Source organism: Pristiophorus japonicus, chromosome 4 (assembly GCF_044704955.1).
Source record: "Pristiophorus japonicus isolate sPriJap1 chromosome 4, sPriJap1.hap1, whole genome shotgun sequence".
NCBI lineage: Eukaryota > Metazoa > Chordata > Chondrichthyes > Pristiophoridae > Pristiophorus > Pristiophorus japonicus.
The window spans coordinates 39,062,569-39,123,516 of record NC_091980.1 but is presented as its reverse complement, the minus strand read 5'-3'; the positions used below and the strand labels follow the sequence as shown (position 1 = coordinate 39,123,516).

General features: G+C 43.5%; 1 protein-coding gene across 2 annotated transcripts; it reads right to left on the bottom strand.

Moving 5' to 3' along the window:
* Positions 1–1,032: 1,032 nt before the first annotated feature.
* rars1 (arginyl-tRNA synthetase 1) lies at positions 1,033–48,955 on the bottom strand. 2 transcript variants are annotated; one of them, XM_070878104.1, is made up of 15 exons: positions 48,842–48,955; positions 35,392–35,526; positions 29,892–30,080; positions 26,281–26,389; positions 23,893–23,993; positions 20,502–20,623; positions 17,355–17,475; positions 14,111–14,240; positions 13,409–13,513; positions 12,379–12,557; positions 11,698–11,807; positions 10,062–10,167; positions 8,843–9,015; positions 6,572–6,819; positions 1,033–1,240 (listed from the first exon to the last, which is right to left on the bottom strand). In XM_070878104.1, exons 1-15 carry the CDS (start codon positions 48,884–48,886, stop codon positions 1,131–1,133), a joined length of 1,983 nt encoding a protein of 660 aa, XP_070734205.1. In that variant the 5' UTR covers positions 48,887–48,955; the 3' UTR covers positions 1,033–1,130. The 2 variants fall into 2 exon arrangements, with proteins under 2 accessions (XP_070734205.1, XP_070734206.1); XM_070878105.1 differs by lacking the exon at positions 35,392–35,526.
* Positions 48,956–60,948: the final 11,993 nt, after the last annotated feature.

Genomic DNA, 60,948 nt, shown 5'->3' with positions numbered 1-60,948 from the left:
ACATGCTAAAGATGTACAAGATAGTCCCCCTGACAGCAAGTTCATGGATATTGAACTGTCAATCATTTGATTTCTATGCTGCTGCTGAACCTTGGTGCTGGATTGGCAAAATAACTGCAGATATGTATGTTAAGTGTATTATTTCTGATTTTATTACTTCATACCAAGATTCAGAATCAAATTACAATTTTATCTATTTATGTACATCTATACATTTTTGTACTTTCATGTAAATATATTTACTGCATCTTAAAACTCATTCAGAATGGCCATCAGTTTATTATCGCACTTATTAAATGTGTAATGACAGAAGCAGCTAATTTTATTTCCATTGTACACAGTGAAATTTAGTGCAGTTTGCTACATTGGTTATGTGCAGTCGCAAGAGACATTGTGAAGTATCCATGTTGCCCCACCCTGCTGCAGTTTCTCTTCTAGCTTACTCAAATCATACTGTACAACAGGACGTTTGAAAGCAAACTGATTGCAGGCACTTTATTTCTATGTGGGATTGGACCGAAGGCTTGTGTTTCATTGTAACATGAACCAGGGCTCTAGAAATGCTTGTCAAAATTCCAGAACAATGTAGTAAAGAACTCGATCTTTGGGCACAAACGGTCGACGATGGGGGTTTCTAGATTTCAGTGATCGAGTTACTCAATGCTGTTAGCAAGTGATCACTTCTGTTTCCTGTGGAAAAATGGCTGATAAACATGATGCTACTGACTCACTTGAAACTAAGGTAGTTATCTAACTGCTACACTCCACCCTCTGCACGATATGTAAGGGCTGCCAAATGTATCTCAAACAATGCTTGCCACAGCTCTAAGAATCACAAGAATGGTGTAGCTGCAGTTCTAGAGTCTGTACAGAACACCAGCAGATAAGTCGTCATGTCCCTTGAGTCTATCACCACTTTGTGGTGTGTATACAGTGTAGTTTCTCCCAGTCTTTTCTGTGATTCCAGCAATTAACAGAGTCGAATTGCTGAGATGTCTGCTCCCAGTATACATAAATAATGAACACGGGGTCTTCACTTTAGATTTTTATTTGATATATTACACAGCAACACCAATTTGCTGTTGTTAGCAGTCGCTTATGAAATGGCGAGGTAGAATTCAAACACAAAATTACATCCTCTGAACAGGTTTGAGTCCCAGGATCGCAAAACCCTTTGCCATTACAGCAGCAGTGGCGTCACATAGCAGCATCCGCCACATGTTCACTTTGACAACTTCACCTGAAGTAAAAAGGAGATGGGAATGAATTGTAATGTTTAAGAGCAAGTTGGAAATTAACAAAAAGAATACATGCAAGAAAAAATACGGGAGCAGGATGATGGATGTAGACTTTTTGCAGTTAGGTCCTTTAAAATGTACATTAAAAGTGAGTGAGTTAACATCTCATCTGCAATTAACCATTGCAAATTATGTTGCCATAAACTAATAATTCTGCTGGTGCTTACAATCTAAAAACAGAAGCCTTCTGTTGAGACCTTTTCAATGTGTCCCATTTTTTTTTAGGTTAATGCTGGTGAAAATAACTTGCTACTTTTGGACATTCGCCTTACTGATTACCTGCTGCACCTGCAAACTAACTTTTTGGGATTCATGCACAAGGAAGCAGGGGGTCGTTCAACCTGACTGCCTGCCTCTCTTCCGCTCTTGCATCCGGTCCAGGGTGTCCTTGGAGATGGAGCACGCGGTGTCCACCGGTACGCTCGCGGCCTTCCACGAGAGGTGGGCACCGGAGGGACTGGAGTGCATCATCACGCCCGGCAACCAAAGTTTAATTTGTTTTAATTGCCGGTGCTTTTAGTGTCCCCCTTCCCTTTTATATGGGGCACTGGGGAAAATTGTGATTTTAGTGCCCAAAAAAAAACCAAAAAAAGAAAAACACAAAAAAAAAGGGGGAAAAAAAAAAAGGGCCTTGTAAATGTCTGGTGTGTCACCCAGGTCGGGTGGCACAGTTTAATGTTTTTTGTTTTGCAGATGAACTCCAAAAAGAGTTTCATGCACAAGGACCCCCAGGTCCCTCTGCACCGCAGCATGTTGTAATTTCTCCACATTCAAATAATATTCCCTTTTACTGTTTTTTTTCCAAGGTGGATGACCTCACACTTTGACATTGTATTCCATCTGCCAAACCTTAGCCCATTCGCTTAACCTATCTAACTCTCTTTGCAGCCTCTCTGTGTCCTCTACACAACCTGCTTTCCCACTAATCTTTGTGTCATCTGCAAATTTTGTTCCACTTCACTCTGTCTCCTCTTCCAGGTCATCTATGTATATTGTAAACAGTTGTGGTCCTAGCACCGATCCCTGTGGCACACCACTAACTACCGATTTCCAACCCGAAAAGGACCCATTTATCCCAACTCTCTGCTTTCTGTTAGCCAGCCAATTCTTGATCCATGCTAATACATTTCCACTGACTCTGCATACCTTTATCTTCTGCAGTAATCTTTTGAAAATCTAAATACACCACATCCATCGGTACACCTCTATCCACCATGCTCGTTATATCCTCAAAGAATTCCAGTAAATTAGTTAAACATGATTTCCCCTTCATGAATCCATGTTGCGTCTGCTTGATTGCACTATTCCTATCTAGGTGTCCCGCTATTTCTTCCTTAATAGTTTCAAGCATTTTCCCCACTACAGATGTTAAAACTAACCGGCCTATAGTTACCTGCCTTTTGTCTGCCCCCTTTTTTAAACAGAGGCGTTACATTAGCTGCTTTCCAATCTGCTGGTACCTCCCCAGAGTACAGAGAATTTTGGTAGATTATAACAGATGCATTTCATCAGGACCAGGGGATTTGTCAACCTGAGTCCCATTAGCCTGTTCAGCACTACCCCCCCCCCCCCCCTAGTGATAGTCTCAAGGTCCTCCCTTCCCATATTCCTGTGACCAGCAATTTTTGGCATGGTTTTTGTGTCTTCCACTGTGAAGACCGAAGCAAAATAATTGTTTAAGGTCTCAGCCATTTCCACATTTCCCATTATTAAATCCCCCTTCTCATCTTCTAAGGGACCAACATTTACTTTAGTCACTCTTTTACTATCTGTTTTTATGTTTTGCGCAAGTTTACCTTTGAAATCTATCTTTCCTTTCTTTATTGCTTTCTTCGTCATTCTTTGCTGTCGTTTAAAATTTTCCGAATCTTCTAGTTTCCCACTAACCTTGGCCACCTTATACGCATTGGTTTTTAATTGATACTCTCCTTTATTTCCTTGGTTATCCACGGCTGGTTATCCCTTCTCTTACCGCCCTTCTTTTTCACTGGAATATATTTTTGTTGAGCACTATGAAAGAGCTCCTTAAAAGTCCTCCACTGTTCCTCAATTGTGCCACCGTTTAGTCTGTGTTTCCAGTCTACTTTAGCCAACTCTGCCCTCATCCCACTATAGTCCCCTTTGTTTAAGCATAGTACGCTCATTTGAGACACTACTTCCTCACCCTTAATCTGTATTACAAATTCAATCATACTGTGATCACTCATTCCGAGAGGATCTTTTACTAGGAGATCGTTTATTATTCCTGTCTCATTACACAGGACCAGATCTAAAATAGCTTGCTCCCTTGTAGGTTCTGTAACATACTGTTCGAAGAAACAATCCCGTATGCATTCTATGAATTCCTCCTCCAGGCTACCCCGTGCAATTTGATTTGACCAATCGATATGTAGGTTAAAATCCCCCATGATTACTGCCATTCCTTTTTCACATGTCTCCATTATTCCTTTGATTATTGCCCGCCCCACTGTGAAGTTATTATTTGGGGGTCTATTTTTCCCCTTACTATCTCTAATCTCCACCCACAATGATTCAACATTTTGTTCATTAGAGCCAGTATCGTCTCTCACAACTGCCCTGATATCATCCTTTATTAACAGAGCTACCCCACCTCCTTTCCCTTCTTGTCTATCTTTCCAAATTGTCAGATACCCTGTATATTTAATTTCCAGTCTTGGCCCCCCTGCAACCACATTTCTGTAATGGCCACCAAATCATACCCATTTATAATGATTTGTGCCGTCAACTCATTTACTTTATTTCGAATGCTGCGTGCGTTTAGGTAGAGTGTTTTAATACTAGTTTTTAAACCATGATTTTTAGTTTTGACCCCCTCCTGCGGTCCCTTTATATTCATACATATTGTCCCTTCCTATCACCTTGTGGTTTATACTTACCCCAGTGCTACTCTGCTCTGTTGCCTCCTGCCTTTTGCATTCTTTCTTGGGGTCCTGTTCATCTAAGTTCTCACCTACTCTAACTAGCTCAGAGCCCTCTCCTGGGTTCCGAATACTCCTCGCATTGAGGCACCGAGCTTTCATGCTTGCTTTTTTATTACACTTTGACCCTTTAGAATTTTGCTGTACAGTGGCCCTTTTTGTTTTTTGCCTTGGGTTTCTCTGCCCTCCACTTGTACTTAACTCCTTTCTGTATTTTGCTTTTGTCTCCTTTTTGTTTCCCTCTGTCTCCCTGCATTGGTTCCCATCCCCCTATCATATTAGTTTAACTCCTCCCCAACAGCACTAGCAAACACTCCCCCTAGGACATTGGTTCTGGTCCTGTCCAGGTGCAGACCATCTGGTCCCACCTCCCCCAGAACCGGTTCCAATACCCCAGGAATTTGAATCCCTCCCTGCTGCACCACTGCTCAAGCCACGTATTCATCTGAGCTATCCTGCGATTCCTACTCTGACTAGCACGTGGCAAAAGTAGTAATCTCGGGATTGCTACCAGTGAGGTCCTACGTTTTAATTTAGCTCCTAGCTCCTTAAATTTGTCTCGTAGGACCTCATCCCTTTTTTTTTTACCTATATCGTTGATACCAATGTGCACCACGACAACTGGCTGTTCACCCTCCCTTTTCAGAATATCCTGCACCCGCTCCGAGACATCCTTGATCCTTGCACCAGGGAGGCAACATACCATCCTGGAGTCTCAGTTGTGGCCGCAGAAATGCCTATCCCCCTTATAATTGAATCCCCATCGCTCTCCCACTCTTGTTCCTGCCCTCCTGTGCAGTAGAGCCAGCCGCGGTACCATGAACTTGGCTGCTGCCCTCCCCTGATGAGTCATCTCCTCATCTCCTCCCTCCCCCCTCAACAGTACTCAAAGCGGTGTATCGGTTTTGCAGGGGGAATGACTGCAGGGGACCCCTGCGCTACCTTCCTTGCACTGCTCTTGCTGCTTCCATTCCCTAACTGGCTGTGGACCCTTCACCTGCAGTAAGACCAACTCGCTACACGTGCTACTCACGTCATTCTCAGCATTGTGGATGCTCCAGAGTAAATCCACCCTCAGCTCCAATTCCGCAACGCGGACCGTCAGGAGCTGGAGGCGTCCCTGATTTCCCACATAGTACAGGAGGAGCATAACACTTGTCCGAGCTCACCTGCCATGACTTAACCCTTAGATTAACTTAAATTGGCAACAGTGCTAAAAGTTGCTCACTGATATAGAAGAGAAAAAAGAAAAACTACTTACCAATCACTTACCCATTTGGCTGTGACGTCACCTTTCTATTTCTTTCTACTTTTTTGCCTTCTCCCTGTAGCTGCACAAGCTGGGCCTTTTGTAGGCCTCTCTGACTCCCGACTCAGCAAAGCACCTCGCGGCCTCTCTGACTCACGCACTCCCGACCTTTTGTAGGCCTCTCTGACTCAGCGACGCACCTCCCGACCTCTTGTAGGTCTTCCTGACCTCGCGGTCTTTTATAGACCTCTCTGACTCACGCACTGCCGACCTTGCGGCCTTTTGTAGGCATGTTATATCTGTCTGAAACACTGCCACTAGACTCATATAAATAGAGGCTCAACTTAACTTAATTTATGATTTCAGGTGTTACAAGAATGTTACTGAATAGGGCACCTTAAAATAAGGATGATACTTAAACTAAAGTAACTTTCATATCAGATTCCAAACTGAAGAACCCTGCTATCCAAGAAAGTCCACCATACGGTCTGCAAAATACAAAGACCCCCATTTGCATTTTTCAGTTCTCCACATGTTAAGTTCCCAATCTCATGCATGCATACCAGAGGGAAAGCATCACGTTTAGCTCAGTTAGACGCTCTCGCTTCTGAGCCAGTTCAACTCCCACTCAGGCTAAGCACAGAATCTAAGCTAATACTTCAATATAGCAACGAGGGAGTGCTACACTGTTGTACATTAATGTCTCATTTGAAAGACAACAAAGAAATGCCCCCATCTGCCTGTTCAGATGGATGTAAACGATTCCACACCACTATGTGAAGCGCAGCAGAGGAGTTCTCTCACTGTACGAGCTAACATTCCTCACTCAACCTTCACCATCAAAACCAATTATCTGATCATTTATCTCATTACTGTTTATGGGACCTTGCTGTGTACATTTTTTTAATCTACAGTGATGTAGCGCTTGGGACATCCTGAGCATTTGAAAGATGTTACAAGTGTTTTTCCCATTGCATTTTGCTGACATTCATCAGTTGTCCTCTAGCAGTACATTTTTTTTTAAATCAAACAGGAACTCTGACAACAAAGTACCATGTAATGTGCAGAAATGCAGTTTGACTCACCTGTCTGCCTGTCCTTCTCTACACAGTAACAGGTGTCGTAGAACTCTGTGAAGGTTGTGGCCAGTTCAAAGAGGTAGTCGCACAGAGTATGCAGGTATAAGTCATCCAGGATTTTGTGAAGGATTTCTGGGAATCGTAGAATGCATTTACCCAACTTCCATTCCTTCTCATGATTCAGCAGGATGGCTGTTTCTGCAGCTGCTTTCCGCAGAGTTGCATCATCGATGTTTGCGAGTCGAGTTATGGACCTGCAAAGGAATGTCACATTTTAAATTGAGATCGCAACTGCAGCTTGCCAACTTCTTCATCAATGCACTGCATACCGACAAACCTGTTTTTGGGTGTATTACCACCAAAGTGACATTTCCAAATTCATTCCATGTAGGACCTGAAAAAGGAGAATCTGGGCTGGATTCAGAAGTAGGTGTCAACAACATGAGAAAGACAACATTCCAACCAGTCCTCCCAAAAGGGTTTTGGCTTTTGATACTATTTGCTCCAAGAAAACTGCTGGTAGATGACCTATTCTCAAATCAGTCATTCTGTAACTAGCTGTTTACTGGCTCCCCCCTCTCCTGACAGTCAACAAACTAGTAGTGCATGGAATCAAACACAAGCCTGTTCCTTTCCACCTGATACTGTATCAAGTTTAATTTCCATAAACACAATGTATCCCCTGTGCACCAAAGATCAGTACTGTTATCTATATTTTAATTTCACCTATGTGATCGACCAAGCAAAGGCAGTAGAGGCATGGAGGGGAGAAATACCACTCTCTGCTGCATATATCTTGATTTACGTCCTATGACTCTGAACTTGCAAGGTGAATTTGAGTCATCAACACTATGATTCTCCTGAGGCCAATTTCTACAGCTTGCTGAGATACGGAGTTATGATACTGGGACTATTTCTATTGGAGCGGAGAAGGCAAAGATGAGATTTAATAGCAGCTTTTAAAATGATGAAGGGATTTGATGGGGCAAATAGGGAAAAAAAAACAATTTCCTCTGGTTAGAAAGTTAGTGACTAGGAGTCATCAATTGAAAATTGTCACTAAAATAGTGAGATGAGGGGGTTAGGAAGGTCGTTGGGTGCTTTGACACAGGAAGGAGCTACTATTACATCTTTTAAAGCAACGTTGGATAAATATTTGAAACAGGCAAGATGCAGGACTTGGGGATCAGCTTTTGGCTTCACTAGCAAAGAGCCAACACCGACCGACACAATGAACTAAATAGTCTGTCTGTATTGGAAATGGACTTCCATGGTTCAATGGGGGTCTCCAGTGGCAGAACTCTAGTACTGCAGAACCTCAATATTTCAGACCCAGAGTAAATAGATGTGTTGAGAACGTGTTGAAATAAATGCCGCATCAAATGGCTCTCATATTTTAAAATCTATCTGTTTCAATTTGTAAAGAGTTCAAATAGCTAAGAAAGCAGAAATAAAAGGGAGATAATATTACTGTAAATTAAAGTGGGTGAAAAGTTGGATCTGGTATCATTACTGCAGGGCTGTTATCATTAGTTAGTTTAGGTTTCTGTTTATAAGTTTAGCCTTCAGAAAAATGTTTGTGGTTTATTGCCTGGGTTTCTGTAGCATGTGGATGAAAAGAAGGGAATGAAAATATTTCTTTAAAAATTGTATCTGAACAATACCAGCTCATGTACAGACCCGTGATGACCAGCTTTTCTACAGCTTGCTGGGAACCTCTAGTGGCACAAAGTAGCTATTGAAACTTCAAATGCTGTCGCATTTTTCCATTTTAAAAATTCATAAAATTATTTCATCCATAAGATTACAGCCATCAATTGATCATTAACATTTTTTCAGATTTAGCTTGAAAACAGTAAACTGAAGGCAGAGATCGTTCCACTTCCCAAACTGCCAGGCAAGACAAGGTTTGCATCCCCCTTCCCACGGCAATTGTTTCTTTATTTTTAGTCCCCTTATACCACACACCAGCCTTTGCTAATACAGGCTGCAAAGAGGCAACTTAACATTTTTCTTTCCTCTGGGGAACGTTTTGGCTTCCCCCTCTCAAAAAGCATTTTGATTTTGGGGTTAGCAAGAACGCAATGCTTTTCTCTAACATGGACACAGATGCACATTCTACCACAGTTGTGGCACAACACAGAAATAAGACAAACTGCTGTTCCGTTGAGTTGCTCACCGACACTGGACATTTGAACAATGTGAGGAACGAGACCAGTACACTCACAAACATTACAGCGTCTTATAAAGAGTAACTTTTCCCCAGAGTTGTCTCACCTGATTCGAGTGAAAGCGTACAGCAAATAGGCTGCTGTGTTCCCCCTGTCATCCAACATCTTGTCGAAGGAGAAGACGTAGTCATTGGTCCTATTGTGAGAAAGGTCAGCATACTTAATACAGCCAAATGCAACAGCCTCTTTTGCTGCCTTAAGCTCATCAGGTGTCAAAACCTAGAACAGGAAGGTAAAAAAACAAACATTTTAAACAATGTTTCTATTTAAAGCCAACAGATAACAACTTTGCACATCGTAATCAAATGAAGTACTTGAGACACTGCAATTCTGTGATCTTCAACACTCGTCTATAACTATTACCAAGAATGGAGGGGCTGGCAACGTGGAACATAATCCAGGAACTCGGGAAGAAAAAAAGCAAACCAACACCCTTGCTGCATTCTCTTCCACTGTGCCAGGCCATCCTGTTTCCATTTCAGACCTGCCTTAACACAACCCCCACTCCCATTCACACCACCTCTGTCTATTAAATGTCTTTCATTTATTTTATTATGCTCCTTCCTATTGTCTCATGTTAGTATCGCTTGAGTTATTTAATCATCTACAGTTCTCCTTTTTAAGTACTTCACTGGTCATTGTTTACTGACCTGATTATTTCTAACATTTTCCATTTTTGTTGTAAAAAAAAAATCCCTCCATAGTCTTGCCCTTCTCTATTCTATGAGTTCTGTAACCTCCTCCAGCTGTACAATCCTCCAAGAATTCTGCATTATTCCAATTCTGGCCTCTTGTGTATCCCCCACTCTCTTCTCCCCACCATTGGCGGCCATGACTTCAGCCATCAGGGTCCTCACTCTGGAATTCCTTCCTTAAACCTCTTATCTCTCCACCTCTTTCTCCTCCTTGAAGACCCTCCTCAAACCTACTTCTTTAAGCAAGCTTTTAGTCATCCATCCTAATATCTACCTCTTTGGCTCCGTGTCAATTATGTGAAGTCCATTTGGAAGTTTTCCTACCTTGAAGGTGTTACATACAAGTCAGTTGTTGTAATCTGGTGTATTTTTCTTACAGCACTAGACTCAAATATGATTTGTACTAACCTTCCCTGTTGTTTAAGAACATTGAACAAAGAATCTCACCACCTCCACAAATACATCAAATCACACTCCAGCTTGCTACATGCTTTTTTTCTTTTAAGGTTGGGAGAAACTGTAAAAATAAATGTAAGTAACAAAGACTGCGGTGTAACTAAAAGGCACTACCTTCTCTCGCTCCTTCTCCAAAAGTTTATCCATTGACCTTTTCAGACCCTCTTCCAGTAGGTCAGCCAATCGCACAGTTTCACCTGATCTAGTTTTGAACTTCTTTCTGTGAACAAATGTTGAAATAAAATGTTGACATAAAAAAAACAAGACGTTCAAATGTTCTTTTGTTTTTGATGCAAATATAGATGGCCCAAATATGATTCTAATCTTCCAAGCTCCAAGAAATCTGCGAGCACCCAGGATTGTGTTACAGGCTATTGTTGAGCGGGGAGAACAGTCAATTTCTGTAACCATGATTATGAGTGGTGGGGATTTAAATGCTTTTCTAGTTCTGTCATTCTCTGCTAGCAACAATAAAGTTTTCTGTGGCCAGATGCAGAGTAAAGCTCTCCCAACTGCCCCAGCAATGGAACTCCATTTGTCAAAAGACTATCCTCTCTTCTGTACCAGTATAGATTTCTCAACTTCCATTCACATTAGCTAGTTTTGTTGGCTTTCTGAATGAGGCAGCCAATTTGTCCTCAACTGCAGACTATGAGCCCTGGGTTGAAAGTGGCTAAACTCATATCACATAGAATCCTTACATCTAGAAGAGCGAGCAGACTTTCATTCTGTTCGAAGAACTTAACCCCAGTTCTCAGAAGTGAAAGTGTTAACCTTCTGCATTATTGTTACAGAGACAATCACTTAGTCTCCTCTTATCTTGGAGACATCAAATATCGACACAGTTATTTGAAATATCAAAATATTAAACTCCAGCCTAGTTGAAGGGTTATTAACATCAGCAGAAACAAACACCAACTAACAGAATGAACACGATTCAATAGAGATGTGAATAACAGCAGCAATAACAGCAGAATCCAACCCCTGCAGTCACTTGTGAACTCGCTGGTAAGTCAGCAGGTTGGATGACTCGTGAATCCCTTCCCACACTCAGAGTAGCTGAATGGTCTCTCCCCAGTGTGAACTCACTGGTGTGTCAGCAGGCTGGAAGAGTGAGTGAATTCCTTCCCAAACGTGGAGCAGGTGAACAACCTCTCCCCTAGTGTAAACTCGCTGGTGTGTCAGCAGGCTGGATGACTGAATGAATCCCTTCCCACACTCAGCAGGTGAATGGTCTCTCCCTGGTGTGAACCGCTGGTGCTTTATAAGTGTGGATGACCAGTGAATCCCTTCCAGTTTTGATTGGAGCAGAGGAACGGTGAGTGATCGGGGCCCAGGAGAGGCGAGGGCCCAGGGGCAGCACGGGCCAGATCACATTGCGATCTATGGATAACAGCGTTTGGTCTCCAATCGTCTTGGTTAACCCTTGCCACTGGATTAAGACCTAGCTTGGTCAAGCCCGTGTGGTGGCTGGTGTGCAACAACCACCCCACATTAAAAGAATCCACGCACAGGCACCTTCCACCCTTCAATATGTAGTTCGGGACCTGGAATGTCGGATCCCTCATTGAAACACCTGTGAACTCATTTTTGGTGTGGAAGCAAGTCATCCTCGATATGAGGGACTGCCTAATACTATACTGTTAGAGACTCCAAACCCCTTTTGAAAATGTCAGAATAATGCAAATAATTAGGAGAATCATAATTCATGTTCCAGAAAATGATGAAAACAAGAATTAAGAACACTTACTTATCTTCACCTAGCACCACACCAAACCCAGCATGTTCCACTCTGATCTCCTTGGGGTCATACCAGCCAATCATCTGAGCTGCAGCAAAGATCGTCTGGAAGTGGACACTCTGGGGTGAAAGAAAAAAAACATGATCAGAATCCGAACTGAGATGGGATTACAAGCAATTTACAACATCGATGGAATGATTCCTGGCAACCAACAAATGCTCAATTCTCAGAATTCATATACACCAGAATGGCAGTGATGATGGAAATATTAGAACGGTCTTGTTAGCAGAAGAGCTACTTGCTTACAATAGTTAAACGGCAATTTTGCACTCCCATGCAAAAGCTATTTAATACACACCAATTGCTCAATCCATCAATAATTCATCTTCATTACTTTTGTGCTCATCAGGTGAGGCTTTTCAACATTAGAGAATTTAAACATTGCTGACTTCTGACACACTGTGTAAGCACTGAGCAGTCTGGGATTGGGTGCACTGGTTCCATCAGTCATGCCCAATAGATTTTTATAGCGTTACCGAGCGACATTACCAATCTGCAGATTTCTTTTTAAAGTAATTAAGCTGAAATGCCACTTGAGTGGATGAAAATAACTTCAAAACACTTTCCTGTTTCAATGTACATATGTGTGAGGGACAAAATAGCAGCAGTGTGCTTCAGAATCAAACCCACCTGCCCATTATCCACAACATAAATAATTATATCAGCCTTCTCATCAAAAATCCTTTGTCGAAGAGCCGCTAAGTCGGATGTGTCGTATGTATAGCCTCCATCTGATTTTACTACTGTCAGGGGCACTGAACATCCTGGTGGGAAAACAATCTTTCGACCTTCGTCAAGCTGGACCAGACCTGTCGGAATAAATGATGCAACCTGGGTTTATCCATCTGTACAGCAACAATACAAAAATCTAGACTGGTTAGAATTAATTCCTCAGGCAATTGTAAAATAGTTAATAAACCTGCAGAGAATGGTTCATAGTCTTATCTTTCAGACTGGATTTAATCACATTTTCCCTTTATAGATGGTACTGTCTGTAGACCGTTCTTAGCAAATAAGCACGAAAATAAAGGACCCAAACTGAACAAAAGCACCCATCACATTCATAGGAAAGTGCTCATAAGTTGTAATTTCATGTCAGGATTCAGAGGACAATTAGAAACTGGACAAATGTCACTCTTTACTGCACAATGTGAACTCCTCAATAACTCATTAGCCTATGCCTGATAATTCGGTTTTTAAATAATACACTAAAAATGTTAATTATCCAGAAAATCAAATGAAACAACTTTGAATTAACAGGAGTCGACTGCACTGGCTTGAAATCACTCAGTTATCCACTCACTCACAGATGAGTTTATTTTTCTTCATCTGAAGGAAAATATCCAATGGGGCAAGGAGGATTTTTAAGACAATTGGCAAGTATCAATTAAAGAATGCTTGTCCAGTCCATTTCCATTCGTAATTGGGTAGCAATTTTAGTTATTTTTTTTTAAGTATACAGTATTTAGAAAAATAAAACAGCAAAGCTCAGTTAACTCCAGCAAGGAGTAACACCTGTACCGTAAAAATGCTAATTTAGAAACAGTGATGGACTCAAAGTTATGTGAACAAGTTATTACTTGTGTGTTAGATTTCAGAGTAATTTTTTAATTTAAATTAAGACAGGAGCTCCAGCATTCTATTCCAGTGCCATTTTTACCTTTATCCTCAAACAATTTTACAACGTCATTCATCATGTTTTGGTAGTACGATTCTCCCCTTTCAATCAGCTTTATATCCAGATGCTCATAGATTTTCTGAAATTCTAAAAAAAAATTAAAAATTGAAGGCAGCACAAAACAAAATGATGACAGGGGAAAGAGATGAGAAATCGACTGGTGTACACCGTATGACAATAGGCGCGGAACAGACACTCGTGTCAATGAGGAAAGCAGAGAGCAAATTAACCTCCGATTCCATTCAAATTAAGAAGAAATTTGCAGACTTCCATGAATTACTATACACCTCAAAATTCCAGACCACCCCAAAGGAAACATCCCACCACCCTGTCAACCTCCCTTTCTCCCAATACACTTGGGAAGCTACGCAGTTAGTGGACACCCCGGAACCGCCGAGGTGAGCAAAATCCTGGTCAGAGTAGGCCATTCAGTCCCTCAAGCCTTTTCCACCATTCAATTAGATCATGGTTGATCTATACCTAAACTACATTTACCTGCCTTTGATCCATATCCCTTGATACCCTTACCTGACAAAAGTTGATCGACTTCAGTCTTGACAGTTTCAACTGACAAACCAACAAGTCTTTCCTGGTGTTCCACAAAGGACGGGGTTTGTCTTTTTTGACAAATTCCAGTTAAACCCTTTCCTTCGTTGGGCTCCCCTAACTTGATTTCTGGCTTACCCTTCCGAGAAACATCGCAGATCATATTCCAGGCCTTAATAATCTCTGGATTGTGGCTCTGTAGTTGCACCACGCACTCGTATGCCCGCTTCTTAAAGGCTTCATCCTCATCAAATCTCTTTTTGGATTCCTGTAAATATATGACAATTGCTGAGCATTTCTAAACATAAGAAGGTACAGGACTACTCAACTCCTGACTATAATAAAACTTTCAATTTTTGAAACTTAACACGAGAGTTCATTTCTAGAGGGATAGAATTGAAAAGCAGAGAAGTTGTGTTGAACTCGTATAGAACCTTGGTTAGACCACACTTGGAGCACTGTGAACAATTCTAGTCTCCATATTATAAAAAGGATATATCATCATCATAGGCAGTCCCTCGAAATCGAGGAAGACTTGTTTCCACTCTAAAATGAGTTCTCAGGTGACTGTACAGTCCAATACGGGAATTGCAGTCTCTGTCACAGGTGGGACAGACAGTGGTTGAAGGAAAAGGTGGGTGGGGAGTCTGGTTTGCCGCACGCTCCTTCCGCTGTCTGCACTTGATTTCTGCATCCTCTCGGCAATGAGACTCGAGGTACTCAACGCCTTCCCGGATGCTCTTCCTCCCTTAGGGGGGTCTTGGGCCAGGGATTCCAGGGTGTCGGTGGGGATGTTGCACTTTATTAAGGAGGCTTTGAGGGTGTCCTTGAAAGGTTTCCTCTGCCCACCTGGGGCTCGTTTGCCTTGTAGGAGTTCCGAGTACAGTGCTTGCTTTGGGAGTCTTGTGTCGGGCATGTGGATGATGTGGCCCACCCAACGGAGCTGGTCGAGTGTGGTCAGTGCTTCGATGCTGTCCTTGGTGCGTCTATCCTCCCAGTGGATTTGCAGGATCTTGCGGAGGCAGCGCTGGTGGTACTTCTCCAGCGCTTTGAGGTGTCTACTCTATATAGTCCATGTAGTGGCACTGGAGAAGGTGAAAAAAGATTTACTAGAATGATAGGTGTAACGTCTCAGTTCTGCTATCAGGAAAGATCGAACAGTCTGGGGTTCTTTTCTCTGGAAGAGAGAAGACTGAGTGGTGACCTAATAGGTGTCTTTAAGATTATTAAAGGATTTGATAGGGTAGACATCAAGATGTTTCCACTTATAGGGGAGGCCAGAACTAGGGAACATAAATCTAAGATAGTCACCAATAAATCCAATAGGGAATTTAGAGAAACTTCTTTGCTCAGAGAGTGATTAGAATGTGGAACTCATTACCACAAGGAGTAATTGAGGCGAATAGCATAGATGCAGTTAAACACATGAGGGAGAAAGGAATAGGAGGTTATGCTGATAGGGTTAAATAAAGAGGGGTGGGAGTAGGCTCGTCTGTAGCAAAAACACCAGCATGGATCAGTTGAGCCAAATGGTCTGTTTCTGTATGTTATGTAATGTAATTCTATGAATATAAAGCAGTGTTATTTCTGAATAATCTATTGAAGATTAAATTCCAGTGATTGGCAGTCAGCAAATCACAAATTTCATCTTTCAGTGAAGACATCACAGCGCAATATCTCGATGGAGCATTTCAGCTTTCATTGTTGTCTTGACAACCATCAGATAAAAAGACATCTTCCATTGAGCCAAAACCGATCAGGTATAACATTTATGCATAAAATAGACTGCTATATATAAAAGTAATGAGCGACTGAAAGTGACAACAATGGCAATGTCATCTTGTAGTTTAGATGATGATAAGCTACTCAAGCAGATCATGAACCCCTTGGTGGGTTTATTTTCTTGTAATTACTCCAACATACTTATTATTCTCCACTTAAAATGTGAAGCTATCTGCTTTACAACAACAGCAATATGAATGACTTTACTGCTATGATAACATTTACTTTAAATTCACAAAGTATTGACTAATACAGAAGATCTGGGTAAACTACATTTATTAGGAGTGGTTAACATTCAGCAGGTGAGTATCAGTCATAAATTTATAGTATTTTTCTCCTCTCAAGGTCCTACTCAGCACAACACACCAGAAGGACAAGCTTGAGTGAATTTTATATAAAGGGTTTGGATCATACATGGCAAGCTCCTGACCTCGGATATGTCTCTGTGGGAGGAGTTGGGAGGGAAGAATCAGGAAGGTATACAGAGGATTTAGAAAAAAAGGCGAAGAGCAGGTAATTTGCAGTTCTCTCACAAGGCCTTGATCTAGTATCTGTCTATAAACTGAGTGTTAGAGTGTAAGCTGATTAATTATCTCTTATCTCACAGAACAATGATCAAGCCAAATGTCAGAACTGTGGTTACTCATTTTCTTGAGGGATGTTTCACCTAGATAAAGATTTATGTCTAAAACTAATTATTCCACTGGAATAGTATTTATGAGATGTTCCCAGTCTAGAAACAACCCTTATTTCCAATCAGTTTCTAGATCACTAAAACCTGTGTTATTGGATGTAGTTTTCCGGGTGTTGCCTCTCACATTATCCAATGTCCTTCCTTCATTTTGACATATCACATCAGCTATGTGGTATCCTAGGTACCACACCTCCCAAACCCACAACCTCCACCTCCTAAAAGGTCAAGGGCAGCAGGTGCATGGGAACACCATCACCTCCAGGTTCCTTTCCATGTCACACACCATCCAGATGTGGAAATATATCGCTGTTCCTTCATCGTCGCTGAGTCAAAATCCTGAAACTCCCTCCCTAAAAGCAGTGTGGGAGATCCTTCACCTCATGGACTGCAGTTGTTCAAGGTGGCCGCTCACCACCCCCTTCTCAAGGGGAACTAGGGATGGACAATAAATGCTGGCCTAGCGACGCCCAACATCCTGAGAATTAATTTTTTTAAAGCTGACGGGGAGCTTGGCGAGAGAAAGCACAGGGATAGGAATGCTTGAAGCAGTTTAAACATTTTGACATAAAATAGCATGCTATAGGCCTTAAGCAGTGCCCCTCGAAAGGGCAATAGCGGATGGTCAGACAGTCTATCCTACTTGAGAAAGAGTCAGAGAAATAAAGACAGAAAATGTGTGGGGACCATGCAGAGGAAAGAAAACTTAAGAGAAAAGAGGAAAATAGAAAGTGGGAAGAGGAGAAAAAAATTAGAATTAATTCTATTTTAATTTTATCCCTGAGCAATGGCATGGGAGATTAACTATTGTAACATTACTGTATCATCATTCGAGTTGCTTTGTCATGCTCAGGTCTGCATGGGACAGTCAATGCTTAAGCACCATGTGCAGCACGAGAGTAAACTTACTTTATAGAAGGCTTGAAGATCTCCAATCGGAGGGGAAACGATCAGGTAGTCTGGGAACCTGTCCTGCAAGTGAGCAATCAACATACCAAATTGTGTGCCCCAGTCACCAACATGATTTAACCTGAAATCAACAAAGACGCTTCAACAAACCTGCAATATAAAAGGGCTGTAACGAGGAATAATTACATAGGCCTCACAGAATACTTCCATAATATCTATTTGATAACCTCAGCTACAGTGAAGTGAAGCATATTAGTCACACCATTGTGCTTATTTAGTCATTGCAAAATATATACTATGGGGCAGCTTGTATAATCGAAACATTCCAATCACTCACGGTTTTCTTTTGATATAAAACTGTTGCTGAAAACCTTTGCTCCTCACTTGCATCTTTTTGGTGAATGTAGTTCAGCAGTATATTTAGAAATATACAGTAAAAAACATGAATTAATAATGTGTCTGAAATCGTGCTCCCCATGGGCGCGAACAAAGTGCACACGTGCCCATGGGGTCCCTCTGGGTTTAGGTATGCAAAGTACATGCGCCTAAACCCGGCACTCGCGGTCGCACGCAAGTGAAGGACGAGGGCCTCCACTGGCGGAGAGTTGGGCTATTTGCCCAACGAATGTCCTTCAAAATTTTACATTGAGAAAATCAGGTGTAAGGCTTGCTTTTACCAGCATAAGAGTTTAAAAAAAAATAGAAAAATAAAATGTTATCATTCATTTATATATTAAAAATGCTGTCCAGTTTATTTTTAGCCGTTAAAACATATTTTTTTAAAATTCAAATAAATACATTTTTGTATAAAATATTTAAATTGCATTTTCATTAATTTTAAATATGTAATTGTTTTTAAAATGTACTTTCGGTGTTTCTGTCCTTTTGGGGATATTCCCAGTCATACTTACAGCATCTCCGTACATACGGAATTACCAAAAGTATGAAAGGGGATCCTCTACTCTGAAAGGTTAGGCCGGCCCACGTGATCCCAGAGATCCATACGAAACCCGTACAATCTTGGGATATGTGGGCCCCTACGTGGCCTTTGTATAGAGCCCCAGGACTGCAAGTCGCTAAACCTCCGGGATCACCAGATACTTTCGTAGAAATTATTGCGATTTCTGGGCCATTAAAACAGCAACTTCAAAAACAGCAGGGCTCAAATAATGCATGCAATTACACTCATTAATCTGCACTTTGGTTGACTTGGTATACAGGTTCCATTTGTTTGTAGAATGGATATTACAGCTTTGAACTCAAATGACAAAGTGCAGCCTCTGTTGTAAAGGCAACACACTGGTTATCTTTCAAACATTAAATTGGGAAAGAAGAAATCGTCTATAAAATGAGGGAAACAAGTCAAGTCAGTGTTGAAGCAATGCTTTTTGCAAATGGTGGGCTCATATGCACACATGAATATATGCTTAAATAATAAAGATTATCTGAAAATGACTAGTCAAATACTATACTGTGAAAAGTTGTATGAACAGAATACACACTCGAGACTGATTGTTCATAAAAAGTAAACTAGTAATGTTGTACTTGATAGAGTAAAGTTTACAGCACTTGTGAATTATACAGCTGACCACAACTCTAGCTTATTTTTCATAACCAATTGGCTTCAATGTCTATGCTGCACCCAGTAACTCATTTGTGAAGTGTATACTATTGAACATTTCGACATCCCAAGTTGTAGTAAAGCTTAATTAAACCATTAGGCAGAGCTGTGTAGAAATGCAGTTATTCTAATTTGTGCAAAGCACCAACAGTTGCCCCTCATTCTAGTTTTAGCACAATATAATGTAAACTGTTAACATAGAAACTAAGCATTTACCGCTCACGCCATTAGTAATAATCAGCTACTGTAGCAATCTGCAATTAGCTGTTAAAAAAAAAATCAAATGAAAGTGACCGCACATGTGCAGTTACATGTGTAAATCAGGATGTTGCTGTCTGAGATGCCCAGCTGCTCCGGAAGCTGCATGCTAACAGTATCTGGTCGAGAGACTCGCCATTGAAATACATGGACGGCGGGACGTTACTGTACTTACCCAGGCTTGTTCGTAAACTTGAGGTCATCCAAAATTCGGCTGCCCGTGTCCTAACTCACACTAAGTCCCGGTCCCCCATCACCCCTGTGCTCGCTGACCTACACTGGCTCCAGGTTAAGCAATGCCTCGATTTCAAAATTCTCATCCTTGTTTACAAATCCTTCCATGGCCTCGCCCCCTCCTTATCTCTGTAATCTCCTTCAGCCTCAAAATGCCGCCACCCCGCCCCCCCCCGCCCCCCGCCCGAGTTATCTACAATCCTCAAATTCTGCCCTCTTTCAACCATCGGTGGCCGTGCCTTCAGCTGCCTGAGCCCTAAGCTCTGGAACTCCTTCCGTAAACCTCTCCGCCTCTCTTTCCTCCTTTAAAATGCTCCTTAAAACCTACCTCTTTGAACAAGCTTTTAGTCATCTGCCATAATTTCTTCTTATGTGGCTTGGTGTCAATTTTTTTTTGTCTTATAACACTCCTGTAAAGCGCCTTGGGACATTTTACTATGTTAAAGGCACTATGCAAGTACAAGTTGTTGTTCATTCCTGTGTAAGTACCCTTTTAATTATGTCATAAGTCTTAATTACTGCCAAACAACCTCTCTGGCACTAAAAATTAACTTTAACAAGCGTGTAGTCTCATTCCTTCAGATTTTAATTATTGTTGGAGACATTTTTTTTAATTCTAATATATTTTAGCATTTTTTTTCTGTCTCTTTTAATCTACTCTTTCTTTCCCTCTATTTGTTTTGCTTTCTATGCCTGATTTGACATTGAATTAAATATTCTAACGGACACTTCCTGGTTTAGACTCTGCGCTGCTCATCAACAATTCTTCAGTCTGATTGGTTAAGGAGATAAAGCGACGCTTTGTAGAGGATGCTGCGCTTTATCGATGGTTAGCTAACAGGAACTTCCAACGCAAAAACCCATAGAAAGTCTATGGGCATGTGCAAGTGTAACGAATGGCATTTGCTACGGACCACAAAATCTAGCCCGATTTCATACTTTTAGTTGGAGAATAAATCTATGAATTCTGGTTACTAACTTTCCGTGAATAAAATGGATTAATTCATGTTCAAAATTTGTCACTTTCCACTCACCTTAAAACGTCATAACCCACAAACTCAAACAAGCGGCACATGCTGTCTCCAATGATGGTCGATCGCAGATGGCCCACATGCATCTCTTTAGCAATATTGGGAGAGGAGAAATCTACCACTACCTGCAAAAAATAGATATTTGAATAAGTACTTTTATGCAATATAATACATTACTACCACCAAGTTGTGAGGCCTGTGTAAAATAAGGGGACTGGAGGTCAAGTCTAACATAGAACAAAACTGCTCCAACCTCCACTCCATAAATTAACTATCTATGCAACATAGTGTGCACAGTATAAATAACAGTGGATACAAAGATCAAATAGGTAATAGCACAATGATACTCATCAACTTTGCTTCCAATTTCCACCCTTCCCTCACCTTCACATGGTCATTCGCCATCTGACTCTTCCCTTCCTCGACTTCTCTATCTCCATTTTTGGGGATAGGCTATCAACCAATATCCACTAAATGCCCACTGACTCCCACAACTACCTTAATTGCACTTCCTTCCACACCGCTTCCTGCAAGGATTCTATTCCATTCTCCCAGTTTCTCAGTCTCCATAGCATTTGTTCTGCCGATGCCACCTTCCTGCACCAGTGCTTCTGATATTTCTACCTTTATCCTCAAAAGAGGATTCCCCTTGTGGTTAACAGAGCCTACGACTGTGTCCGTCCCATTTCCTGCATTTCTGCTCTCACCCCTTCCCCTCCCTCCCAGAACCAGATAGAGTTCCCCTTGTCCTCACCTTTCACCCCACCAGCCTCCACATTCAAAGCATCACCCTCGGCCATTTCCACAACCTCCATCGTGATCCCATCACCGAAGACATCTGCCCCTTCAGCATTACAAAGGGACCTTTCCCTCCGCGACACCGTGGCCCAGTTTTCAATCACCCCAACGCCCCTCCCCTTCCCACGGCACCTTCGCATGCAAACACAGTAGATGCAACCTACTCCCTTCCCACCGTCCAGGGCCCCAAACACTTCTTCCAAGTGAAACAGCGATTTACTTGTACTTCTTTCAATTTAGAACACCGTATTCGCTGCTCACGATGCAGTCTCTTCTACATTGGGGAGACCAAACGCAGATTGGGTGATTGCTTTGCAGAACACCTCCGCTCAGTCCACAAGCATGACCCCGAGATTCGGGTCGCCTGACATTTCAATTCTCCGCCCCACTCCCACTCTGACCTTTCGGTCCTCGGCTACCGACACTATGCCAATGAAGCTCAATGTCATCTTCATAGGCAGTGCCTGGAAATCGAGGAAGACTTGCTTCCGCTCTAAAAGTGAGTTCTCAGGTGGCTGTGCAGTCCAATGCGGGGATTACAGTCTCTGTACAGGTGGGGCAGACAGTAGTTGAAGGAAAGGGTGGGTGAGGAGCCTGGTTTGCCGCACCTTCCTTCCGCTGTCTGCGCTTGGTTTCTGCATGCTTTTGGTGACGAGACTCGAGGTGCTCAGCACCCTCCCGGATGCTCTTCCTCCACTTTGGGCAGTCTTGGGCCAGGGATTCCCAGGTGCTAGTGGGGATGTTAGTTTATCAAGGAGGCTTTGAGGGTGTCCTTGAAGCGTTTCCTCTGCCCACCTGGGGCTCGCTTGCCATGTAGAAGTTCCGAGTAGAGCACTTGCTTTGGGAGTTTAGTGTCAGGCATGCAGATGATGTGGCCTGCCCAACGGAGCTGGTCGAGTGTGGTCAGTGCTTCGATGCTGGGGATGTTGGCCTGAGTGAGAACACTGACATTGGTGTGTCTATCCTCCCAGTGGATGTGCAGGATCTTGCAGAGGCAGCTCTGGTGGTACTTCTCCAGCGCTTTTAGCTCAATGTAAGCTCAAGGAACAGCATGTCATCTTTCGATTAGGCACTTTACAGCCTTCTGGACTCAACACAGAATTCAACAATTTCAGATCATAACTACTGTCCCCAGCAGCTGTTGGTAACAATGAGTCAGAAGGTTATGGGTTCACGTTGCACTCCAGAGACTAGAGTGCAATGTCTAGGCTGACACATCAGGGCAGTACTAAGGGAGTGCTGCATTGTCGGAGGCGAGTCTTTCGGATGAGACATTAAATTGGGGTCCCGTGCGCCCTTGTAGGTGGACATAAACAATCCCATGGCACTATTCGAAGAAGAGCAGGGGAGTTCTCCCGGTGTCCTGGCCAATATTTATCTCTCAATCAACATCACTAGAATTGATTATCCGATCATTAGGCCATTGGTGTTTGTGGGAGCTTGCTATGTGCAAATTGGCTGCTGTGTTTCCTACATTACAACAGTGACTACATTTCAAAAGTACTTAATTGGCTGTGAAGTGTTTTACGAGGTCCTGAGGATGTGAAAGGCACGATATAAATGCAAATCTTTCTTCTCTTTTCTATGAAACGGTGGCTCTTTCCACAAACATTTAAAAGGACAAATAAAATAAACAACTTGTCACTGTTATAATGTAGGAAAAGTAACAGCCATTTTGCCCAGCAAGGTCTCACAAAAATAATTAAATAAATAACTAAATCAGTTTTTAGGTATTGGTTGAGGGATAAATGTTGGCTAGGACATCGGGAAAATCCTTACAGCACAGAAGAAAGCCATTCAACCCATATTGCCTGTGCCGGCTCTTTGAAAAAGCGCCTCAATTAGTCCCACTTCCCTGCACTTCCCCCATAGCTTTGCAAATTTTTCCTTTTCAAATATATATTGATTTCCCTTTTGAAAGTTACTATTGAATTTTTTTATTCACTAATGGGATGTGGGCATCACTGGCACTCCCACAGTGCTGTTAGGGAGAGCGTTTCAGGATTTTGACCCAGCGACGATGAAGGAACAGCGGTATAATTCCAAGTCAGGATGTTGTGTGAATTGAAGAGGAATTGCAGGTGGTGGTGTTCCCAGCCTCCGACCTGCTTTTGTAGTCACAATATTTATGTGGCTGGTCCAGTTAAGTTTCTGGTCAATGGTGACCCCCAGGATGCTGGTGGTGGGGGAATTCAGCAATGGTAATCCTGTTGAATGTCAAGGGGCGGAGGCAAGACTCTCTCTTGTTGACGATGGAATCTGCTTCCACCACCCTTTCAGGCAGCACATTTCACAGAACTCATTTGCTCGTCTGCGAAAAAAAGACGTGATATTTTACATCCACCAGAGAGGTTAGATGGGGCTTCAGTTTAACATCTCATCTGGAAAAATGCTGCCTCCGACAATGCAGCATTCCCTCAGTACTGCACTGAAGTGCCAGACTAGATTATATGTTCAAGTTTCTTGAGTGGGACTGGAACCCATGACTTTCTGACTCAGAGGCAAGAGTGCTACCACCACGCTAAGGCTGACAGCAACTGTTTTATTTATTTTTTTAAATCGATATTCTGCGCTTCGCCATTTGTAAATGAAATACCTTCTTCTTTGGTCCTACTGGCGGAGGCTGAACTCCATTTACAAGGAGGTCTGTCAGCAGCTTGGAGACAAATTCCTTTTTGAGATCAACATTGACAAAACCTATGTGAGAAATTACAATAAATATAAGAGCATATTCTAATTTAACATCCTGTAAAAAAAAAACTCAAAGGACGGAAAATACTTTTGAATGAATATGGGCCAGGATTTTTCATGTATGCTTTTTAAATGTTAACAGGTCACTGGGGGATTCCCAGGCTGCCTGTTACCAGATTGCTGTATTTATTCTATACTTTTTGGCTAACTTGTTTGTTACTATATTGTTGTATACTGATAAAATATGTTTTTGACATGGTTTTACAATAGGGGACTCCTGGAAGTGAGAATATTTGCAGAGGTTTCTGTTGCAGGAACATTTGACAACAAACTGCAGACACTGAATCATTGTCAGGTTACCAGTTCATACTTCAGCTCCCTCCATAGCGAGCTTCTGATCTCAACTGTGGTGTCACATAGAAAGAAAAGACTTGGAGTTATATAGCGCCTTTCACAACCACCGGACGTCTCAAACCGCTTTACAGCCAATGAAGTACTTTTTTAAAAAAAGTGTAGTCACAGTTGTAATGTCGGAAACGTGGCAGCCAATTTTTGCACAAGTAGGTTTCCACAAACAGCAATGTGATAATGATCAGATAATTTGTTTCAGTGATGTTGACTGAGGGATAAATATTGGCCAGGTCAACGGGGATAACTCCCCTGCTCTTCTTAGAAATAGTGCCGTGGGATCTTTTATGTCCACCTGAGAGAGCAGCAGGGCCTCGGTTTAACATCTCATCCGAAGGACAGCGCAGCGCTCCCTCAGCACTGCACTGGAGTGTCAGCTTAGATTTTTTGTGCTCAAGTCCCTGGAGTGGGACTTGAATCCACAACCTGCTGACTCCGAGGCAAGAGTGCTACCCACTGAATCACAGCTGACACTGCAAAGAGCCCACGAGTGGAGGTCTAGCACTTCCTCCCCAGTGGGCCGGTCAAAACTGAAGGGGCAAGAGACAAGAGAGATATTTCTATCTTTATTTCATAATTTTGAAACAGATGGAGTTCAAAATTAAAGCTGTCTTCCCTTACCAAATTTTAAAATGCGGGCAAGCGTAAAAGTTGTCTACAGGACTAGGTTGATTAATTTTCCCAAATCAGTCAATGTACATGCTCTGAATGCAAATTAAATTATACAAGGTCAATGTATTAACAGCCAATCAGAACTCCGCATGACATGGGAACACCTGCTTATTAGTAGCCAATACAATAATTCCTACTGTTTCTTTACATCATGGATGATTGACAGCTCTGACTTAAGAAGCTCTGGATTAAATAAGTATTGTAGAATTTTCCTATAGTCTTCAATTCAGGCAAAAGATATGAACTTCTTGGGTGAACATGAAATCTGCACAAACTGCCTGTATCTGTGTCAAGAAGGTCTACGGAGAGCTGTTTCATCCATGAATAATGCTGTTATCATACTCTTGATACTACTTTCTAAGAGTATGCAGAAATCAATTGCAGGCTGCGGAAAGAGTGTGTGGCAAACCAGTCCCCCCTACCTGTGACAGAGACTGTGGTTCTCGTATTGGACTGTACAGCCACCTAAGGACTCATGTTAAGATTGGAAGCAAGTCTTTCTCGATCCCGAGAGACTGCCTATGATGATAATGAGAATTACTTTCTAAAAAATTTGATATTGATCCCTTATGGGCAGATTCTAATGTCATTGTTTTTAATTATTCTGCTAATTCAATATCTCAGGATCATTTGGCTTCTGTGTATTAACCGGTAAATAAATCTAACAGTTTTAGTATGCATTGGTCTGGTATATTTTGCATTTCGGCAAAGACACAGGAATTTGATGGGCAGCCCATACAATCCACTGAATTATCCAGAGTTAGGGGCTAACTGTTAAACCTGACCAAGCTAATGGATATGATCCGTATAGACTTTGGACAATAACGATAACACCTTTTTCCATGAACGCAAGAAAGTGTCAGATTAGCTCTGTTGCTGGCACTCTTGCCACTGCAACAGAAGACTGTGGCTTGAACCCTACTCCAGAATTTGAGCACATATTCCAAGCTGACCAACGTGGTACCAAGGGTGTGCTACACTGCTGGAGATGCTGTCCGTCAGGACAGACTTTGAACTGACATCCTGTTTGACTTTCCAATTAGCTGTTAAAAAGCTAAAGGGAAAAACACTTGGGTTGGTATTCTGGAATGATGAAGGGTCTTTACATCTGAATCAATCTAATTAGTAAAGGGGAAATATTGAGCAAAATATCTCAAAAGCAGAGATTAAGAAATAAGAAGAAACATAAACTCAATCAATAAATCACACTTACCTGGTCCAGCAATTTCAACCTTTTCAATTATATCATTTTTTGGAATGTTATTGATAATTTTCTGGGCAATCTCTTTGGGATTAATCTTCTCTCCTTTGGCTTTCAATAGCTGAAAAACAATCCGTGAACAAGGGATATTGTATATTCTTGTTTTAGAGAAAATTGTTATGAGCTCTAAAGCATGAATTTGCTTCTGATCTTCATTTGCTCACAAAACCAAATCTTTCTCTCTCACTCCTCACTTTCTAGTTGTGTAGGTATAAAACCAGGCAAAACCATTTCTAAATATTGTTCAAAATGGTGCTGCTTGTGAATTTTAGTATCAGCAAATTTTTTTCCTCAAATGTTTAGAGGTCATGCCCTTGCTCTATCTTTTTGTTGGCAATGTATATGCTTGGTTGTCATGTGCTGCTCCTGTAAAATGCATATTTTAGCTAATGCAAGTTCTCCCCTACTACTGTATGCAGAGAACAACACTTAGTTGTTTGACCTGTGGTTTTTTGCTAAGTTCCCTTCCTCCAACTGTGATACAATTTGGCACAATTGGGCAAAGAATGAACGCAAGAAAAGATTGTGAACTACATGAATAGTTTTCAATAAAATTGAGGAAATTACACTTTTCAGAAGAAAAAAAAAAATCCAATTTTTATTGTTGGCTCCAAAATTTTGGCAAGGCACCAAAGAAAGTATCAAAAATACATTTTCTGGGACAAATCCATGCCTAGAAAATTTTTTTTTATGCCATCAACACTTACACCTTAGATTCAGATGTAGATTTATTGTGTTCAATATAAGTGAAGGAATATTTGGAATACCAACATCTTAAGTTACAAGAACTTTTAGTGTAATTCTTGGTTTTCACATATTATGGGCTTAAATCTATTACTACTTTTGAGTTATCAGCTTTTTTTTAAGCTGTTAGTCAGTTTTTGTTAAATTTCTGAGATTGCAGGTAGATACGTAGTATAAAAGCACATTGGGATGTTTTACTATGTTAAAGGTGCTATATAAATTTAAGTTGTTATAGGTTGCATTTCTAGATATAGTCTTTTGCAAAGTAAGAATATCGGGATAAATAAGTTAGTCAGCTCTTCAGTAATTATAAATAAGTGGCAATCGGACTTTACAGTGAACAAACACAGAACTATTTCAGTGTTCCAGTGGACCAAAACAAAGCTTTCAAGGTGTAAGACCTCCCCGCACCTTGGATTCGGATAAAGTAAAGATATAATTTTACCTGGCATATGGTGCCTTTGGGTTTTCCTCGGCAGGCCACTCATTAACTGAAAATGCAACTTGATCTTCCGCTGCTTTTGTCTCTAACCCCTCATTGAGCTCAGATTCTCTCTTTTTCTACTTGAATAGGTAAGTGGTGCAGTGTATTTGCTTCATGGTTTCTTTGCTTAAGAATTCATAGCAACACATTGCTATTCAGAACTAGTTGGTTTATTAGCAAAGGTTAAACAATCACACTACTCATTACCAGTTCATCCATCAGGCTCACAACAGCATACATCATCGTGGATCCCCTGAACCCAACTGGCTGGAGTTTTATTGAGTCTTGTGAGCATCACGTGACTGGCTAAGCCGCTCCCAACTCAATGGGCTCAATTTTCCCCAAAGCTTTATTTTGGCATACTTGAAGAGTTACGGCAGTTTTTTTGGGACCCAAGTACGCCAAAAAAAAATTTCTAAGTTCCACCGTTTGATTTCTTCATTTTGGTGCAACCTAACCTGTCTTTTGTTTTGGGGTGGGGGGGCGAGCCTTGATCTGCGCCAAAAAGATCGGGTTGCCACGGTAACCAGGGACACAATGCGGACTGAGGCTGGAAAATAACACTTACAGCTCAGCTCGCAACCTGCAGAAGCACCTTAAAATACATTGCAGCAACTTCACAAACACATTAAAATACATTGCAGCAATGTACCTCCATTAAATTATAAAAGACCCCCCCATCCCCACCCCAACACCGATCCCCGCCCCTAGCCCTGGCCGAATGGATTGCCGGTCTACTCCCCTAACCCTGGCCTAGTGGCCTCCCGGTCTGCTCCCCCACCCCTAACCCAGGCCCAACGGCCTCCCGGTCCGCTTCCCCCCCTTCACTTATCTCTCCTGCTGCTGCTGTCCGGGCATGTGCTGCAGTTACCTGTCTTTATTTACTTACCTGCGCCGACTTCCTTAACTCGCCAGAAGGTTTTTCTACAAAGGCCACATACGCTGGCCTAAGAAGAACTGGAGTAACTCTCAGATGACCAAACTTGCCTAAATGGCCAGAATTGGCATGGGTGGCAGGTTACGCCCCCTTTGGCTGAAAAAAAAACATACCTTAAAAAAAAAATCGGAACTGAGTTACGCTGGTGCAAAATGATCGGGGAAACTGTGGTTTTTTAAAACTTAGGCCAAAAAAAGCGGCACAAATCACTGGGGAAAATTGAGCCCATTAGCTCTACAAACCTGTGAGCATACTCACTGGTGCATACATTACAGGTGGTATAACAGGGCAGAATCAGTTGTAAATGTAATTTTACAGAACTGGAGAGCATTAAAATTAGTTAATTGTGCTGTATGGGAAATGTAGTACCAGCATGAGGTTTAAAATTATTTAAGGGATGTTCAATGTTTCAAGGTAGTGCCCTCACCCAACCAGTCCCTGCCATCGAGAGGTAAAGTCCTTAGGTGCAGTGTGCAATTTTTTATGACATGGCCTTGCAATCATCATCATCAAAGGCGGTCCCTCGAAACGAGGATGACTTGCTTCCGCGCCAAAAAAAAAGACAAGTTCACAGGTGTTTCAATGAAGGACCCGAACTACATCCTGAAGGGTGGAAGATGCCTGTGCGCGCATTTTTTTAATGTGGGGTGGCCGCTGCACACCAGCCACCACATGGACTTGGTCCAGTGGCAAGGATTACCCAAAACAACTGGAGACCAGCTCTGCTGCATGGACCTAGTGCACACACGTATCGCAGTGTGGGCTGGTCCGTGTTGCCCCTGGGCCCCTGGCCCCAAACTCGCGCCTCCCCTGGGCCCCGATCATGTCCCTCCACAGTCTCTCGCCGCTCCTTGACCCCGACCTCGCTGCTCCTGCTGTATCTGTCCACGCTCCAATCACCGACCTGGATCTTGATGATGTCACTCTTCATAGCCGACGCCCTCCTGCACCAGCTCGCGCTGTAACTTGTAGTGGTATGTCTCCACACTGCCCATGTGAGTCTAGATGTACATTTTAGTGGACATAATCAAATAAGGCGCACTCAGCTGCTGTAGGTTTTGCATTGTATTATTTTAGCTATCCTGCTGTAGTAATACACAACTTGTTTCACAAAAAAATATGAATTTTCTCTTTTGACAGCACAATTTTTTGCTTGTTCAAAAAACATTTCTCAAAAATAAACCTGCCCCCAAATTTTTTTTTAGTGGAACATGACAGCTCATATACACAATGTCAAAGCCATTTTTACGTTCTACAAATTAATGCACCAACGCCTAACAAACTGTAGTGGTTATGAAAGAAGGAAATACCGGAGACCATACCAGTCCCAGGTGATTACTCGCTCCATAGTAATCCTCTCCAAGTAATCTTGTTCTACGGTTAACAACTTTCCCATACCTGAGATATTGCCATGGCACTGTTGCATTGATAATCTCCAAATTTTGGATGCTGGCTTGGTGTGACTGCTAATGGCAGGTTTTCAAAATGTGGATAGGTAACCTTGATGGCAACACTGAAAATGTTCTGTAGATGTTGGTTGATGTTTATCATGCTGGTTCCTGCTTTGCTCTCTTCTTCTTGTAGACTCTGAAATAAATGAAACACACAAAAAAAGTTGATTTTTGGAGTCAGAACCTGCAGAAAACATTTTCTCCATGGTCCAGAAAGAGAAAGTGAGAGTGTTTTACTTTTATGCCACTAAGGGGAATTCAACAGAAATCAATTTTATGGCATTACAACATTAGGTTAAATATCCAAGAACTTACCAAGGGCACAAACACTGCATAGATGGTTGAAGACACACTTCTTTTACTTTAAAGATCACAAAATGTTTAAATGTATATTCTTTAGATTTGGTGGTGGTGGTGATGGTGTGGGGATGGAGGGAGGTGAAGGAGAAGGAAGGCAAGCTAGAAGTGATCAGACACAGCCTCAATAAGATTCATGAGGAGCCAGGACCACTTCAGGAAATTGGGTAGCATATTTTGAACAATGCAGATGAGGAGAATTCGGTACTTCTAGATATAGAAAATGATGTGCAGGTTTTGCTGTTATCTTTGGCCTCAAAGATTTCCCATCTTGTGTGTAGAAAAACAGGTCCACTCATCCCAATCAAGCAAATGGAAGGATTCGATTCAACAATTAGCTATTTTTAAATGTAAAACCTTAGAATAGATAGAATGTTAATGGACAATAATTTATACAAGCAACAGTTATGTGAGTCAGTAATAAAAGAACTTTGGACTTCTGCATTCTCTCAAGTGACTGCTGTCTGTCGACACGAGTATCATGGCAAGTGGGCTGAGAGAAATAAAGAATTTTCTTTGGTGGCTTCGGCCCTAAAAGGTTTGAGAACCCATGGATTAAGAAGATGAGTTGCTTTTTAATACATCAGTTTTGGTAAATTTGTGTGCTATAAATATGCTTAATTGCTTTGTAGATAGAATATTGGCGAGATAAAATATATTTTTTTCAATGAGGCTACCCTTAATTGGGACTGACTGTCCTTAATTGGGACTGACTGTCCTTAACTGAGCTTGAACAATGCATTTAAAACAGTAATCAGTCCATGCCAGCGTTTATGCTCCACTCTAGCCTCCTCCCATCTTTCCTCATCTAAATCTATCAGCATAACCCTCTATTCCCTTCTCGCTCATATGCTTGTCTAGCCTCCCCTTAAATGCATCTATACTATTCACTTCAACCATTCCCTGTGGTAGCGAGTTCCACATTCTCACTATGCTTTGGTTAAAGAGATTTCTTCTGAATTCCCTATTGGATTTCTTGGTGACTGCCTTATATTGATGACCTCTAGTTATGTTCTTCCTCACAAGTGGAAACATTCATCTATCAAAATCTTTCATAATTTTAAGGACCTCTATTAGGTCACCCCTCAGCCTTCTTTTTTCCAAGAGAAAAGAGACCCAGTCTGTTCATATTTTCCAGATATGTGTACGCTCGCATTTCTGGTATCCTCCTTGTAAATCTTCTCTGCACCCTCTCCAATGCCTCTATATCCTTTTTATAATATGGCGACCAGAACTGTATACAGAACTCTAACTGTGGTCTAACCAGGGTTCGATACAGGTTTAGCATAACTTCCCTACTTTTCAATTCTATACCTCTAGAAATAAAACCCTGGTGCTTGGTTTGCTTTTTTTTTTATGGCCTTGCTAACCTGTGCCACAACTTTTAGCGATTTGTGTATTTGTACTCCGAGATCCCTTTATTTCTCTACCCCACCTAGACTCGCACCTTCCAAGTAATAAGTGACCTCCCTGTTCTTCCTACCAAAATGTAACACCTCACATTTATGTGTGTTGAACTTCATTTAGCAATTATATGCCCATTCTGCAAGTTTATTAATGTCCTTCTGTAATTTGTTGCAGTCCTCCTCAGTACTGACTATCCCTCCAATTTGGTGTAATCCACAAATTTAGAAATTGTGCTTTTGATTCCAAAGTCTAAATCGTTCATATGAATTGTGAACAACAGTGATCCCATCACTGATTCTTGTAGAACACCACTGCCTACCTTCTGCCACTGTGAATAGCTACATTTTACCCCTACTCTCTGCTTTCCGTCTTGAAGCCAGCTAGCTATCCATTCTGCTACTTGTCCCCTGACTCCGCATTCTCTGACCTTGTTCATCAGACTATTATGGGGTACCTTATCGAAGGCCTTTTGAAAATCTAGATAAATTACATCTACTGCATTATTATTGTCTACTCTCCCTGTTACCTCTTAAAAATTCAATGAAGTTGGTCAAGCAAGACTTTCCCTTTTGAAATCCATGCTGACTAATCATTATTATATTTTTGGTTTCTGGATGTGAGAGCAGCTAATGTAACGCCTCTGTTTAAAAAAGGGGGCAGGCAAAAGGCAGGTAACTATAGGCCGGTTAGTTTAACATCTGTAGTGGGGAAAATGCTTGAAACTATCATTAAGGAAGAAATAGCGGGACATCTAGATAGGAATAGTGCAAGCAAGCAGACGCAGCATGGATTCATGATAGGGAAATCATGTTTAACTAACTTACTGGAATTCTTTGAGGATATAACGAGCATGGTGGATAGAGGTGTACCGATGGATGTGGTGTATTTAGATTTCCAAAAGGCATTCGATAAGGTGCCACACAAAAGGTTACTGCAGAAGATAAAGGTACGCGGAGTCAGAGGAAATGTATTAGCATGGATAGAGAATTGGCTGGCGAACAGAAAGCAGAGAGTCGGGATAAATGGGTCCTTTTCCGGTTGGAAATCAGTGGTTAGTGGTGTGCCACAGGGATCGGTGCCGAGACCACAACTGTTCACAATATACATAGATGACCTGGAAGAGGGGACAGAGTGTAGTGCAACAAAATTTGCAGATGACACTAAGATTAGTGGGAAAGCGGGTTGTGTAGAGGACTCAGAGAGGCTGCAAGGAGATTTGGATAGGTTAAGCGAATGGGCTAAGGTTTGGCAGATGGAATACAATGTCGGAAAGTGTGAGGTCATCCACCTTGGGGAAAAAAAACAGTAAAAGGGAATATTATTTGAATGGGGAGAAATTACAACATGCTGCGGTGCAGAGGGACCTGGGGGTCCTTGTGCATGAATCCCAAAAGGTTAGTTTGCAGGTGCAGCAGGTAATCAGGAAGGCAAATGGAATGTTGGCCTTCATTGCGAAAGGGATGGAGTACAAAAGCAGGGAGGTGTTGCTGCAACTGTATAAGGTATTGGTAAGGCCGCACCTGGAGTACTGCATGCAGTTTTGGTCACCTTACTTAAGGAAGGATATACTAGCTTTGGAAGGGGTACAGAGACGATTCACTAGGCTGATTCGAGAAATGAGGGGGTTACCTTATGATGATAGATTGAGTAGACTGGGTCTTTACTCATTGGAGTTCAGAAGGATGAGGGGTGATCTTATAGAAACATTTAAAATCATGAAAGGGATAGACAAGATAGAGGCAGAGAGGTTGTTTCCATTGGTAGGGGAGACTAGAACTAGGGGGCACAGCTTCAAAATACGGAGGAGCCAATTTAAAACCGAATTGAGAAAGAATTTCTTCTCCCAGAGGGTTGTGAATCTGTGGAATTCTCTGCCCAAGGAAGCAGTTGAGGCTGGCTCATTGAATGTTTTCAAGTCAAAGATAGATAGATTTTTAACCAATAAGGGAATTAAGGGTTACGGGGAGAGGGCGGGTAAGTGGAGCTGAGTCCACGACCAGATCAGCCATGATCTTATTGAATGGCGGAGCAGGCTCGAGGGGCTAGATGGCCTACTCCTGTTCCTAATTCTTATGTTCTTATGTCCTTCTATTTTCTCCTTTAGTAGGGATTCCATTACTTTTCCCACCACCGATGTTAAGCTGACTGGTCTATAATTCCCTGGATATTTTCTATCCCCCTTCTTAAATATAGGTATTACGTTAGCTATCTGCCAGTCCTCTGGCACTACAACTTTTTCTAACAAATTATTAAATATGCGTAGTAATGCCTCTGCATCCACACATTTTAAAAGAATCTAGGGAAGAGATAGCAATCATGCGTGGACCAAAGGTTTCATCCTCTTTGTTTGATTTGTTTATTTAATATATCACCTCTTTTTATTTTAAATGCACTTATCTCATTACTAATCCCATCAATGTCATGTCCACCTGTTCTATCTCCCTGGTAAATACTGAAGCAAAATAATTATTTCATATTTCTGTCATCTCTCTCTGTCATTACCTCTGGTATAATCCTGTCTATCCCTTAACGGCACTATTCCCATTCCAACCTTCCTTTTTTATTAATATGCCTATAAAATATTTTACTATTTTGTTTTATGTTCCTTGATAATTCAATTTCATAGTTCCTCTTTGCCTTCCTAATTGTTTTTTTGACCTCTCCTAATGTCTTCGTATTCTCCCTTATCAGACAGTTCCCTGCTGTCTATGTACTTAATGTATGCCTCTTTCCTTACCCCCAATTGTTCCCTCGTGGCTTTATTTATTCATGGAGTCTCATTAGTATTTCATTTGTTCTTTCCTTTTAGCTGAATATATTGTTCCTGCACTCTGTTGTATACCGTTTTAAATGTTTCCCATTGCTGTTCTACATCATTGTTTGCCAATATTGTGGCCCATTTTATTTACCCAAGTTCCATTCTCAGCCCCTCAAAATCAGCTTTCCTCCAATCTATTACCCTGGTTTTCGTCATATTTATATCCTTCTCAATTATCATCTTAAAGCGTATTATATTATGGTCACTATTGACTAGATGCTCCCCTACTTTTACTTCTCTTATCTGCACTGGTTCATTCCCCAATACGAGATCCAAGAGCAAATCCTCTCTCGTTGGGCTTTTTACATATTGTGTTAGAAAGGAGTCCTGTACACATTGTAGGAACTCCATTCCCTTATCTACGTTACCTATCTCTTCTGTCCAATTAATATCAGGGTAGTTGAAATCCCCCATGATTATGTGTTTTTTACTCATTTCCCTAATTTGTCTGAATATTTCTTCCTCCACCTTCCTTCCACTATTAGGTGGTCTGTAGACTACACCTTCCATGGCAGCGCCTCTGCTAACTCCCACGCAATTTTGCGGGAGCCGGTAGCACTCCCCCCCCCCCCCCCCCACCCGGCGAAAAGTGTTTTCCCGGAGTTGCTAACAGGCATCGCAAAAAAGGGCCCCCGTTCTATAACTTTATTTATTCCCTTGCCATCAATGTCATCCCTTATTTTATTATTCCCTATGCTCTCTTTTCCTATTTTGATTGTATCGTCCCACCAATAAAAATTCTCCCACATATACCTTATGATCAACATCTTAAGATTTTTCTTTCTCCCTCCCCAAATATTTTCTATAACCCCATTAGTCTGCTTTCCAAATGAGTTACAAGGATCCACATTAAAACACGACTCACCCGCTTGAGAACGTTTAACCGGTACTTGAGTTTGGTGTTTTCCTCTAACATCTCGCCCAATCCCAAAGAGAAATCTAGCACCACAGGGTTTTTCAAGCTCTCGATTTCAGCAATGAGAGACTTGATTTCTTTCTCCTAGACAAAGGAGGTAACAAAACAGAAACTGAGACATGCCCAACGATATGTAGACAGTGGGGCAGATTTCCAGCTTGCGTCCGGGCATAATACAGGCGTTCCAGATCCGATATCTGTTCTAGAACCCAATTGATCATTTCCACATTAAATTCAAAAAGTGTTGGTTTCTGTAACAGACGGTCGCTCCAAGAGGCACAGGTTTTTTGCCAGGGCAACAAGTTGAAAATCTATTTCAATATCTCTTACTCACAAATAATAAATTGCAGTAAGTTTACATCAGGCAGACTCTATTCATCTATTCAGTAATTATTTTTCTAACAATGATTATTGTAACCCTACAAGAATAATAAAGAGAGAGGAAAAGAACATGCATTTACATCGCGCCTTTCATAACTTCAGAACATCCCAAAGTGCTTCACTGCCAACAAATTACTTTTGAAATGTGGTCACTGTTGTGATACATAAAAACTGTAATAGAAATAAAAATTACAATTAATAAAAACATTACACATATGAAAGAACAAGTTTTATTTGAAAACTAGTTGTAAATCTTACTTTTTCCCTCAATGAAACATAATGAAGCATCACTACTTTTTGCTGATTGATTATTCGCAACATAAAATAGGTTACTAATCGCAGTCATGCTATTGGTTGGAAAGCTACAGAATGCTGTAAATATGGTATATTTGTATTTGATAAAGTGCCATGTAACAAACCTGTTGCAAAGATCAAGACCGCTGATATTACAGTGGCAGCATGGAGAACAGGTTGGCTGAAGGATCGAAATAACAGTCGTAAATTAATGTTTGTTGGATTGGCAAAATCTAGCTAATGTGTGTCCAGGGCTGTGACCTCTGAAGATTAAATAGGTTCTTTGTCAACAGTCAGGCAATCAGAGTATTAATTTTGTTACCAATTACGGTGTTAAATGCTAAATGCACTCTCATGGGCTATAGTGATTTGTTTGTTTGGGACTCTTGGCCATGATAGAAATCTTTCTAAATGTCTGACATTAACCTGCAAGTTTGCATAGATTAAAATGTCAGATGTAATGGACTAGACAAAGATACAACCTGATTGTTTTGGTGTTACTATCTGATCAGAAACAATGGTAGGCTGCTTTCCCACATAACTAACAGTAATCCCTAAATATGTTGTCTGTCAACACAAAGAATCTGGGGCCGAAATTCACCGTCCCCGAAGGAACGGCTACCACGAAGTTTGGGCGGTCAACCGAAAAAAATCGATCGGCCACTGCAGTCGGGTATTTTTCCCTCCCCGAGCCATATTCAGTTCGGTGGCAATTTGAGCGGTGTGCACTTCCACCGGCAACGGCGCGGTGAAGCCGCTGTAAAGGAGATTTTCCAGCGGTGAACTATGCAGCGTGCAGGCCGCTGGAAAGCAGCAAGTACAGGGATTTTCAGCTGCACAAAGGTAAGACTTTTCCCAGCAGTGCCCCCGGCGAGGTATTCGAGTCGGTGCTCGAACGGGACACCGCTGGAGTGTTGCCGCGATCGGGACCCTTTGGTAGGGAAATAGTTTTATTAATTTTAGTATTTTTATTTAAGATTACAGCATCCACTATTTTTATTTTTTAATAGTTTTATTAATTTTTTTGACTCTATTCAACCTGCTGAGTGTGCCCGGAGGTTTGCACATACTTTTGTACAACTTTCAGGTCTGACTCTTTAGTGGAGTCCTGTGGGCTGCAGAGACCTGCTTGGCAGGGTTCACCCTGAGGATGGGAAGAGTGTTGGGAGGGCGACATCTGGTCAGAAGCAGGGCAGCACGCAGGAGAAGGCGTCGCTGTCAGCACTGTGCAGACAGGCAGCGGGCAAGGGAGGCAGCAGCCATGATTCATTTATTCTGCGCTAGACCAGTGTGTCCACCGTCTTCACCGGCCCGAATCAGGATTGCGGTTGGCTGCTTAGGGATATCCTGTCCACTTGGCTGCTCACTCCACTGTGGAACCCCAGGACAGCGCCAGAGCATGCATACAATGACGCTCATTGTGCCACCAGGTGCATCATCAAGCAGTGCATTGCATCTTTAAGCAGAGGTTCCGGTGCCTGGACCGCTCTGGTGGCAACTTGCTGTACTCTTCTCAACAGGTCTCCATCATCGTTGTGGTCTACTGCATGCTGCACAACCTGGCCATCATGTGGGGACAGCCGCTGGAGGTCGAGCCAGCAGTACCACCTGAGGAGAAGGAGGAGGAGGATCCCCATCGCCCCAGAGCTAGGAGGCAACGACCCATTGCCAACCTGGAAGGAGCCGGGTGCAGACTGGCCAGCACACTCCTGGGAGGGTGTGTCCTCACATATATGGAGGTGCCTGATACCTCCCCTGCAATCTCCCTCCATGCTTTATGTACTGCCTGTCTGCCAGGTCTCCCCACGTCAGGAAACAGTATTCTTCTTCTGTCCTCCACACCGTCCATCAGTGTCTCCAGCTCCATATCAGTGAACCTGTTGACTCTCCTTGCACCTCTTACACCAGACATCCTTCCAATCTCCTTCCCTCCTCAGGGCCTTGCTGCAAACCCTGGACTTTGCAGCTGGCTCATGAGAAACCCTTACCTGCATGCTGAATTTCTCAGTGGTGATAACGTTCAAATTAAGACATCCACACCGCTGAAAGATCCACGTTGGAAGGGTTCATTAGCGCTGGAACCCATTTGTTCACTTTTGCAGCTGAATATGGGGTGGCCCAGCCACGAAAAAATTCCGCCGCCAATGGTCCCAAAAAGGTGGGGGGAGCACCAGCTTTTCCAGCGGCCCTCTATTTCTCAGCCATTGCTGGCTTATTCCGTCTATTCTAAAGTCCTCTCAAAGAATACATGTAATAGAAGTATTCCTCTAAAATTAAGCTTTGTTTCTGTCCGCTGATAACCAGTAAAGATAAGTTTTCTGCAATATTATTTCTGTTGCTAGAGTGCACCAACACATTAACATTAACAAGGTTGTATTTTCATAACGGGTTCTGATCCTTACCCCAATTCTTATATCTTGGGAGATGAAAACACAGCTACAGGTGGTATAAAGAAAATAAATTTGAAGGAAAAATTAACAAGTTTATTAGCAAACAATTAATCTCACCCTTTCAATCTCCAAAAACAACTTTAGTTAAAGGTCAATGCAGGTATTGCATTATCGTGCAGGATTTTCTGGTGTTGACTCAATGCCAAGTGGTTGCTGAATTGGTTTACACAGACCAACGTGACCCAATAGTTCCACCAAACTCATGTATGCTTTTTCCTTCAGTGTGACTTTTCGTCATCGGTTTGTGTTTTTGAAGATATTTTTTAACTCTGTTATATTTCACAATGGGTTCAGTGTCAACAGTCATCCTTGAGTGAGTTATAATAATAAATGTGGCCTAAGTACCTGGACTGGCCATTAAAGACATGAATCCACTAAGTGGAATTACATTTGGGTGGGGGGGGGGGGCGGTGTGGTGAGGGGGAATTCTACCAACCAGGAATTAAATATATAAATAGATAGATAGAAAGGGCCTCTATTGCATTTAACCAGGCTTCAGGAGAGCACCAGCTAGTAATTAATAGATCAACCCACCAGCCATCAAATCATTCATTAAATATATCTGCCCTGAAAACTTACAATCATATTTCCTCTGCAGCAAATCGGCAGTAAAATAATTAAATAAATAGGTAGATATGCCTGAATAAATATAGTCAGCCTTTATGGCAAGCAGACCAACTACAAATTCATCAATGAAACAAATGGGTACTGGGCTTTGGGTACAACTGGACAGCCACCGTCACCACCAACACACCATGTCCACTTCATTCGAAAAGCCTATGTCCGGCAATTTGCGGCCTCTCCAGGTGCGTACAATGTGTGCACGCACCTGAAGAGGCCCCATAAATTCTGGGTTTAGGCACGCGAAGGGCATGTGCCTAAACCCGGCACTTACGATCTGTCAAAGTTTGACAGATTGCACGCATCCCCGGGAGAAGGGCCTTCGTGGGCAGAGAGTTGGGCTATTTCCCCAACTCCTGTCCAGCGAATGTCCTTCAAACTCTTACGGTGTCTCAGTCACCATTCTGGTCAGAGTTTTAAAAGATAGAAAAATTACATTTTAACACTAATGTTTATATTAAAAACCCTGTCCATTGAGGCAAGTTTATTTTTAACCCTATTAAAACTTTTTTTTTAAATCAAATTTTTTTTTTCTAAAACATTTAATTTAATGTAAGGTGTTTTTTTATTTATGTATTGTGTTTGTGCTTTAGGGGGGTATTCTCATTGATAGTTAATGGGAGCTCCATACAAACGGAACTCACCATTACTATCAATGAGAATACTCCATTTTCATTGGTTGTCCAGGCCCACGTGATCTCAGGATGCCCGTATGCTCCTGGGATACGTGGGCCTTTGCGCTGGGCTGCGCATCTAGGCCTCGGAGCGGAAGTGTTCCTTCCTCCGGGAACGCCGGGTACTTTCGTAAAAAAACATTTCGGTTGGAGGCATCCGCTTGCGGAAAGCCTCTGACCGCAATTTCTAGCCCTATGGCCTAGAATTTGCAGTCAGTGGCAAAGCAAAGGCGTTCACCCCTGGCCCCAAAGTAAGCTTGCCACAAAGATCTTGGCATCTCTGTGGTGTGAAGTTCAGCTTTTCCGACGTGCAGTTGAAATCAGCGTAAATTAATGGGCAATCCTTAACGCGAACTGCTGTGACATCAACGAGCTGTCTAAGCAGCCAATCACAATGCAGAATTCGAACAGACCAGGAAGTGAGCAAGCTCCTTTGATTCTAACTTTTAAAAAATGTTATAGAGAGCAAACAAAGACTGGGGCTCTTGTATGCGGAAAAGATAAACTGAAATAAAGATGAACTTTATTTTAAAAATAAAAATTCGTTTTTAAAGTTTTAAAAAAATTGTAATTTTTATTAAAATGGATAAATTTGACACTGTGCAAAATTAAATTTAGTTTTTCAGGGTCATAATGTTTGTTTAGCAGTCAATACGCTGTTAAAATTCCAGTTACACCTAATCCAACTGGGTCTAACTTTGAATAGGGTATTTAACAGTGATACCACCGCAGAAGAGCCACAGTTTTCGTCAGTTTCACTGATTGCAGACACGGGGCGGAGGACCAGTGTTGGAGCACTGAATGACAGGCCGCACTTCAGGATTTCCATGTTAGGATGTACATGCGCTAAATCCAGAAGTTGCGATCAGTTTCAAAGGTCTGTTCGTTTGCTGTTGTTACCCACTGCAAATTCCAGGCCTATGTGTTCTGACATTATGTCAGCGTTGCCATGGGCGTTCCACTAATCTATATAACATTATAATTATAGACAGATTCTCTCGTCATTTGTATATTTCAACAATTTTTATTCAGTTCTGTTCCTAAACTGGTTTTGCTATTTCACTTTACGTTATCCTTTCTTTGCCGTTACATTGGCTCCCAACATCCATTTGAAAGTGGGAGCAATTCAAAAATGTTTCTGTTGGCTAAAAATTCAGTTTCAAAGGCCAATCTGCATTTAGAAGCTGGACTCGGTTGCATTGTAGGTCGACTCTCGACTTGGAAATTGTGTCCAAGCAGGAAACATATCAACAACACATGGGCCCCAAGTTTCGTGCCGTGGCGAAAACGGCGCACCTCCGAGCTGGGCGCCTGTTTTTCGCGCCGAAAACTGCGCCTAAAAAAAGTCCGATATTCTCGAGCTCCTTGGAGCTCGATGTCTGCTTGGCGCGGCGCGCTCTTCGCAGCAGGGGGCGGAGCCTAACACTCGCGCCGATTTTCTAAGTAGCAGGGGGCGGGTACAATTTAAATTAGCCTTCGTGGTGCTGGCAACCCTGCATGTGCGCGTTGGAGCGTGCGCGCACGCGCAGTCTCACACAAACATTGGCACTCGGCCATTTTTTAAAATACTGCAGAAAAAGTGAAGATTTGTTTCTTGGACCCTGCAAAGGCTTGTAATTTAATTTTTTTTGATATTTCTGTGTGTGAGGGAGTGCTTTTAGCAGCACTGCTGAATAAATCACCTGCTGAAATCAGTGAGTTCAGCTTTTCACTGCTAAACTTGCAGAACCGGTGCTGCATTGGTGCTTGCAAATTAAGGACTGTGTGTTTGGAGAAATAAGAGTGCCAATTCAACTTTGCAATAATACGTGGTGTTGACAATGCAGCACCCATTCTGCAAATGTAACTATAAAACTGTCGATGTGGCTGCCTCTCCCTGTCCAAATGGCCTCAGTCCCCCTCACAGCTTGAAGGCTGCTGCTGTATCTTCGGCTGCCGGCCAGCCACTGACGCCGCTGATATCTCATGGCCGAATGGCCTCGGGTCCGTCCGGTGTTACTTCTTCGCGGCCAGCCACGAAGAGAATGAAGGACTGCCTCAAGCACTGCAGCTCAGCTCGAAGCTTGCTGCCGCTGCCGTCGAGACACTGACGCCACACCGCTGCCTGTCTCCAACATGATAGGCCTGCCTGAAGCACTTTCACACAGGTAGGAACATGGTTTATTTAATCTTTTCTTTGCTTATAAATTTTTATTCAGGTTGGATTTATTTGTATAATATTTGTATAAGTGTAACTAAGGATTGATTGTAGAATTTAATGACTTCCCTTCCCCCCCCCACCTCGTTCCCTACGCCTAATTTGTAACCTACGCCTGATTTTCTAAAGTGTAGACAAGGTTTTTTCAAGCGTACAAAAATCTTCACTTACTCCATTCTAAGTTAGTTTGGAGTAAGTTTTCACTCACGAAACTTTGAAATCAGGCGTAAGTGGCCGGACACGCCCCCTTTTGAAAAAAAATTCTGTTCCAAAGTGAAACTGACTAGAACTGGAGCAAACTAAATGTGGAGAATTCCGATTTCTAAGATACTCCGTTCTACACCAGTTGCTCCTAAAAATCAGGAGCAAATCATGTGGAAACTTGGGGCCATGATCTGGTCCACTGTAGCCTGACTACCGAACTGAGTAAACTCATCTGTGCTGCTCAGATTCGCTGCCCAGTGAACACCCCACCGTCCACTCCCCCAACCATAAACTAAAAAATATCACAAAGGTGTAAATGATACTGTGCATATAAATTCCAGTGTATCAGTCAATTAACAACAAAAGTTTTTATTGTGAATTTACTCAAACTCTAATTCGTAGAATTATTACTAACAAACACTGAAAGCAAACTATATATATCCCAGCGTCCACGCAAGAACAGATACTGCCTAGGGTGAGGTCGAAATAAAACACAGACTATGGAGTTGGAATACCTCCATTTTTGAAGCTATTAAAAAAACTTGCTATTTCCTGGAATCTCAGCCTTTAGAATAAGTTCCCAGGAATTTATGGCATTTAATTGAATAAAATGTATTTCCATTATGTGCTGTTCGGGCTCAGTAATTAATTCCCAGTATGTGATGACGCAGTGTGCAAGTATAGCTGGTGCTCAGCCATTGCCGAGCCAAGAGTGGCAGCACCACTTCCTTTGTTCTGCATTACAAACTTTTATAAATTCGTAAAATCAGAAATTATGGCAGAGAAGGAGGCCTTCGTACCAGTGGGAGCTCTTCAATAGAAGGTCATGGCTGATTTTAAATCATAAATGCAGGCAAAGCACAGAGACCAAAACACTGATCATAGAATTATAGAATATTACAGCACAGGAGGCGGCCATTCGGCACATTGTGTCCACGTTGGTCGAAGAAGAGCAACCCAGCCTAATCCCACCTTCCAGCATTAGGTCTGTAGCCCTGTAGGTCGCAGTGCACATTCAAGTGCTTTTTAAATGTGATGAAGGTTTCTGCCTCCACCTCCCTTTCAGGCAGTGAGTTCCAGACCCCCACCACCCTCTGGGTGAAAACATTTTTCCTCATCTCCCCTCTAATCCTTCTACCAGATACTTTAAATCTATGCCCCCTGGTTATTGGCCCCTCTGCAAGGTGAAATAGGTCCTTCCTATCCATCCTATCTAGGCCCCTCATAATTTTATACACCTCAATTAAATCTTCCCTCAGCCTCCTCTGTTCCAAAGAAAACAACCTCAGCCTATCCAATCTTTCCTCATAGCTAACATTTTCCAGTCCTGGTATCCTCGTATATTTTCTCTGTACCCTCTCTAGTGCAATCACATCCTTCCTGTAATGTGGTGACCAGAACTGCACGCAGTACTCAAGCTGTGGACTAACTAATGCTGTATAAAGTTCTAGAATAACTTCCCTGCTCTTGTATTCTATGCCTCAGCTAATAAAGGAAAGCATTCCATATGCCTTTTTAACTACCTTATCGACCTGTCCTGCTAACTAAGGATCAGTGAACATATACTCTAAGATCCCTTTGTTCCTCCACACCTCTCTGCATCCTCCCATTTATTGTGTATTCCCTTGCCTTGTTGTACTCCCTAAATGCATTCCCTCACTTTTCCAGAATTAATTCCATTTTCCTGCCCAACTGACCAGTTTGTTGATATCTTCATGCAATCTACAGCTTTCTTCCTCTCTGTCAACCACATGACCAATTTTTGTATCTGCAATTTTTTTTTTTAAATCATGCCCCCTACATTTAAATCATTAATATATAATACAAAAAGCAAAAGATCAGCATGAACCATGGATGGTTGGTACCTCCACTTGTATCTGTATCCAGTTGCCTAGTTTCCAGCTGCATCTGCTGCAATTTTATTGACACCAATCCAACTCTCCCAATTTTAAAGTGCGTTTCTTTGGTTAAAATGGAATTTAATATGAAGTGTGGTGTTAGATGTTTATTTCCTTTGATTATATCAACCAGCCTCCAACTACAAAGGAAAGCCAGCACTAAACAGCTGTAAATGATGTTTTGAGTTTTATGTCTTATTTGTAAATTGGAATATAATCACATAACCTGCTTTTCCTTATTGCACAAGATGAGACAAAACTAAAAGACATGCATTTTAATAGCACCTTTCACGACCACCAGACGGCTCAAAGCACTTTACAGCCAATTAAATACTTTTGGAATGTAGTCACTGTTGTAAAAAGGGACACGCGGCAGCCAATTTGCGCAAAGCAAGCTCCCACAAACAGCAATTAATAATGACCAGATAATCTGTTTTGTTATGTTGATTGAGGGATAAATATTGGCCAGGACACCGGGGATAACTCCTCTGCTCTTCTTCGAAATAGTGCCGAGGCATCTTTTACGTCCACCTGATAGAGCAGATGGGACCTCGGTTTAATGTCTCATCTAAAAAACAGCACCTCCGACAGTGCAGCACTTCCATAGCAATGCACTGGGGTGTCAGCCTAGATTTAAGTGTGTATGCACTTTGACAGACTGGGACAGATCTTAATTACGAACCAGCCATACTGCTGACAACAACCTTCCATTTACAGTGCAGTAATAATACAATGATACACTGCTCATTGTGTTTGACAGGGGTAGTGTAAGTGTATAATGGATAATAGTGTCTGAGATTCTTCAAGCACGGTCCAAATGGACAGACAAGCAGCAGTCATGGGTGATTAGTGGCTGCTTAGCACATTAAAACTGAGCCCTAGGACTAATGTACCTGCTTAGCAAAGCATGTCAAATTTAAACTGGGGGCAGCTCAGCACTGACTGTCGATCACAAATGTGGACAAAGAGGGGCATCAGGTGAAATACCAATGATTGGAATATATATAATTACTTCTGGCATTATTCCAGTGAACCTTTGCTGTACTTTTACCATTATACTACTATCCTTTCGCACCAACGTTAGCGTCCTCGATCAGGCCAACATCCCCAGCATCGAAGCACTGACCACATTCGACCAGCTCCACTGGGCAGGCCACATTGTTTGCATGCCTGACACAAGACTCCCAAAGCGAGCGCTCTACTCGGAACTCTTACACAGCAAGCGAGTCCAAGGTGGGTAGAGGAAACGTTTCAAGGACACCCTCAAAGCCTCCTTGATAAAATGCAACATCCCCACCAACACCTGGGAGTCCCTGGCCAAAGACCGCCCTAAGTGGAGGAAGTGCATCCGGGAGGGTGCTGAGCACCACAAGTCTCATCACCGAGAGCATGCAGAAATCAAGCGCAGGCAGCGGAAGGAGCATGCGGCAAACCAGTCCCACCCACCCTTTCCTTCAACGACCGTCTGTCCCGCCTGTGACAGAGACTGTAATTCCTGTGTTGGACTTTTTTTTTAATATTTCAAAATATACTTTATTCATAAAAAAATCTGTACAGTACATTCAAAGGCATTTCAATACTTTTAGCTGCGGTCAGCATTCCCATACACTATTATTTGGATGCTGACGGCAGTTCCATTCGTTACATTTTTGTTCAGTCACATAAGAACTCACTTTTAGAGTGGAAGCAAGTCTTCCTCGATTTCGAGGGACTGCCTATGATGATGATGATCCTTTCTATAAGAGTGGCCAGAACGACATACAATATTCCACTTGTGGCCTAATCAATGTCTTGTGAAAATTCAGTCTCACTTTCTTGCTTTTATATTCGCTGCCCTTATTTACAAAACCAACAGTGTCAGATGCGGCTCAGTGGGTAATGCCTCTGAGTCAGGAGATTGGTTGTGAGTTCAAGTCCCACTCCAGGAACTTGAGCACAAAAATCTAGGCTGACACTCCAGTGTAGTGCTGAGGGAGTGCTGCATTGTCGGAGGTGCTGTCTTTCAGATGAGACGTTAAACCGAGACCTGCCTACACCCTCAGGTGGATGTAAAAGATCCTATGGCACTATTTCAAAGAAGAGCAGGGAGAAAGAAGAGCAGGGGTGTTATCATCAGTGTCCTAGCCAATATTTATCCCTCAATCAACATTACAAAAACAGATTATCTGGTCATTATCATATTGCTGTTTGTGCACAAATTGGCTGCTGCATTTCCTACAGTACACTTCAAAAAATACTTCATTGGCAATAAAGCATTTTGAGACGTCCGGTTGTTGTGAAATACAAGTCTTTCTTACTATTTGACTTTAAAAAAATGTAATTTTCTACCTGCAATCCTAACATTAAAGATCCTAAGAACATAAGAAATAGGAGCAGGAGTAGGCCATACGGCTCATCGAGCCTGCTCAGCTATTTAATATGATCATGGCTGAACCAATCATGGACTCAGGTCCACTTCCCTGCCCACTCCCCATAACCCCTTATTCCCTTATCGGTTAAAAAACTGTCTATCTCTGTCTTAAATCTATTAAATGTCCCAGCTTCCACAGCTCTCTGAGGCAGTAAAATCCACAGATTTACAACCCTCTGAGAGAAGAAATTTCTCATCTCAGTTTTAAATGGGTGACCCCTTATTCTAAGATTATGCCCTCTAGTTCTAGTCTCCCCCATCAGTGGAAACATCCTCTCTGCATCCACCTTGTCAAGCCTCCTCATAATCCTATACGTTTCGATAAGATCACCTCTCATTCTTCTGAATTCCAATGAGTAGAGGCCCAACCTACTCAACCTTTCCTCATAAGTCAACCCCCTCATCTCCGGAATCAACCAAGTGAACCTTCGCTGAACTGCTTCCAAAGCAAGTATATCCTTTCGTAAATATGGAAACCAAAACTGCATGCAGTATTCCAGGTGTGGCCTCACCAATACCCTGTATAACTGAAGCAAGACTTCCCTGCTTTTATACTCCATCCCCTTTGCAATAAAGGCCAAGATTCCATTGGCCTTCCTGATCACTTACTGTACCTGTATACTATCCTTTTGTGTTTCATGCACAAGTACCCCCAGGTCCCGCTGTACTGCAGCACTTTGCAATCTTTCTCCATTTAAATAATAACTTGCTCTTTTATTTTTTCTGACAAAGTGCATGACCTCACAATTTCCAACATTATATTCCATCTGTCAAATGTTTGCACTCTCACTTAGCCTGTCTATGTCCTTTTGCAGATTTTTTGTGTCCTCACACATTGCTTTTCCTCCCATCTTTGTATCATCAGCAAATTTGGCTACGTTGGCCTCCAAGTCATTAATATACATTGTAAATAGTTGGGATCCCAGCACTGATCCCTGCGGCACACCACTGGTTACTGATTGCCAACCCGAGAATGAACCATTTATCCCGACTCTGTTTTCTGTTCGTTAGCCAATCCTCTATCCATGCTAATGTATTACCCCCAACCCAGTGAATTTTTATCTTGTGCAGTAACCTTTTATGTGCACCTTGTCAAATGCCTTCTGGAAGTCCAAATACACCACATCCACTGGTTCCCTTTTATTCACCCTGTTTATTACATCATCAAAGAATTCTAGCAAATTTGTCAAACATGACTTTCCCCTTCATAAATCCATGCTGCTTCTGCTTGACCGAATTTTGCTTTTCCAAATGTCCTGCTACTGCTTCTTTAATAATGAACTCCAACATCTTCCCAACCATCAATGTATCTGCACCCTAGATCTTGATCTCCCTCCTTTGAACTTTAACCTTTTCCAAGATGATCCAATTCACATTTTTCTGCGTTTCCCACCAATCTTAGTCTTTTTGAGCAATACATTGACCAGTACAATGGGAATTGCTATTCATAATGGCCCAGAATTTGCTGGAGCAAGGCATCTCGCAGCATGTCCTGTTTGTTGGGTTGTTTTCCTTGACCTTCAGTTCAAAAAATGTTTGTTACAAATTGCTGGAGATGCAAGCTGGCGAGGGCAACGGGGCATCTGAGGCCTTGGTGAATGACGGACCAACAGTATATCTCTTTAAATGCAAAAGTTTCCTACATCACAACAGTGATTGCACTTTAAAAAGTACTTGATTGGCTGTAAAACACTTTGGGATGTCCAGGGCTTGAGAAAGGCGCTACATAAAAGCAAGTGTGTCCTTCTATACTCATGAGATTAAGGATAGAGAAAAAAAGAGGAATGAGAGAGAAAGAAACAGGGTGAATTAGAATCAAATTAGAATACAGAATGAGAATTTGGGGGATTAGATTGAAAGAGAGACAATAAAAACTGTGATGCTCTTTACAATTGATCAGCCCGCTCAACTGTGATGCCCCTCACGGTTGATCAGCCCGCTCAACTGTGATGCCCCTCACGGTTGATCAGCCCGCTCAACTGTGATGCCCCTCACGGTTGATCAGCCCGCTCAACTGAGATGCCCCTCACGGTTGATCAGCCCGCTCAACTGAGATGCTCCTCACGGTTGATCAGCCCGCTGTCACTCCAGCTGCCTCTTGGTACCGCCAAGAAAAAAGGGCCTTCAGGAGAGGCGGGGGAAAGAGAACGCAAAACTGCAAGAACGCTGCAGCTTCAGCCAGAGGGATCCGAGAGTGTGAGGAGAATCCGCCGGGACTGGACCCGGCCAGCCCCGCTCACTGAGCTTCAGCCTGCCCCGGCCACGCTCACCTGCTCTTTCATGCGGGCTCCGTACTCATCCATCAGGCTCGCCATCTCTCCCCGTCCGTCAGCTGCTCCACGCCGCTCGCTCCTGCCCAAGGTCCGCTGACCCGGAGGCTAAACTAGCGCCACAGCGCCTCCTGTGGCCCGGAGGCTAAACTAGCGCCACAGCGCTACCCGTGGCCCGGAGGCTAAACTAGCGCCACAGCGCCACCTGTGGCCCGGAGGCTAAACTAGCGCCACAGCGCCACCCGTGGCCCGGAGGCTAAACTAGCGCCACAGCGCCACCCGTGGCCCGGAGGCTAAACTAGCGCCACAGCGCCACCTGTGGCCCGGAGGCTAAACTAGCGCCACAGCGCTACCCGTGGCCCGGAGGATAAACTAGCGCCACAGCGCCACAGCGCCACCCGTGGCCCGGAGGCTAAACTAGCGCTACAGCGCCACCTGTAGCCCGGAGGATAAAGTCGCGCCTGGATCGCCGTCTTGAAAATCATCATCATCATCATAGGCAGTCCCTCGGAATCGAGGAACACTTGCTTCCACTCTTAGAATGAGTCCTTAGGTGGCTGAACAGTCCAATACGAGAACCACAGTCCCTGTCGCAGGTGGGACATGTAGTCGTTGAGCGTAAGGGAGGGTGGGACAAGTTTGCTGGACGTTTTTTCCACTGCCTGCGCTTGATTTCTGCACACTCTCGGTGATGAGACTCGAGGTGCTCGGCGCCCTCCCGGATGCACTTCTTCCACTTATGGCAGTCTTTGGCCAGGGACTCCCAGGTGTTGGTGGGGATATTGCACTTTATCAGGGAGGCTTTGAGGGTGTCCTTATAACGTTGCCTCTGTCCACCTTTGGCTCGTTTGCCGTGAAGGAGTTCAGAGTAGAGCGCTTGCTTTGGGAGTGTCGTGTTTGGCATGCGGACGATGTGGCCTGCCCAGCGGAGCTGATCATGTGGTCAGTGCTTCAATGCTGGGGATGTTGGCCTGGACGAGGACACTAATGTTGGTGTGTCTGTCCTTCCAGAGGATTTGTAGGATTTTGCGGGGCATCGTTGGTGGTATTTCTCCAGCGACTTGAGGTGTCTGCTGTACATGGTCCATGTCTCTGAGCCATACAGGAGGGCGGGTATTACTACAGCCCTGTAGACCATGAGCTTGGTGGTAGATTTGAGGGCCCGGTATTCAAACACTCTTTTCCTCAGGCGGCCGAAGGCTGCCCTAGTGTACTGGAGGTGGTGTTGAATCTCCTCATCAATGTCTGCTTTTGTTGATAAAAGGCACCCGAGTTATGGGAAATGGTCCACATTGTCCAGGGGGGGGGGGGGGCAGTGCTGTGCAGCGAGGACAGGCAGGTGGTCTTGAATATACTCAAGGACTGAGTCTCCAAGCCCTCTGCTGTTGAGAATTCCAAAGATTCACCATCCTCTCTGTGAAGAAATATGTCCTCATCTCAGTCCTAAATTGCTGACCCCTTATTCTGAGACTGTGACCCCTGGTTCTAGACTCCTTAGCCAAAGGAAACATCCTTCCTGCATCTACCCAGTCAAGCCCTGTAAGAATTTTATGTTTCAATGAGATCACCTAAACTCTAGAGAATATAGGCCTAGTCTACTCAATATCTCCTCGTCTCAGGAATCAGTCTGGTGAACCTTTGTTGCACTCCCTCTATGCTAAGGTAAGGAGACCAAAACTGTACCCCATACTCCAGGTGTGTTCTCACCAGGTCCCTATATAATTGCAGTAAGACATCTTTATTCATACTCAAATCTAAGTTTGAGGAGGAGCCGGGACTGAGGGGGCCCTGGCCACTGCCACTCTCTGAGCCTTACCCTGCCCTGGCCACACTGATCATCTCTTTCAGGCAGGCTCCGTACTCATCCAGTAGGCTCGCCATCTCTCCCTGTCCGTCAGCCGCTCCACAGCGCTCGCTCCCGTGCAACAGCTGCCACCCGGCGGCCATGCCGCTTCCCTTCAGCTTACCGCCACAGTGCCATCTGTGGACCGGAGGCTAAACTATTGCCACAGTGTCACCTGTGTGGACCAGAGGCTAAATATCACCACAGCAGTGCTTGTGACCCTTGAAGTCTCCGACAGTCAGTCTGCAGCATGACTAGCCTCATTAAAGATATGTTTAGTATCTGAATTTATGTTGGTAAAAATGTGGACCCTGAATTTGCCATTGGTATGAAGGCGTACTCAGAGTACGCCTTCATACCGCCTTTGAAATTGACAGCAAGTTTGGGATTTCAACATGCACTTATACTAAATCCCGAACTTACGATCTGTCAAGTTCCAATTGCACATAGGCTTTGCTGCACGTTTCACCTCCTCATACAAATGAAGGTGCTGGCGAAAAGATGAGCTCATTGCCCATCTACTGCAAGGTAATTACGCTGAAAATATTTATGTCTGATGCAAACAGGCACAGAAAGCCTGTTGCACAGCATAAGGGGACCGGATGAGAAAACTGCATTACAAAATACACTGAATTAAGCATTAAATGAGTGGTTTGTAACCCTTGTTTTTAAAATGAGAAGTTAACACATTAACAGCGTCTCCTCTTCCTCGCACTCATTATTTTACCAAAGGATCCCCAGGATTTTCCCATTTTTGTCCTTTTCTCTTCCCCTCCCCCATATATAGCATATGTAAATATGCTAATTGTTTGGTAGAGAAATAGATATAACTAACAAATATAAAGGCAGATGTGCTGCTAGCTGTTCCAAACATTTCTGCTGTAACACAAAAAGGCCAATTTATATTTAATCTCCCCTTCTCTTCCAGTGAGCTCTTTCTGTCCATTAGATGATTTGTATTGATAAACACCTCACTAAGGCCTTTGATACTGTCAACAGAGCAGCGCTATGGTCAATCTTGACGAAACTTGGGTGTCCAAGGAAGTTTGTCCACATCATCAAGCTGTTTTATGACAACATGACAGGTGAAGTGCTCTCAGACGGCACAACCACGGCCCCATTTGTCATCTCAAATGGAGTAAAACAAGGTTGTGTACTCGCACCAGTTCTGTTCAACCAATTTTTTATCTCCGTCTTGAACTATGCCATAAAAGACCTGGAGTTTGGGGTCTATCTGAAATATCGATTAGATGGTTCGCTGTTCGACCTCCGTCGCCTTGCTGCAAAGACCAAAGAACGGAAACGACTCATCCGAGAGGCACTCTTTGCTGACGACTGCGCCCTCATGGCACACAAGGAGAGTGACCTACAATTCTTACTCAGCAAATTTGCTGAGGCAACAGAACTGTTTGGCCTAACCATCAGCCTTAGTAAAACTGAGGTTCTCTATCAGCCTCCCCCTGGCACCACAGCACCTGCTCCCACAGTCTCCATCGGCAGTATATGATACGTCCTTACTACACAGTATAAATGCACACGAGGCCCATGCTTGAGAGAAGGTCAGTCTGTGACCTGTCCTTTATTCCTTAGCACTCAAGTGATGAAGGTGGGTGGAGCTTCCCCTTTTATATCTGAAGGTCCAGGTTAGGAGTGTCTCCCACCTAGTGGTCAGTGTTCTCACGGTGTACAACTTAGGTCAGTTTATACATGGGTTACAATGCTGGTTGAATACATGACATCACCACCACCCCCCCCCCCAAAGTCTTATTGGGATCACAGGTTGAGTCTCTCTGGTGGTTTACGCTCCCTTGTAGAGCGCCTGAGTTGGGGCTCCGGTTGTTGGGCGCTGGCCTGAGTGTCTGCTGTTTGCAGTGCCTCAGGCCTGTCCGGACTGCCCACAGTGACTGGGCTCTCCTCCCTTTGGTTCCGGTGTTCGGTCACCTGTGGTGGAGTGAACTCTATATCGTGTTCTTCCTCTGCTTCTTCGATGGGGTTACTGAACCTCCTTTTTGTTTGATCCACATGTTTGCGGCAGATTTGTCCATTGGTAAGTTTAACTACCAGAATCCTATTTCCCTCTTTGGCAACCACAGTGCCTGCGAGCCATTTGGCCCTGCAGCGTAGTTGAGGACAAAAACAGGATCATTTACATCAATACATCGCGCCCTCGCATTCCTGTCATGGTAGTGATATTGTGACTGCTGCCTGCTCTCGACAATTTCTTTCATGGTGGGGTGTATAAGGGATAATCGGGTTTTGAGCGTCCTTTTCATTAGTAGCTCTGTGGGTGGAACCCCTGTGAGTGAGTGTGGTCGGGATCTATAGGCCAACAGGAGGCGTGATAAGCGGGTTTGTAGGGAACCCCCTTGGAATCTGAGCATCCCCTGTTTGATTATCTGCACTGCTCGTTCTGCCTGGCCGTTTGAGGCCGGCTTGAATGGTGCCGTTCTAACATGGTTAATTCCATTGCCTGCCATGAAGTCCTGGAATTCAGTGCTTGTGAAGCACGGGCCATTGTCGCTGACCAAGATGTCCGGTAGACCGTGGGCGGCGAACATTGCCCGTAGACTTTCTACCGTGGCAGAGGATGTGCTTGAATTTAAAATGTCACACTCGATCCATTTGGAGTATGCGTTTACTACAACCAAAAACATTTTCCCCATGAAAGGACCTGCGTAGTCCACATGGATGCGTGACCAAGGCTTGGTGGGCCATGGCCAGGGGCTAAGGGGGGCTTCCCTGGGCGCATGGCCCAGCTGGGCACACGTGTTGCACCTGCGAACACAAAGTTCCAGATCTGCGTCTATCCCTGACCACCAAACATGTGACCTGGCAATTGCCTTCATCGTGACAATGCCCGGGTGCCCATTGTGGAGTTCTCTGATGAACACCTCTCTGCCCATCTGGGGCATGGCTACGCGGTTTCCCCACCGTAGGCAATCGGCCTGAATCGAGAGTTCATCCTTGCGCCTGTGAAATGGTTTAAATTTCTCAGGGCATGCCCTGTACGTGGCTGCCCAGTCCCCATTCAGGACACATTTCTTGACTAGAGACAATAGCGGGTCTCTATTTGTCCAGACTTTAATCTGACGGGCTGTCACGGGTGAGCCTTTGCTTCCGAAAGCTTCAACAGCCATGGACATCTCAGCACCATGCTCCGTAGCCCCCTCAGTGGTGGCTAGTGGGAGCCTGCTGAGTGCATCGGCGCAGTTTTCGGTGCCCGGTCTGTGCCAAATTATATAGTCATAGGCGACTAACGTGAGTGTCCACCTCTGTATGCAGGCCGATGCGTTTGCATTTATGGCCTTGTCGGCCAAAAGGGACGTTAGGGGTTTGTGATCTGTCTCCAGCTCAAATTTCCTGCCAAACAGGTACTGGTGCATTTTCTTTACCGCATATACACATGCGAGCGCCTCCTTTTCTACCATCCCGTAGCCCCTTTCTGCCTGGGCCAGACTCCTGGAGGCATAAGCTACCGGCTGTAACTGACCCTTGGCATTGACATGCTGCAACACACACCCAACACCATAGGACGACGCATCGCACGTTAACACAAGTTTCTTACATGGGTCATATAGCGTTAACAGATTGTTGGAACATAACAAATTGCGTGCTCTATTAAAAGCCCTTTCCTGGCTGTCCCCCCAGACCCATTCGCGACCTTTGCGTAGGAGCACGTGTAGCGGCTCTAGCAGCGTGCTCAATTTGGGAAGAAAGTTACCAAAATAGTTCAGGAGCCCCAGGAACGAACGCAGCTCTGTCGTGTTACGGGGTCTGGGTGCTCTCTGGATCGCTTCCATCTTGGATGCAGTAGGGCTGATCCCGTCTGCTGCTACCCTCATCCCCAGGAATTCTACCTCTGGAGCTAGGAAGACGCACTTCGCCTTTTTCAGTCGCAGACCTACCCGGTCCAGTCTGCGTAGCACCTCCTCCAGGTTGTGGAGGTGTTCTTCAGTATTGTAACCCGTAATGAGGATGTCGTTCTGAAAAACCACCGTCCCTGGAATCGACTTGAGGAGGCTTTCCATATTTCGTTGGAAGATCGCAGCGGCCGAGCGAATCCCGAACGGACATCTGTTGTACTCAAACAACCCCTTGTATGTCGTGATGGTGGTCAGCTTCTTCGACTCACTCGCCAGCTCCTGGGTCATGTAAGCTGAGGTCAGGTTCAATTTTGAAAAAAGTTTGCCACCGGATAGCGTCGCAAAGAGGTCCTCCGCTCTCGGTAGCGGGTACTGGTCTTGGAGTGACACCCGATTGATAGTGGCCTTGTAATCGCCACATGTCCTGACCGACCCATTCGCCTTGAGCACCGGCACAATCGGGCTCGTCCAGTCATTGAATTCAACTGGCGAGATGATGCCTTCCCTCAACAGGCGGTCCAATTCGCCTTATATCTTTTCCCGCATCACGTACGGCACCGCTCTGGCCTTGTGGTGTACTGGTCTGGTGTCCGGGTTTATGTGAATCACTACCTTGGTCCTCATAAAAGTGCCAATGCCGGGTTGAAATAATGAGTCAAATTTGTCCAGGACCTGTGAGCATGATACTCGCTCCACAGAGGAAATTGCATTGACATCGCCCCATTTCCAGTTCATGACAGCAAGCCAACTCCTCCCCAGTAGTGCGGGACCGTCCTCTGGGACAATCCGGAGTGGCAACCTGTTCTCCGAATCTTTGTGGGTCACGACTACCATGGTGCTGCCTAGCACCGGAATGATCTGCTTTGTGTAAGTCCGTAGCTGTGCGTCAATCGGCGATAATTTTGGCCTCCTGGCCTTGGATGCCCACAACTTTTCGAACTGTTTGATACCCATCAGGGACTGGCTGGCACCCGTGTCTAACTCCATTGATACTGGGATGCCATTGAGGAGCACTTTCATCATTATCGGTGGCGTCCCGGTGTATGAACTGTGTACGTGCTCCACATGAACTCGCTGAACTTCAGCTTCCAGTGATTTCCCCGTGTCCATTTCTGCAATTTCTGCAGGTATTTTGCTCATCTCTGCAAACTCCGGCTGAATGTATGCCTCCACGCCTCCAGCATGAGTTGCGGTTTGAAACAAAAGGTCCCTTGCCAGTCGATCATCCCTGACTGCTCCTGTTATTGTCCTTGAGTGCACCATTAACAGGTGTTGATGGCCCCATTACTGGCCGCATTGTCCCTTGCAATGGCGTGAATCGCTGTTCAGCTTGCCATTGTCTCTGTCGAACTCCCCCTCTGGGTTCGACTACATGTTGGGACATGCCTGACTGCCCTTGTCTGCCTGGAGAACTGTGTGCTGCTTTAACAATGTTGAGTCTCTGTCCCAACCATTCTTTAACACAGTACCTCTCGTCTGTTCTGCTAGTGGCCATGCTCGCGTGTTTAAATCCCAGTTTCTTGTCGCCATTGATAGGTCCTTACTACACAGTATAAATGCACACGAGGCCCATGCTTGAGAGAAAGTCAGTCTGTGACCTGTCCTTTATTCCTTAGCACTCAAGTGATGAAGGTGGGTGGAGCTTCCCCTTTTATACCTGAAGGTCCAGGTTAGAAGTGTCTCCCACCTAGTGGTCAGTGTTCTCACGGTGTACAACTTAGGTCAGATTATACATGGGTTACAATGCTGGTTGAATACATGACAGTATACAACTAAAGTCAGTGGACAGCTTCTAGTACCTTGGCAGCACCATATCAAGTGATGGGTCTTTGGACAAGGAGATTGATGCAAGGATCTGCAAAGCCAGCCAGGAACTTGGTCGCTTGCACACCAGGGTGTTGAGTCACCACCACATCCGATTGTCAACTAAATTGTTGGTGTTTCGAGCAGTCGTTTTCTCATCTCTCCTTAATGGATGTGAGACCTGGACACCTTACAGGCGACACACCAAAAAGTTGGAAGCTTTCCACAGGCGCAGTCTCAGATTTATACTTCACATACGCTGGCAAGACCGGGTGTCAAACTTTGAGGTTCTGGAGAGAGCACAATCAACTAGTATTGAGGTGATGATCATGCGAGCCCAGTTCCGGTGGGCCGGACATGTCATCCGCATGGATGAGTCAAGGATTCCTCGTCAGCTTCTTCACGGCGAGCTCTGTGAAGGCCGAAGACACCAGGTATGCGCCCCCGCAAGCACTATAAAGATTGCATTAAGGCGAACCTCCAGTACTGTGTCATCTGACCAAAGGACCTCGAGAATACAGCAGCTAAAAAAATCCAGTGGCGAACCCTCACGAGGACTGCTTGCCAGACCTTTTAAGAAAGCTGATGTCAACACCTGCGGGATACTAGAGATAGACGATTTCAGGTGGCAGTACTATCAGCATCAGGCACACTAAACTTCCCTAGTCTGGTGTGCAAGAGTCTATGTGCATCCAGAATTGGCTTATACAGCCACTTGAAGACACATGCCATTGATGATTAGCACATCAACGTCTTTATTGGATACGACAGACTACCAAGACATTGATAAACACATAGCAAATTTGTTTCCAGCAGATTAGATTATTCATACTGAAAGGAAGGGATTGTATCTATTATCCCAGCGATGTTTTGCTTTTAGAAATAATGGTAACATCTTATCTTGATTGTTGGGTAGAAAATAGCTTGAGAAAATTGAATGGAACTAATGTCACCACTACATTTTATTAATGGACAATTGTTTTATACACTTAATAGGAAATGCATCATTTCTATTCTCTTTGTACAATTAACTTTTCATTTCTGTAACTGAATGGCATGTATGATTTAATAGCCTTATAAAATGAATTGTGTAAATCAGTAATCTCCTCTGTTTCCTGATTAAGAGTCAGGAAATGAATGGAGCACTGCCCCACATGATCCCAGGTTCGCAGATGCACAACGGTGCTCTCCTGGGCTCCGTGGGGCACTGCGTTACGCACAACTCTGCAGCATTTGAAAGCAGCTTCTCAAAGGGAAGTTCACACGAGGCAAGTGTGGATTTCCTTCGGATGTCAGCGGCATCTTCCGGAGCTACGCTGCCGACCGCAAATTCAGGGCCGTGGGTCCCACCAACCTTCACGTGATTATTTGTGGCAAACCCAGATTAAATAACATTATTTTCAGATCAAAGGAGGCTAAGACATAACTTCAGTAAATTTCTCTTACTAGATCTGGTTAAATGAATTCATTCAAATGGTTATACAAGTGGTTTCTACAATTTAAGATTTTTTTTTAGCAGCAAAGGACATTCAGCCCACTATGCTTGTAGTGGCTATCTAAAGGGGCCAACAACTTGAAGAACATAAGAAATAGGAGCAGGAGTAGGCCATTCATGGCTGATCCGATCATTGACTCAGGTCCACTTCCCTGCCTGCTCCCGATAACCCCTTATCCCCTGATCATTTAAGAAACTGTCTTTTTCGGTCGTAAATTTATTCAACATCCCAGCTTCCACAGCTCTCTGAGGCAGCAAATTCCATTGATTTACAACCCTCAGAGAAGAAATTCCTCCTCATCTCAGTTTTAAATGGGTGGCCCCTTATTCTAAGATCATGCCCTCGAGTCTCCCCTATCCTCTCTGCATCCACCTTGTCAAGCTCCCTCATAATCTTATACATTTCGATAAGATCACTTCCCATTCTTCTGAATTCCACTGAGTAGAGGCCCAACCGACTCAACCTTTCCTCATGTCAAGCCCCTCACCTCTGGAATCAACTTAATGAACCTTCTCTGAACTGCCTCCAAAGCAAGTATATCCTTTCGTAAATATGGAAACCAAAACTGCACGCAGTATTCCAGGTGTGGCCTCACCAATACCCTGTATAACTGTAGCAAGACTTCCCTGCTTTGATACTCCATCCCCTTTGCAATAAAGGCCAAGATTCCATTGGCCTTCCTGATCACTTGCTGTACCTGCATACTATCCTTTTGTATTTCATGCACAAGTACCCCCAGGTCCAGCTGTACTGCAGCACTTTGCAATCTTTCTCCATTGAAATAATAACTTGCTCGTTGATTTTTTTCTGCCAAAGTGCATGACCTCACACTTTCCAACATTATACTCCATCTGTCAAATTTTTGCCCACTCACTTAACCTGTCTATGTCCTTTTGCAGATTTTTTGTGTTCTCCTCACACATTGCTTTTCCTCCCATCTTTGTATCGTCAGCAAACTTGGCTACGTTACACTCGGTCCCTTCTTCCAAGTCGTTAATATAGATTGTAAATAGTTGGGGTCCCAGCACTGATCCCTGCAGCAACCCACTTGTTACTGATTACCAACTAGAAAATTAACCATTTATCCCCACTCTCTGTTTTCTGTTAGTTCTATTCCCTTGTCCTTTCCTCATTTCACTTTATATTTTTCTTAAAAAATATATTTTGCCACCTCCCTTTTAAAATTAGATTCTGCTTCCACCACTGTTTCTGGTGAGGCCACAATGTTTTAACAGCTCTCTGCGCAAAACATTTCTCTTGATATTTCCCTTCATTCCTTTGGTAATGATCATTAATTTAAACTCTCTAGTAACCTGTCATGTATCTTATATTATTATATATAACTGTATCCTAACATGCTATACATGACTGTAATAAGATATGACCTGTAACCACTAGCATACCTTACCACCAGGGGTGCACTTGCAAGAGACAGGTATATAAGGACAGGTCTCAGGCCAGTGCAGCATTCCAGAGCTGTGAAATAAAGGTGCAGGTCCAGAGTGACCTTGACTTCACTACATGCCTCGTGTGAATCTGTACTGAGGGGACAGGACTTTACAGTGGCGACCAGTTACGGGATTACAGAATCCACAGAATGGCGAACAACTGATCAGATAAAAAGTACAATGCGGGAGACAATTGGGAGGACTTTATAGAAAGGCTCCAGCAAAGCTTTGTAACCAAAGACTGGTTGGGCGACAATAAGGCAGACAAGAGAAGAGCCCGTCTCTTGACCAGCTGTGGCTCGAAAACATATGCTTTAATGAAGGATCTGTTGGCACCCGAGAAACCAGCAAGCAAGTCGTTTGAAGAATTGAGCACACTGGGAAGAGACCACCTGAAGCCAGCGAGCAGTCTACACATGGCCAGACACAGGTTCTACAACTACAGACGCTGTGTGGGCCAGAGCATACCCGACTTCATGGCGGAACTTCGGAGGTTGGCTAGTTTATGTGAGTTCTCCGATGAACTGAGGAGAGAAATGCTGAGAGACTTTTTCATTGAAGGAATAGGCCACGTAGGCATATTCCGAAAGCTCATAGAGACCAAGAACCTGACCTTAGAGGCAGCAGCACTGGTTGCACAGACATTCTTGGTAGGGGAAGAAGAAACGAGGTTGATTTACAATGCAGGTACAACAACTAACGAAATATCAGAACAAGAAGTTCACAGCACTAAACAAGCTACCCCCACACACAGACAAAACCGGGAGAACAGGCTCTCGACAGCAGGCAGAAGCCATCAAGGGCCACTGGAACGGCCGTTCACACCTCATCAACCCACAATGCGAGCATTCAACTACAAACTGAGAGAAGCTCAAGAGAGATCAGCCAGACGCAGCTCATTCTTTGGGAACACTTTGAACAATGGAACAGGTCTGTGCTGGAGGTGAGGGGGTGGGCACTCATCAAGGGGATGTTGATTTCAGCAGGCTGTTTGCAGAAATTGTGAATATACAGGACATTTGGCCCGCATGTGCAAAAAAACGGCAGCTCGGCTGGTATACGAATCAGATGGGTCGGAAAGCGGACCAGAAGATGGTGGGGACACCGATGTACAGCAGGTCAACACGATCAATGGCCGCAGTTCCTACAACAGGACGCCTCCTATAATGATGAGGGTCCTACTCAACAGGATATCTGTCAACATGGAGCTGGATACGGGAGCGAGTCAATCTCTCTTGAGAAACTGTGGCCACATAAAAGAGACAGACCAAAACTCACAAGGGTCGACACCAAACTAAGGACCTATACCAAAGAAATCGTACCAGTCCTCGTCAGCGCCATGCTCTCTGTCACACACAAAGGGACAGTGAACCGACTTCCCCTGTGGATTGTCCCTGGAAACCCCCCAGCACTGCTGGGGAGAAGCTGGCTGGCAAAACTAAACTGGAAATGGGATGATGTCTATGCCATGTCATTAGAGGAACGGACCTCCTGCTCAACAGTTATAAAGCGATTTGAACATCTCTTTTAGCCAGGTGTGGGCACTTTCAAAGGGGCCAAAGTCAAAATCGACATCACACAGGATGCTAGACCAGTCCATCACAAGGCCAGAGCTGTACCCTATGTGATGAGGGAAAAGATTGAACACGAACTA

What these genes read in the sequence shown, in the direction of transcription:
- rars1 (XM_070878104.1), bottom strand. Translation starts at nt 48,886, where the DNA reads ATGGCGAGCCTGATGGATGAGTACGGAGCCCGCATGAAAGAGCAG. An exon ending in CAGTAGGACCAAAGAAGAAG is followed by an intron (nt 20,624 to 23,892) that starts GTATTTCATTTA and finishes TATTTTTTGCAG; the next exon opens with GTAGTGGTAGATTTCTCCTC. An exon ending in ATCTTCAAGCCTTCTATAAA is followed by an intron (nt 14,241 to 17,354) that starts GTAAGTTTACTC and finishes ATATATTTACAG; the next exon opens with GAATCCAAAAAGAGATTTGA.